Source organism: Marmota flaviventris, chromosome 10 (assembly GCF_047511675.1).
Source record: "Marmota flaviventris isolate mMarFla1 chromosome 10, mMarFla1.hap1, whole genome shotgun sequence".
NCBI classification, from domain to species: domain Eukaryota; kingdom Metazoa; phylum Chordata; class Mammalia; order Rodentia; family Sciuridae; genus Marmota; species Marmota flaviventris.
The window spans coordinates 257,479-326,226 of record NC_092507.1 but is presented as its reverse complement, the minus strand read 5'-3'; the positions used below and the strand labels follow the sequence as shown (position 1 = coordinate 326,226).

Here is a 68,748-nt window from a genome sequence, read left to right as displayed (position 1 = left end):
CCAGGAGTCTGGGGTCCTGATGCTGCCTAGGACATGTGGTGCTCAGAGGCTATAATGAGGACCCACCCTGGGTCTTCTCCCCTTCTCTAGGTTGGGGGACACTGGGGGTGGGGCAGGGCTCTTCATGCCTGTCTTCCACTGCCTGGTACAGGTGGACAGGGCCTTGAGGGCCAGGTTGGGCTCAGGGTCCCCTCTGTCCCGTGAGTGCTGGCTGGAGGTGCCTGCAGCTCCCACACCCCCAGTGTAGTACCCGGGGCTGTGAGGGCCTGGCACTCCTTTGTCAGGAGAGGCAGCCAGCGTCCTGCAGGTGGGGAGTTGGCCCAGGGCTCCAGCCCCAGCGCTGGGCAGTGGTACCGCCCAGGTGAGTGGTCCTCCTGCGGTGATGGGGCCCTGGATAGACGGCATTACCAGACAGTATTAGACAGAGGCATCGAGATCTAACCGTGTCTGGTAAGACGCCCATCAGAGGCATGGCAGGGCTGCTCCTGGTCCCGGAGAGAGTCCTGGCGCCTTTGAGGGGGAGTGGGGGCTGCTCCTGCCCAGCCCATGCTGGCCCCTGACCCTCCTACATCTGCAGAGCCCTGAGGGCTGGCCCTGGGATTGTCTGGAGCCCCCCGGGACTGCTCTGAGGACTTTGGGGGTGCCCCCCTCAGTGCCCAGCCCCAGGTGGGGGTGTTTGCAGGCACAGCTGGGGAGCGACCCAGCCACCTGCCCTTGATCTTGGGCTTGCACTCCCCCAGCACCTTGCCAGTTTCCAGAGTGGCTCCCAGTTGGTTAATAAGTAACCGGAGAACACAGGGCAGACCCTCGGCCCCTCCCTAGGGAGAGGCCACCGGGGCTCAGGCTGGGTGGGTTCCCGAGCCCCGAGCCCTGAGTCCCCAGTCCTGGCTTCAGATCAAAAAGATAAAACAATGGGTAATCCTGGCTTGTGATTTTGGACAAAGTTCCTGTTCTTGCCAGGGGGAGGAACGGAGACTCCTTGTCCTTAGTCAGGAAACAGCCAGGACATGTCTGCAGGGACCTCTGTGTGGGGTTAGGCCAATGGAGCCTACTCTGCCTCCCCAGTCCCCAGTGGGCCCACGTGGGTAACAGCCCATTGCCCACAAGGTCTCCCCACCCAGCCCAGTATCTGGACCCCTGTGGTCTCTCCCGGACCCAGATCACTCCAAAGTCCAGCCTAGGGCAAGAGTGGGGCAGTGCTACAGAGCCTGCCCTGTGCCCCATAGTGGCACGGGGAGCCCCTGGCATGAGGAGGGCCTATCCTGGGCAGAGGCCAGCTCCCGATGGTTGCCAGCTGCAGAGCTGATAGGTCCTCCGCCCAGCCTTCAGCTCAGCCCTTGGCCTGGCGCCTCTCTGGAGTCCAGGAGCTCAGGATGGCGCATCCTCGGGCCATCTCCGGCGAGTGGTGGGTCACCTTTGAACATCGTTACCAGACAGTGTTAGAGTTGAGCCAAGAAATCCAGCACTGTCTGGTAAGATGCCCACAGAGGCCCAGGTGCACCTCGGCCCAAAGCCATGCAGCTCCTACAGGCCAGGTGGAGTGGTGGTGGAGGCCCGGCCAGGATCCAGTACAGTGAGCGGCCAGGGCTGTGTCTGGGCTGGACCAGGCCAGCAAGAGAGAGTTCCTGAGATCCTGAAGCCACACTGTCTGTCCAGAGCAAGGAGACCTGGGGCTGCTGGCCTGGGACCAAGGCTGGCGGTTGCAAGCTGACCTGCCCACCCCGGACACAGGAAGGGAGAGGGGTCTGCACCCAGTGGCCCTTCCTGGGTCAGTACACAGCTCCCAATTCTGGTGGCAGCTCCTGGCGTGAGGCTTTCTGGGCCCAGGCTGGGCCTTTGCTCTCCAGAGCCCTTTGTTCCGCCCAGTCCACACCTGCCAGGTGTGGTGGCAGCACCTGCCCGGGCGCCATGGGCAGGGCCCGGATACCTGAGCGTCCTAATCCGCAGAACACTGTGGGGGGTGCTGGGGTGCCCCCCCACGCAGCTGCTGGCAGCCTTCATCCTGAGGCCTGAAGGGCTCTCAGAGACGCCTCCCCAAGGTCAGATTTCTGCCCACTCAGAAGCCACCCAAGTAGGACAGGGTGGACAAGCTGGGAGAAAAGGCCCTAGGGGACAACGGGGGGGGGGGGAGGCGGCCCCCTCGCTGCGTGCAGGGCTCCGCCGTCATCATTACCAGGCAGTATTAGAGATCAGACAGCATCCAATGCTGCCCAGTAAGATGGCCACGGCTGCCCGAATGGGTCTGGGGGCCGCCTGGCTGGGGTTCAAGCAGGAACTTGATGGGGGTGCTTATCACCTGTTCCTCAGCCTGAGGCAGAGCCATGTCCTCTTTGGCACTGTGGTGGGGAGCAGCCCCAGGTGGGGCAGGGCAGAGGCCTCTGTGCTGGGGACACCAGTGGGCACCTGGTGGGGGCCAGGTGTCCCACCTCGAGGCTGACAGCCACAAGGGACGGGAGGCAGGGGCTGGTGGAGCAGGCCAGGTGACCAACACCAGGTCAGGGTCAGGTCACAGCTAGCCACTCCCTTTAGGTGTTCCACAGAAAAACTTGGGCATCAGGTCCAGCCCCCTCAGGGTCCCAGGTGTGTGTGTTGGTATGTGTGTCTGAGGCTGGGGGGTTTGCAGCCACTGGACAATGAGCCTCTGTCTTCAAGACACCAACTCCACAGCGTGTCCCTGCCCAGTCCCCGCTCGCCCTTCTCAAGGACCCAGAAGAGAACAGGACGAGGGATGGAGCAGCAGTGTCCCTAGAGAGGCAGGACAGCCTCCTCCCACTGGGGCCCACACTGCCCTCTGTGCCCTGTGTCTCTGTGTGGGTGCGTCTGTCTGTCTCTCCTTCCCTGGTCTGAGGGTGGGGTGGGGCTGGGCGCCGGGGAGCACCGGGGAGCACCTGGCCGGCTGTAGGATTCATTGCCTCTGATCTGAGGTCCAACTGCAGAGTCGAGGGGGACAGCAGCCTGAAGACACTGAGAAGGCCAGGCACCTTCAGGACAGGAGTGTTCAGGACGGGGCTCTTCAGCCCCCTGACCTCTGGTGGCCTCGCCTACTGTCCCTGGGGGACATGGGGCCTGAGGAAGGGCCAGCCCGGAGCACACCCTCCCAGGCCGGACCCTGCCGCCTGGGCCTGGAGAGCCGGCTGGGGCGGCTTCTCCAGTTTTTAGCACCTTCCACCCACAGAGGGGGCTCCAGCCCTGTGCTGATTCCCGGGGCTCCCAGAGACCACAACAAAGGCCGCCTCGCCCTCAGACACTGCCTGGTGCACCTGGCTCTCTACTTTGTCCTCCCCATGGCCAGTGCTTTTCAGGGGACCTCCCCCAGGACAGGCCGTCTGCTCCTCCTGCTCTTTCAGCTCTGCTTCACTGACCCCCGAAAGTCAGTGCTTCAAGAACACAGCTCCAGGGCTGCGGCTGGGGCTCAGGGGTAGCACACTGGCCTCGCATGTGCGAGGCACTGGGTTCGATTCTCAGCAGTGCACATAAATGAATAAAAAAATAAAGTCCACTGACAAGAACAGAATATTACAACAAAACCCTCACAAGTCTACTTTTTCCTGAGCTGTGGGAACCCTTTTTGGAGGACTGGAACTTCAGCCCCCTCCAGGGCGGCAGTGGGGCTGGGTGAGGACTCTGTCCCTCCTGGCTGGGCCCACACATTCCCTAGCACCCAGTGGACAGGCCGGGCCTCCCCATGCATGGGCTCGGGCAGAGCCTGGTGTCCCCAGTGCCCTTGGCTGTTGGGACCAGACCTTCCTGGGGAGCTCTGAGGCCGGGGACACTGCAGGGCCCAGAGCTGGCTTGACCGCAAGCCAGGGGGTCAGGCCACTTGCTGTGCACCCCGGCAGAAGTGACCACAGGGATGTGGACAGGAGGGTCCCACTGAACACAGAATCTGTGCATCCCTGGAGCAAACTCCTCACCCAAAGGCTGCCCATGGGCACCAGAGCTGAGCCAGGCAAGGCGGGGAACGGGAGGGACGCCTGAGGGCAGGACAACGCACCACAGCTACAGGTCAAGAAACGAAAAGTGAAATAGACGTTTCCTGCCTGCCTGGCGCCCTCCTGGTCAGCTGAGCCTGGGAAGTGCCACCAGCGTCATGGTCCCTGACTAGTTAATCATCACCTCCACCAGCTCAGCCTGGGAAAGTCGAGGCAGCCTCAAGAGGCCAGGAGGGCCCCCCCTGCTCTGCTAGCTCCTCTGGGGCCCCACCTGCACTGGCGGGAGGAGGAATGCAGTCCCGGGTGAGGCACAGGCTGGTTCACCTGCCCTCGGGCCTTAATCAATGGCGAGGCTGCCTGAGAACAAAGCCTGAAACCCAACCTCTCCTCCTGCCCTGGGATCAGCCAGACCCAGACGCCAGCAGCTGGGGGGGGGGGGGCGGGGGTGGCCAAGGCTTGGCGTGTCTGCACTCTGGCTATTCCGCAGCGTCGGTTGGAGCTACGTGTCTTAGAGGCAGGACCGCCATTTCGCCCACACGCTGGCATGGTCCCTCGGCCCTTCTCCAGGTCTTGTGGCATCTACCCCTGTCCACCTGCACCCGGAGAGGGGGCAGGCTCCTGGCGGGTGGCTTCCTTAGAGTGGTCGGTTCACCTGATCCTAAGTACACCAAGAACATCCTGACACACCGATTTTGCAAATAAGGCATTTGCAAATTACCAAAATGTCTGAGAATTAACAGGACTGCATCTGTATTTCAGGGTTGCATCATGTTTTCATAAATGCAAAACTTACTTTGCCTAATTCAGTGATCTGCCAATCGCTCTAACACTGTATCTGGATTACTAGAAAAACAAAACTAATCCGTTTTTCCAGATGCTCAGCAAAAAAAGGCCTAAAACATTCAGCAGGTTAATCAAAACATCCACTTCCTATGGCCTGAAAGTTTGGCTCGAGAACAGTGAAAGCAGCCACTCTGTATCGTGCCTCAGAGAGAACACCCTGCCTTCCCTCAACACCACAGCCTCTAGAGCTGGGGACTCTCAGGGCCCACCTGGGGAGACCAGCACGAGACGAGAGGGCCCGGCCGACCTGGCAGGCCGAGGTCCACGAGCACCTACACTGTGCCCTCTGGCACTGCAGTGAAACATCTTTAGAAGGGCCCTGGCCCTGGCTGACAGCTAGGGCACCCACCCTCCTCCGGTGGTCTTGGCTCTGCCGCACCTCAGCCACCAGCATCTAGAAAAGCCCCGGAGAGGCCTGACGAGCCCAGCCTCCCACACTCGTCAGCCCGCGGGCCTGGCCCAGACGCCTGGCCACAGGGTCATACACCAGCCCCAGAAACCCCCAAACCTGGCTGACCCCCCCACCCCACACACACACACACTTCTGGGGCCACAACCTTCCCTTTGGAAAAATCAGTGGCCACTTTGAAAAGAACATCTTAGAAGGTCCCCTGGCGACGTCGACAGTGGTCTGTGGCCCTTCTGGGAGTCGGTTCTCTCCTTTGGTGCCGGAACCCACCTGGACAAAGTGCGGCCTATGGACCAGGGTTGCTCCCAGTCCAGCTCAAGATGGCTCCACACCTGAAACCCAGCCGCGCCGCAGCCCGAGGGGTCACCCTCTCCACGGAAAGGAAGGACCTGCCCCACTCCATGCCCACCAACACCCTGGACGTGGCCGTGTCCTCTGCGTGGCCCATCTGCCACGGTCACCCTGCTCCGTCCGCGTCATCGCAGGGGCCTGCTGAGCTTCTTACAGAGGCCCCGCAGGCCTGTGGGGCCTGCCCGCCCTGACCTGCCCCAACAGGTTCCTGACAGGTTCCTCAGCTGAGGAGCCGGGTTGGAATCGCTCCCGCCCCCAGCTCAGCAGCCAGCGCTGTCCCCAAGCCCAGGACCCAGTGGGGTGTGAACAGACCTCAGAGAGGACGCGGAGCAGCCTGGCGCCCATCACCCATATACCTGCCAGCCCGTGGTCCACGGGGCCTGCGCCCACACCTGACTTCGGCCCAGCCTCTCCCCACCAAGATCTGGCCTCAGGTGCTGTAGCTCAGGAAGCACAGGAAGGACTGTCTCCCTCCGGGTGAGGCTCAGACACAAAGGGAAGCATAGATTAAGGGTGTACAGGTAGACAGCCAGGGACAATGGCGGGCGCCACAGACAGCCGGGAAGGAAGAGGCGGCGTGGCCGGGCTCGCCTTACATGCACTCCTCACCCCGCCCCACGCAGGTGCCTGCTCCCAGCCGGCCAATCTCTGCTCCTGGCCACCGACAGGTGTGTCCCCAGGGCTCCCATAGGCCAGGAGGAGGCAGCTGCAGTGACGTGGGGAGGGCGGGCTGCAGGCCTACACGTTCCTGCTCCTGCCTTGCCCGCCAAGCCAGGGCTGAACAAAAACCAGGGTGGGGAGGCTTCTGCAGGGCCTGGCCATGGTAGAACGTGGGCAGCAGATCACCTCGGCCCTGGCTCAGGGGCAGCCGTGGGCAGCAGGTCCCCATCTGGCCCCTGGGGCACAGGTGGCTCCTGGGCTGCTTTAGCAGGGGCAGGCCTCTCTCCTCACCTCCAGGCCCCACTCCTATTGTGGCAGCAGGTGGGGGGGCTGCCAGAACCCACCTCTCCCAGGCTTGGAGGAGCACCGCCCAGCCTCAGCCCTGTGAGCAGGTGGCCCTGGAACACCCAGACACACACTAGGGCAGCTGCCTCCATCTCCTCAAAGAGGAGCACACTGCCACAGCCCCCAAGCACCCCCCTGTGGCTCTGGGGGCTCACAGTGGAACCTCTGGGCTTGGAGTGCCTGGTTTCCTGGGGACTTAGAAGGGTCTGGGGGAGACCCTCCAGCCCCTTTCCGGGATTTCCTTATGACTCCATCAGACATGTTTGTTTCTTGGGCTCCCAGTGGACGGGCCATAATGAAACGGCAAACGATTCCAGCAATTAGCCCAACCAGAAGAGAGACCCCCAGGGACCCAGCTGTTTTCCATAACTAACAGCCAACTCCGTTGGAAATGCCTAATTACAGAGAGACTGTCCCCAGGGCCGGCCTCTCGATCTCGTCTTGCACCCAGGAGCAGAGCTTCACCAGGCCTGGTGGGTCCAACCTGGCCTGGCCTTCAGGTCCAAGGAGGGTCCTCCAGGGACAGACACGGCCAGAGAGCGAGTTGCCACCACCCAAGTTCACACCTGGGCACCATCCCTCAGCTGGCCAGTGGGCGCCTGGGATCTGGAAGTAGAGGTGCTGCCGACGGATCCCACCCAGGCCTTTGTCATTGGCATTGGGCGGGAGGCTGCTTTCCCCACCCCCGGCCTTAGGCTTGCACACTGCCCGCTGCGTGGCAGGACTCTCATCCGTCCCAGAAACGATTCCTGTGGTGTGGGACATGGTGTGGACAGACAGCCAAAGGCCCTAAGAATGATGGGCAGCCAGGACACAGTGGTACCAGTCGGAGGCCTGTCCCCCTCGGGACTGCCCACACAGTGCCCACTGCTGCCTGGGAAGGGAAGGACACAAGAGCCCCAAGCAGGGGGCTGGCCCAGCAGAGCTCCTGTGGACAAGGCTGGGGTGGTGCCGGCAGTGGGGAGGCGCAGCTGCTCCAGGTTGCAGAGGGCTGGCAGGAAGGATGCCCGAGGAGACGGCCCTGTGAGCTGTGGCTTCCAGGGAGGAGAGGGTTGGACAGGTCTTGGGACTGGCTGGGGTGAACAGCGGGGGTGCAGCTTGGAGGCCGGGGGCCCCGTGTGGCCAGGGGCAGGTTCTGTGCCTTGGCCAGCAGGGCAGGGCCTTCCTTCTACGGGCCTGGGTCTTATGGCCAGCACAGCTGGAGGGCCAGGATGCTTGCTGCCCAGGTGCAGAGGGCTATTGCCCCGGGGCTCCTGGCAGGAACACAGTGGCCCGGAGAGGACGGGCCTTTCTTTTCCGTTGTGTCGCTGCGGCTGAGCCCGGCACCCTGCCTGCTCCCAGCACGCAGCCCACCTTGGCCACCTCGGCAGCCTCACTCAGAAGCCCCTGCTCCTCCAGGTTTTCCATGGAGGTTTGACAAAAGAGCTCCACCCAGCAGCCGCACCAGCAGGACAAGGCACCCACCAGCCCTGGGAGCGGAAGCTACTCCATGTATCCCTCCTGCTCAGGGCAAGGATTCAGCCCCAGAGGGGAAAAGACTGGAAGAGGCCGGAGGCTGAGTTTTGCTTGGGTGGAGCCCAAGCCCTCAACTGGGCACCTAGTGACCTGGTGCGTGTGTCCCCAGGGAGCAAATTTGACTTTGCGGTCTCCTCCGGCCTGCCTGGTTTTCCCACCACTGTTCTTGATTCCTCAGTGGGGTGAAAAGGACCAGAGTGGACGGTGCCAGCCAGCTGGCCCAGGGAAGGCAGGGTCCACCTGCATCTGAATGTCGCTTGGCTTTGAGCAAGATGATCTGTTACTGCCCTCCTTCCCTCAGGGATGAGCCCAGGTGTGGTCATCAATGACCAGCCACAGGCCGACTGCCTTTCCAGCCCCCACCTGGGCCCGGCGGACCCTTGGACTCCTGTGCAGATGGCTAGCTCTGCCCTGGACTGAGGAGCCTCACTCCGGGCAGCAGTCGGGTCTGCCCAGCACCTGCTGCAGGCAAAGGTGCCGGGCTGAGGCCTGGGACTGTCTCCTAGACAGGTCTCTCTGGGCAGGCCTCGAGCCTCAGAAAGGCCCTTCCTGTGCAGCCCGCCCATCAAGGACACGAATGGATGGGGGACACCGGCAGGTCCTGGAGGCTTGAAGGGAAGAGCCGTGGTGGTTTTACTGGTCAACTGGGCCGCTCCACACAACACACCAGGCTGGTGGCAGCAGCTTCCCTGGGCATCAGGATCTCTGGAAAATCACTGCCAGCCAGACAAAGGGTCCAGTGTGGCCTGCTGCTGGGTGCCGCATGGCCCTGGTACCAGGAAGGGATGGGTGGTCCTGCCTGGCTTCTTCTCAGGAAAGTCTGACCTAGGAGGCATGGCAGAAGACCCCCACGCTGATGACTTATGGCAGAGTTAGCCTGGGGGACTCGGGCCCCAGGCTGGCCAGGCCTGAGGCCTCCCTGGGTGTGGCAGCAGGACAAAGGGCCATTGTACTTGTGTCCAGGCCACTTCCTGCAGAGCCGCCAGCCACAGCCGGCACCCAGAACAGGCTGGTGGAGGGTCCCAGGTTGGGCCAGGGGCTTGCCTTCCGGCTGAGACAGCCTGGGGGAGGAAGGCGAGCCCTGGAGCTGGGATCTCAGGGCCGGCTCTGGGATCCAGGGCACAGGCTGGGAGCCGTCCATGGGTTCTTGCACTCTGACCAGGGACAGGAACCTTCCTGGAGGCTCCGCCTGGGCTTGACCATGCTGGGGGCCACTTCTACAGCCCTATGTGGGCTGGACGCAGCCACCCACCCTAGGGCCAGCTCCCAGCCCAGGGGCCTGACTCCGTAGGTCACCAGGCCCTGTGAGGCTCCACCTTGGGGCCGGGTCTGCCGGCTACCTTCCCCTCTGCCTATGCTGGGTGGATCTGGGTGGGACTCAGACAGGCCTGCTTTCTGGAAACCTGGGAGGAAAGCCCGGCCTTGCAGGGTGCTGCTGGTGGGCAGCCCCAGGGCCCAGCAGAGTCCAACCCTCGCACTGGGAGTTCAAGCAGGATGGGAGACTCTGCCTGGAACAGGAGCCTGGCGGTACTTCCTTGGGCCCCAGCCCTGCCGGCTCCTGCTCTGAGCTGCTCTGTAGCACAGACTCTGCCGCACCCTCACAGGAAGGCCCTGGGGTGGGGCGCAGAGCCTGAAGCTCCCTGGCCTGCCCTGGACCTACCTTTGATCTTCAGGCAGGTGCTTCCCATACTAGCCCTCCCTCCCGAGAGCTGCCAGGTAAGCCCCAGCTGTAGGGTGGGCCCCTAGCAGTGGGCACTCACAGAACAAAGGACCCTCCTGCACCCATTTTGTGATCTCCTTTCCACCTCTGGGGCCCAGGAACCCAGTGGGCGGAGCAAACCCAGTGCAGGAGGGTCCCAGCCAGGAAGGCGCCTTGTGAAGCTGTCCCGGGGCCCGTGTGCCAGAGAACGCACCTTTCCCCAACTTTCTGTCTGGAACCAAGCACTGGGGCCAGCCCCAGTCTGCAGCCAGGGCCCAGCAGGACACTCACAGTTTCTGCTGTGCATCTCATCTTGGCCCGGACCCCCTTCTGCAAGGCCGCTTGCCCCTGTGTCTTCCAAGGATCCTCACACGCCGCCCTGGTGTCTTCCAAATCCAAAAATGTGAGCAGAGAGCACAGAGTCTGAAGGCCTTCGTCCATCTCCGCAGACGTAGGAGGAGGCACATGGCCATCTAACTGCCCACTGGAGGGGCCCTGGGGAGGTCCTTGGAGCCCCTCACTGAAATCAACCCCAGGGTCCCCCCACCCAGTTGAAGCTCGAAGGGTTGAGGAGCTGGTAGGGTTCCCGGCAAAGGGAGCCACTCAGAGAAGCCAAGGCGCCCAGGCACGGCTTCCCGGGACTGTCAGATGTGAGCGTCTGTGCTGATGGCCGTGAGAGCTCAGGACCCGGCCAACCTCAGGGCCCCACTGAACGCACGCATGTGGCCGTCTGACAGGAGCCCCACGGTGCACCCACAGTGGGCACAAGGCCAGAGAGCCCCACACAAGGACTTGCCGCCCAGGTCCAGCTCCTGGCTGCCAGGACCCCCAGGAGGGCTGGCCCCAGGAGCCCAGCAGGACAAGCCAAAGCAGGACAGGGCTTCACTGGAAAGCAAAGTATCCCTGCAGATAGTTGCCCAGTGCAAGGGCCACCACACAGATGACCGTCACCAGGCAAACCAGGCCTCAGGGGCACAGTCTCCCCAGAAAGAAGAGGGACTCCAGGGAGTCGGGCCAGCGCCTCCGCCCCAGGACTATCAGGCGCAGACCAAAAGGCAGTCAGACGTCCGCACCAGGAGCACGGAGCAGCACGTTCAGTCTTGGCCGGGAGCTCGAGCCCGTGACAGTGTGCAGCAGACTGGAAGAAAGGCCGAGGGAGCTCGTGGCTGAAAACACGGTGACCCCCATTTAGAACTCCTGAGAGTTGCTGGAAGATCAAGATCGCTGAAGAGAAAACTGGGGAACTGGAAGCTACGTAGGAATAAACCATCCAGAATGACTCAGATAAATAAAAAGATACCGTGGATAACAGGAGCATAAAATACAAATTTAAAACACAGGGAGGTGGCAGGAGAGGGAATGAAGACTTTTTTTCTTCTGGTATTGGAGACGGAATCAGGGGTACGCTAACAAATCTCAAATTTTAAAAAATTCCGAGACAGGGCCTCACTAAATTGCCCATTCTGTCCTCGAAATTGTGATCCTCCTGGGTAGCCGGTGTTATAGGCGGGGACCATTGCGGCTGCCTGTTTTTGTTCTTTAAGGTGGGGCCTTGCTGTGTCACCCAGGTTGGCCTAGAGCTGCTCTTGCCTCAGCCTGTTCGCCGGCAGAGTCTCCAGTCCTGCTGGGTGGCAGGCCTGTGCTACTGGACCCCCTGAAACTTCACTTAGAAGAGATGCCGTCTGAGAATGTCCCGTAACAGTTGAGAGACATCCAAACAGGCTTAGAAGCCCAGTGAATCTCACGCAGGACAAATCAGCAGAGAGACAGATGAACCCTGCCTGGGACAGCTGAGGCCAGCGGGGCCACAGGGAAGGGACACTCCTGCTCGGGGGCAGGTGGGGGTCGTAGCAGGTGAGCTGACCCCAGGGTGCAGCCCCGGGTGCAGCAGCAGGCCCCAGGCGTCAGGCCTGTCCAGACTCCCATGCACAGGGGCACCCTCTCTGGTGTCAGGGGCAGATGGCCGTCCCTTACCACCGTGAGGCCTGACTCTTGAACACACCCTGAGCCATGAGGTCCTTGTGGAGAGCCACCTCTGTCGAAACCCTCCCGACCAAACCGGGACCCTTCAGAGGATGTGCCCCGGGCCTTGGCATCATGGGCACTGAGTACCTGACACTGACCTGGTGATGGTTCTGGGCACCTGAGGGCCACCAGCCAGTCTGCAGGGCTGCTGCTCCCCGGGCCCAGCACCGAGGGGAGCCGGGCAGGGAGGCCTGGGGCGGCGGCAGGGAGGGGCCCGGGTGTGGAACTGCCCCAGCAGCCCCACTCTGCTGTGGGCTCACCCCTTCTGGCTTCATAGGGAACTTTGGGGACTTGGGAGCAGTTAAGGACATGGGGGTGGTCCCCATGGGGGGTCCTGGAAGAATTTGAAGATGCTCTGAGACTCTGAGAAGATGCCCAGGATCTGAGTGGCCCTCAAGGCAGCCACTTTTTAATTTTTTTCTGGAGAGCCAAGAGGCCTTGGGTGGGCACAGCAGGGTCTTGGATGGGCCACTGGAGGAGGAGGTGAGGAGGGCCCAAGCCCCATCTCCCGCACGATCCCTCAGCTCAGAATTCCTCAAAGCCCCTGAGGCAGGAAAGCTGTGGGGGAGCGAGGGCTACCCTGCCTGAGTCTGGTGGCTGTGCCCTACCTACCACCTGACCTCTGTGGCACCCTGCCCTGCACCCCAAACTCTCAGCCTCTGACCTCAGCGTCTCCCAGCCTCCCTCTCCATGCAGCCTTCCTTTCCAGTTGTCCAGCAGCCAGACTGCAAGACCCGTGGGGCCATGGCTTCCCAGATCTTGGAGGACACTGGCCCTACCCTCAGCCTGGACACAGACACACAGGGGAGTGGCATCTCCTGGCCACACCTGCGGGCGAGTCTGGCAGGCTGCTGGCCTCGAGGTCCACTTCCTCGTCTGCATCAAGTCCACAGGCCACTCCCAGTTGTGGGGAGGGGTGAGGCCAGGGCAGCGCTGCCCGTTTTGTCTCCTGATGTCACCCCGTGACTAGGACAGAGCAGGGTACAGACCACCCCTGGGTGACTAGACAGACCAAGCAGGGCCCAGTCCCCCTGGGGCCCACATTGTTCCATGTCCACAGAAGAGGGGGGCCAGCAGCAGCTCCTTGGCCATGTCCCCGTTAGCTGCAGGGTGCTGCTGGCCCCCTGGGAATCCTGCCTCTGCCTGGGTCACAGGGTGTGTGGCTGTGCTCCAGGCCCCAGGCTGTGCCCAGCAGATGTCCCATCTTCGGCAGTGACCTCACAGACTGTGGACGGGAAGGAGTGGACTGGGTGGCCGAGGCCAGCCCGAAGGACAGGTGGGACCCTGGGGGCCACGTGAAGACCATGTAAGTCGCCCGCTCAGCCAGGCCACTCTGGGACGCCTTCCTGAGCCAGTATGATGAGGGCTTGCAGGGCCAGGGCTCCTGGCTTCAATGTGCTAGGGGAAATGGAGTTGTCCGAGCCCTGGGGACCCAGGTGTGGCCTCTCAGCTGGGGACGGGACCAGATGACTCAGCCCTCCAGGATGAAGCCCAAAGAGCCTGGGGTGGGGCCTCCGGCAGGGGCTGGAAAGCAGACCTGGGCAGCCTCCTTAGCATCTGCGTTTACGAGTCCTGGGTCACACAGCTACACAGGGAGACAGGAAGCTGGGTGTTGCCCCCCAGCTGGCCCTGAGCACAGACCCCTGTGGGCATCAGCCCCAAACCCAACACTTGCCCAGGTCGGCCTCCCCTCCCCTCCCCTCCTCTGCACAGTGGGTGCCCCTTTGGAGCGGCCCCCAGTGTCCACGCAGCCCTGTGCCCCTCCCACCTCTCAGGGGCCCTAACACCTGATGACGCTCGGAGCCTCAGGGCCAGCCACTGCCTCATCCAAAATCTCAGTGTGACTTACTGATGGGTTTTGCCTGTGGCCTGAGGTGGGTCCCACCAAGCTGGATTCAGTGCTGCCTGGGGGTAACTAAGAGTCCAGGTGCCAGCTGCAGAAGGCCCCTGGGCATCCACTGAAGGAGCAGATCCGGTGACCACAGGACCCTGTGAGCGCCTGGGCGCCAGCTCCCTACTGCCAGGAGTCGGGACGAGCCCCACACAGCAGCCCCTGATCCAGCCACTTCCTGGTGGACGCAGGCCAGCTCTGTGCCCTGCCTGGCCCCCACATCAGAACCTGGAGGAGTCTCTGTCTTGTCCCAGTGGAGGCGAAACCCAGTGCAGGTACCCGGCCGGGGTGTCATGTAGAAGTGGCTCTTTCTGGGGTCTGTGGTCCCTGTTGTTCGTCAGGCGGCAGAGCTCGAGCCTGCGAGTTGTAGACCTGCCTGCGTGACATGGCGGGAGCACGTCTACACACAGGCTTCTGTGCGTGGTCTGGGGAGAGAACCCAGTCTATCTACCACTTTCTATTTTTTGATTTTGAGGCAAAGTCTTGCTGAGTTGCTGAGGCTGGCCTTGAATCTGCCATCCTCCTGCCTCAGCCTCCTGAGTCGCTAGGGTTACAGGTGACAAAATAAATACATAGCTTCAGTTGAGCCCTCCCCGAGGGGCCAGGGGCTGCTCAGACTTTGACTAGAGCCGGAGGAGGAGGCCTAGTCCCCCATCTGAGGCCACAGCCCAGGACCCCCTGGGTGCATCTGGCCAGATTCTGTAGCCACCTCTGCGACCCTGCGGTTGTGCTGAAGGAGCAGACCCGGTGACCACAGGAGCCTGTGAGTGCCCCTCCGGAGCGCATGCTCCAGGGCACCGTCATGCCGGAGGGGCACGGGAGTCGGGTCTGGGCGGGCTCCCTGACACTGGCAGCTGGGCTCAGTGCCTTGCCTTCCCAACCCTGGCTTTGGCTCTATCCCAAACCCAGGCGCTGGCAGGAGGTGGCATTTGTGCAGGTGACAGATTTGCGTTTCCAAGCAGCAGTTGGAGGCAGTATTAGCATCTGATTTGAGTGAAAATTCTAAGATCTGGGGGAGGGATGGGGGTTCCAGAGCCAGTAGAGCTGCCCACCAGCACCCCCAGACAGCACCAGCAGGGCTGGGGCTGCAAGGACGGACACCCCCGCCCCCCGCCTGTGGAAAGCAGGCCACTGTCCCTGCCAGCGTCGGACGGAGAGTCCTCTCAGAGCAGGTGGGGTCTCCTCATCTGGCCCCGATCTCCTGCCCCTGCACTCTGGTCCTCGTCTGGCCCCCCGGCAGCCCTGACCCAGCTGGGCCAGATGTCTGTGGCCCTGACCTGCTGGCCTCCCTGAGCCTGCGGTGGGCTCGGACAGTGACCGCCACTTCAGTCTCTCCAGGTGTGTGGAGAACGGGGCCAGACGAGGCATGGAGACACCTGGTCTGCTGTCGGCCTCCCCCTCGGCTCCAGGTGCTGGTTGGAGAGGGCAGCCCACAGTGGCTCCCGGCCCTGACGGCTCCTGTGTCTGACCTCCAGCCCCTCCTCTCCTGAGCTCTGACCACTCCCCCTGAGGCCTCAGAAGCCCAGTCCAATCTGGGCCATGCTGTGCCTGTTCTAGAAGGTTCCCCCTCCACACCCTGCAGTCCACCCTCATGACTCAGGCCCTGGGGTTCCCCTACCCCTCTCTGGCACACTCTGATGCACACTCCGATACTGATACAGCTTCACCCTGACACCCCTAGGGCTGCAAGGGCATAGGGGTCGGGGGTACATCCATCCCGGGCCCTGGGGACCAGCCCAGCAAGAGGCCTGGGCCTGGGTTGGCCATGAGGACCTCTCAGGTCAGTGAAGAGGTGCTGGTGGAGGCCTCTTTGCCGTCCTTCCCTGGGCAGGGCTGCCTTCCCAGTCCTGGGTGGCTGGGGGCACAGGTCCAAGGCCACGAGGAGCCAGGGGCGCCAGCCCTGAGGGGGTACAGGTTGGGGTAGTGGGGACCCCTGAAGAGGGAGGCAGAGCCTAGAGGCCCTGAGCCAAGGCCCTGCTCGCCTCCCGGTGCCCTCAAGGGAATGGCCGCCCGAGCCCAAGAGGCCACGGTAGGGACATTCTCCTGAGGGGCCTCACCAGAGCCAGAGCCCAGGTGGAGCAAGATGTGGACTCAGCTCCTCCGGCTCTGAGGGCCAGGGGCAGGGTCAGAAAGGCTGTGCATTCCAGCTCCTGCCTCCAGAACTTTGAGAGGCCCCGAGGGAACCTGTTCTGGAACCAGCCCCCGGCCTGGACAGGGACGAGTGCTCAGACTGCAGTGCAGAGGAGGGAGGCAGGACCCCCAGAAACCCAGGCCTGGCCCTGGACCGCTCCACAGTGAGACCAGGCAGCACCAGCCGGGCGCTGGGCGTCATGGCCTGGCAAGTCCGCGGGGGAGGGCGTCCCTGTTTTCTTGGGCTCCCCAGGCCCCAGGTGCTGCAGCCGGGCCCCCAGGGCGGCGTCTGATGCAACCCCGGCTCAGAAAGATGGTCACCGAGGGCTGTGGCCTTGGCAGGAAGGGCCTGCCCTCTGCAGCACGGGTGCCAGCCCCAGACCCCTGCTCCTGGGCAGAGGCTAGAGCCCAGCAGGGCCAGAGTGCAGCCCCTCCACGCTGAGAGCTGCCCTGAGCCTGGGCCAGCCACACTGGGGGGCCACAGCTGGCTCCCCACAGCCGCTTGACTTAATGAGGCCACTGGGCCTCCACCCCGGTAATTGGTCTCTGAAGGCAGGAAAGTGTCACTGAGAAGCTGGGGCCTGCGGATGGGGAGTGAGACAATCACTCCCTTTTCCACGCGCTGGCGTCTAATTGAGCTCGGGGGCCCGGGGGCCGCCTCCAGCTCCAAGCTTGTTTTTCAGAGGCACCGAGGGTGGGGGGGGGCGCTGGGGAGGGAGGCTCACTCTAGCTGTTCCCAGGGGCAAGGCCCTTCCTGGCTGGCATTCAGGACCAGGCAGGGGCTGGACTGTGGTCCGAGGTCCCAGCACTCCCCGGGCAGGGATGGGCGTGGGGCGGTGTCTGCAAGGAGTTGGGTTTTACCTGGGACCACATTCCTGCAAAACCAACCACCTCCGGGAGCAAGTCAGCGGCACCTGCTGCTCCACCAGGCTGGGCAGCCTCACTGAGTCAGCTCCAGAACGTTCCTTGCCTAAAGGGAAACCCGTTGAGCAGCTGCACGTCCCCACGACCACCAGGGAGTCGTTCCCCTGGCCTGTCTAGCACTTTCTACAAACAGCACAGTTGTGTCCTTTTGTGTCTGGCCAGGGTCCCCAAGAATGTCCCTCTTCCCATAGTCAAGAGTGTCCTGGGTTCCAGGCGTGGGCCTGCGGGCCTGGGAGGGCTGGTGATAGGCCCATGGCCCTCCACGCCTGCTGGTGTCCGAGCTGATGAGTGAGGGGATTCCACAGTCTCTGCCCAGTGGGTCAGCCTTGCCCCGAGCACTGTGGAGCCTGCAGAGCTGGGGCCCCAGCAGAGGGGCACCTGGTAAGAACGTGAGAGCTGACATTTCAACACAACATTGAGATGTCCCCTGGAAAGGATTCTACTGAGACTGTTCCCACCTGCTGCGGGACAGTTTTCTCAGACCTGTGGCCAGGGACAGGAGGCTGGGTGTCTGAGCGGCACCAGGACTAAATCTGGTCTGACCAGGACACTTCTCCTGTACCACAGCACCCAGAGATTCTGGTCCTGCTGGGTGGGTGGGCGTTTGACCTGTAAGGCTGAACACAGTCCAGGGTAACCATGGAGACGGACAAGCAGGAGCCCTGGGGACAGAGCCTGGGCCTGGACCACTCAGAGTGGGACAGGAGGAGATGGAGAAGTGGGGGAGCAGGAGGTCCTGGCTGTATGAGGGCCACAGAAGGGAGGCCAGGACAGTGGGAGGAGGTCACTGGACCTTGCCTGAGGACTGGGGGTGTAGCGGGAGGAGCAGTCAGTCTGTGGGTTTGATAGATGTGCCAAGGAGAGGTGGGGAGTGGGAGGCAGAGACATGGCAGTGTCCCACTGGGCCAGGAGGGTCTCTTGAAGAGGTGGGGGACACAGACTCAGGTGCTGAGGGGCAAAGGAGGACATTGCTGAAGAGGGGCCCCTGAATGGGGAGCCAGGGAGTCCAGGCCCAGCATGGGATTGGGGTGTGTCCCAGGAACAGGAGAGTTGCCAGCAAGGAGAAGGGTCACCCAGCGCGACACAGCATCCTGCAAGCTCCTCTTGGAGGAGGTCACCAGCCAGTGTTTCTTACTGCTGTGGTCAGCTGTGGGAGCAGGTGGTGCAGGGAGAGGACATCCAGGGGCAGTGAAGCTGCAGCCTGGAAGGGGTCCAGGCACACTCCAGGGCTGGCCGGGTCAAGCCCCAGGCCACAGGACTGTGCTCCTGAGGCCTAGGCCCCAAGGGAGCAGGACAAGTTGGGCACCGGGCAGCCTCCCCCCACCCCCATAGCTGTGAACCTCTGCTGTGACTTGAGCTCTTTAAGGACCCTCCATCATGGCAGTTTGCCCAGGGCAATGGGTGTCCCTGCTATGTGACACCAGGACCAGACAAATGTGTCCTTCCCCCAGAGCTCCTGTTTGGAGGGGTCTGGATGTTCAGCCGACTGTCAGTGGTCCATAACCTCACTGTAGAGAGATGAGCAGGAGCGTGGCACACGCCTGGGCTCTGCTGGGGGCCCACACCATGAGCCACAAGGCTGCTGGAAGGGTCTGGGCCCATCAGGCCTGCCCACAGCTCGGGTGCGCAGAGCTGGCCGCTGAGGCAGTGACGTGGTAAAGTCAACTATGCGTGTCTTTTTGAGCAGCCGATGGCAGAGGCTGCAGGCAGTGTGGGAGCTGTGGGGAGCAATGGCACTGCCTTGCACAGACTGCTGTCCTCTCCTGGGGTGACGCAGGCTTGCACACTTCTAATAACAACCCGATACCTCCTGAGCTCCTGCACGTGCCCAGTAGGGCGCTGACATGGCCTTGGGGGACACACTTGGTGTTTGGCTATTGACTCTCATCTGGGGCTTCCAGTCTTCCAAGGAAAATGTCTGCCTGGAGAGGGCAAGTGTCCCGGAAACCTCATCCATCCAGAGGGGATGGGGGAGAGGCTGAAGGTGCAGAGCTGGCTCCCAGCTGCAGGTCCACTGATGTCACTGTGAGGGTGATGGGTGGCACTTAGAAGTGCCCTACTCCCAGTCTATCCCAGGGCCGAGCCCTGTGGCCCTGCGTGAGAGGCCATTTAGGTCACCAGTGGCCAGGTTTTTTGCCCACCCTGCATCTTGCTGCCCTCAGGGGCCAGAGCAGCTCACTGAGCCTGGGGAGCTGAGGACCAGTGTCATCCAGGAGTCCATTCCAACTTCATCCTGGATCTGGTGCCCCCAGGACCCTGGGACAGAGCCAGGCTGTACCTCACCCTTGGGTGTGTCTGGGGGGTCCCGAGGCCAGCAAACCTGACAAGTGCATCCCTGCCCAGCATGGTGCCCAGGCCTCCAAGCCTGGAGACTGAGTCGGCCTGTGCCCCAGGAGGGGGTACGGAGGACCACCGAGTCCTGAGGAGCAGTCACCATGCACCTCAGGCCCCAGGTCCCTGTCCCTCCTGGTGTGTGGATGCTCTGTTTGGACAGCTGACCCTCCTGGGGATCCTCCCTGAAGTCCTCGCCCCACAGACTCCCAGACCTTCTCCAGGCGCAGTCCATTGTGCCTGGCCTCTGGCCTCCAACGCGGCCTTGACCAGGGGGGCCCTGCCCTTCAGGGAGGCCTGGAGCCCCTCAACAGCGGCCCGGCTGCAGGGAGGAGGCTGCCCATGTGGGCTCTGAGCAGGGGCCAACACAGGCCGGCGCACGGGTGAGCAGGTCCTCCGACGCAGCCAGGCACACATCAGTGGGTGCTTGCACGCAGGCGAGCGCACGAGCGGGCACACACACAGTCTGCACCCGCTGGCACTGGTCCGCCTCTCTTGGAGTTGGGTGTCACAGCGAACGAGACAGGAGCCGTGAGGGGGGTGGGGCAGAGGTGGGCCCAGCCAACAGGAGGCTCCAGGTGCTACCACGTTGGCAAAGCTGTCTGTGCTCCTTCCTTCCCGGGCCCAGAGGAGGAGCCAACCTCATCTGCCAGCAGAGGATGATGACCACCCCTGCTCTGGAAAAGGCCCAGGAAGCACAATAACGGGGCATCACGGCTGCCCTCGCAGGAGGGTCTTCCCAGCCAGGTGAGCCGGGCCTGGGAGGGAGCAGGCCAAGAGGCCTCCAGCATGAAGCAGTGTCCAGGTGTCGATCCCAAAGGTCTCCTGGGACCCGAGTGTGGTCAGCTCACCTTGAGCTGGGCCCAGGACGGTCACCACGAAGATGCCCACTCCTCCAAGGCAATTCTGTTTCTCAAGCCAGTCCCACCCAGCTTTTCCAGGCTCTAGGAACCAGCCAGCCTGCTCCAGCACCACTGGGAAGGGATGTGGGCAGTCCTGCTGAGGAAACTGACAACTGACGGTGACAACTGACGGACGGGAATTGCAGGGACTGAAATCGGGCACCCAGTGCAGGCCCAACAGATGAGTGGGCCTGGCAGAGGACTCATAGCCATGGGGCATCGGGGGGAAGGCAGAGCCCCTTGCCAAGTGTGGAGCCACACGCCATTAAGGAAATCGACAAGGAGAGTGGAGCAGCTTCGCACCCACGGTCCCAGAGCTACAAAAGGGAGCAAGGGCTGAGGGCTTAGAGGAACCCTCAGGGTTCATGACCACAGAGGGAGAAGCCTTCTTGAAGCAGAAGCAGAAGACACAGAGGACACGAATGGCATCCCTGGAAAGCATGGTATCAGGAAAGATGCTGCCATCAAAATCAAAACTCAAGCGACACACAACAGCCACATCTCACAGGTTCAGGGCGGACGCCTGGAATGTGTCACTGCCTTCCCAGGACTCCTCTGTGCCCACTGCCTCCTTGCAGGCCTGACCAAGAGCACGCCCACCATGCAGAGAGGTGAACCCAGAGGGCAAAGGGCTGTGTGCAGGACCCAGGGCACTGGGCCAGGAGGAACTGCTGCCAAGGGAGCCCATCCCACCCCTTTCCTGTCCAAACCCTCCTGGCCACACAAGATCATTCCTGGCCTCACAAGGGCTCACAGTAAGGGACAGCCCTGCCTTCTCCTTCTTTTTGTCTTTTTTTTAAGTCCGATTCCCAGGTAAGGCTGGGAGCAGGAAGCAGCCCAGGGCAACTGCAGCAGCAGATGGCAAGATGAGTGGGCACGGCCCCTACGGCTTCCACTTGAGTTTCCCAGCAGAGCTGCAGCAAATCCTGTTTCATTTCTGGACATCGACTTAGGCCAAAGGTTGCACCAGTTGGGGACAGAAGCGGAGCGCACCTTGACACAAACACCTGGATTCTAAGTTGGCATACCTACCACCTTAGTTCACTCTCCTTCCCCAAGCATCATCCTTGGCCTCACACCACCACACTTGGCACCAGGACCTGGAACTACAGAAACCCTTGTTCCTTGATGGCCAATCACACTCAGGACAGCTAAAGAAGCTATAGACACCTATGAGGCTGGCGGGCATGAAGGGGCTTCCTGACCTGCAGGACCACACCGCACATTGGAGCAGACTCAGCCACCGTCTGCCCCTTCCTTAGGAACCGCTCGAGTTTCCTCTTGCTGAGCTCCTCCTCCTCTGGAACCCAGAAAAGCAGAAGGGCACCACGCCGTGGGGCATCCCCACGCCACTGTCCTCGTGAAACCCTAGGCCTGGAGTGGAGTGTAGCTCAGTGATGGAGCACTTACCTTGCATGCGGGAAGCCTGGGTTCCATCTTCAGCACTGCAAGAAAAAACAAAAACAGAAAACCACAGACCTGTACGGGACCCACCATTTCAGACATAAGAACTAGCAGGTGTTTATTTGCTAAAAAGCGCGTTTTAAAATGCCACTGTCTACTAACAGTCACTTTACAAAGCAAATGACCTGTTGTTGTTGTTCTGAGGACAGAACCCAGGGCCAGAACCCAGGTGCTGGGTATTGCTCCCCCACTGAGCTGCACAGTATCCCCACAAATGACATTTTAGCACTGAGAGGTGGATAAACTCTCAGGATAAGGGAGGTTTCCTTTAAATTGCCTCAGTTTATACTTGGCTTTCTGGAAAATTCACAACGTTCCCCGTCCTGAAAACCTTGCCCACACCACTGAGGTGCAGCCTGGAGGCAGGTGAGGTGAGCCTGTCTGGGTTCTGGGGGGGGTCCTCCTGCTCATGCCTGCAGTGCCTCTGGCCAGCCTTGTGCAGGCGCTCCGCTGCTGCCCTGGCCCCCTTCCTCCCCACCCTCCAGACAGGTCAGCAGGCTGCTGCCATGCTGAGTGCAGAGCAAGGAGCAGCAGGGAGGGATTCCTGGAGACGAGTGCATGGGGGTGGCTGGAGGTTCCCAGGCATAGCCCTGCCTTGGAGGAGGTCCCGCCTCCAACCTGGAGAGGTCAGTGGCAGGTCACGAGGACCCTCCCCCAAACAAAGCCAAGTTGCACTTCTGTTTGTGGGCTGCCCTGCCCCCTCCTAAGCCCCAAGGACTTTGTCCCAGGCCAGCAGTAGGCAGGAAGCCTAGGAATCCCACTGAGGTGGGACGTTGGGCAAGAACTGAATGAGAGGAGCCCCAGGCTGGGGCAGAGAGCACCTACTTGCCAGGTAGGAATCTGGCAGGGCTGTAGGAGATACCTCTGTGTGTGCACAAGGCCGTGCCTGTGCTTGTGTGTAGGGGAGTAAGGGAGGGTGTGCGTTTGTCTGAATGTGTGTGACTGTGTGAGCTCATGTATGTGACCACATGTGTGAACGCCAGTGTGAGCATGTCTCTGTGCACATGTGCATGTGACCAAGAATGTGACCACACACACGTCTCTCTGTGTATGCACACGTGTACATTTGTGTGAGCATGTTTTGCCAAGTGTGTGAGTACATGTATGGTCACATCTGCACACACCTGTGACCATGTCTGAGTATGTGTGTGAATGTGTGTGTGCCTGTGGGCACTCTCACGAGGACCCCCGGGATAGGAGAATGTGGAGCACAGGAGGGAGGAAACTGGAAGTGCAGCCCTCGGAAGAGGGAGTGGGGATTCTGTTCTGGGCCTTCTCAGGGTGCTGGGCTGGTGCCTGAGAAGGCAGGGAGGGAGGCCATCCCAGAATCCTCCTTCCCAGTTCAGAGCTGTTGGCGGGACCCTGCCCCCTGGTGACAGAATGGCAGGGTCACGGCTGTGCCACAACCAGGGGCTATGGAGTCCTCTCTTTAAGAAGCTCCTCCCTGAGGTGGAAGAGACCCCAGGAGAACGCACTTGAGCAGCAGCCAGACCCAGATCCGTGGACACAGGAGGGCTAGGGAGGCCTGTGGAGCGGTGCGGGCACGAGAGGGGGTCTAGGCCACTCCCACCCGCGAAAGCAGTTGCCCTGTTCCCGGAAACCCGCCCCGAGGCCGCCGCAGACTTCAGAGAGGCCGACGCCGGCGCCCCTGCGCTGCGGCCCAGGCGTCAGACCATCGGCCACCCGGCTTCCCCGGGCCCTCGGCGAGGCCGCGGTGCGCACCCGGGAGACTCGCGGGCCCCCGGGCGCACCAGCTCAGGGAGCCAGGAGGCCCGCCCAGGACTGGGGCCGGCGGCGCCGCTTTTGTCTCGCGCACCTGGCGGGGCTCGGGTTTCCTCTGCCAGAGCTCCTCCTGCTCTGGAACCCAGAAAAGCAGAAGGGGGCTGCACCCCCACACCATTGTCCTCGCGAAAACCCAGGAGAGGGCGGGTCCGGGGAGGCAGGAACAGGTGCGCCCACGGGACGCCAGGGCCCGGGTGAGGGCAGCCTCTCCGTCCCTTCCCGACCTGCGCCAGACCGTCTGCCCTTCCCGGCCGCGTCCGCGGGGTCAGGCCCCGCACACCCATCTCCACCAGTCAGACAACTGCGGACCTCCCGGCGACCTCTTTTACACCAGGCCTCCAGGCTGCGCAGTGCCGGGAAGGGCCCGGCGGCCGGGAGACCGCGCCCGCGCCTTTGTTTGCCTGAGATGGCACCTGCGCGCAATTAACCCCTCCCAAATGAAGGTGAACCCGCCCTGCCGCCCGCAGTGGGGACGTCCGGGCAGATGCCCCAGTCGCAGGCCCAGCTCAGCAGCTGTTCCGTACTCCTGCCTCACCCTAGAGGATTTTCAGGGGCTTCAGTAGTCTGGACCCCACTTTCCCTGCAGGTTTTTAAGGGGAGGATCCGAGCAAGCCGCTACAGCCTCCCCAGTCCTGGGACCTCTCATCAGCCCCTGAAAAGGGAGGTCCAGCCCGAGGCCCAGGGCTCCCTGGAGATGGCCCCCTCCCCACAACCTGCCCTAGTGCAGCTGCTCTGCCCCTCTGTTGTCTGAGAGTCAGGAGGGGTTGACTCAGTGGACACCGGCCTGTAGGGCTTACAGGCTCAGGAGGATGACCCTATGCCTGGCGCACAAAACCTCTGTTCTCCCACAGAGGACACTCTGACCTTACGCTCTCTGCTCACCACCCCTACAATGCATCTGCACCCTACCAAGGGTCCCCCCCACCTGGTTTTATCAGGGAAATACCCGCCCTTCCCCACCCCACCCCACTGGCCCTGGGCTGCAGCAGCTCCCTGCGGGGGCCCCCAGAGTGCTCAGGCTGGTGGACTGCTCACTTTTTTTTGTACTGGGGACTGAACCCAGGGGCACTTCACTGCTGAACCACATCCACAGCCTTTTGCATTCTTTATTTTGAGAAAGGAGCTTGCTGAGTTGCTGAGACTGGCCTCGAACTTGTGATCCTCTTGCCTCAGCCTTCTGAGTCACTGGGAGTATGGCCCAACTGATGAGTCATTCCTGTAGCCTCCGTGCCCCTGTGGAGAAGGAGGGGCAGGCAGCATGTGGGCATCCTGTGGGACAGACGTCCCCACAGGCCCTGCTTTCTGACTCAGGTTTTGGCCACTGTAGGCAGAGGGACCCATTTCTGATTTTAAAATGCAAAAGTCCCATTTCCACAGCAGCAGGACTTGTGAGCAGGAACCTGTGCGGGGTCCATGCAGAGGAAGCTGCCCACAGACTGCAGGGATTCCAGATGGGACACCCAAAAGTTCTCCATCAGAAAACAGGGAGACCCTGGCTTAAGGGAGCCCTAGAAGTGCCCTGTTGACTGGCTGCCCCTCTTTCTCTCCTGCGCCCCCAGGTCACTGTCTGCAGCCTGACGGGAGCCTGGCAGTGTGGAGGTGCAAGGCAAAGTCCCCCGGCCCTGCCGCAGCCTCGCTCCCAGACTTCCCCAGGCCCCACCTGCAGAGGGCGGTGGCCAGGCTCTCTAGTCCTGCCCAGGAAGGGGAGGGGGCTGGTCTCACCTAGGCCCAAGGATTCCACTGCCCAGAATCCCCCTGCAGCCTCCAGCCTGGTCAGCAGTGGTCATGGGGGCAGGGGAAGCTGAGGGGACAGTGGTCCTGGGGTGGTCGGAGGCTACAGCAGGACACCCACCTTGGGAGGTGGGATTATCAAGAAGGGGCCTTGCTGGCATCCCAGACTGTAGCGGTTGAAGCCCTCTGAAGCCTCGGGAACCCGACTGAGGTCAGAGACTCAAGAAGGGTCCAGGTAGCTGGGTGCGGACGCCTGTAATCCCAGCAGCTTGGGAGGCTGAGACAGGAGGATGGCGAGTTCAAAGCCAGCCTCAGCAAAAACGAGAGGCTAAGCAGCTCTGTGAGACCCTGTCTCTAAATAAAATACAGAATAGGGAGGGCTGGGGGTGTGGCTCAGTGGCTGAGTGTCCCTGAGTGCAATCCCTGGTACCAAATAAAAGGGGGGGGGGCGTCCAGGAAGCTGGGTGCCCCTCCTGGACCTCCAGGAACCTGTGGAGGAAGTCCACCTGGCATAGCTGTTCCCCTCCTGAATGGCTGTGTCCCATGCAGCCGTGATGTGCCACCTGGAAGGAGGTGGGGGCAGGGCAGGGACTGCTGTGATCTATGCTAGGCCGCCCACAGAACAAGGGCTGGGGCCCAGACACACTGTTCAACAGGGACTCGGGAGTCTTCCCAGAAGACAAAGGCTGTGTGTGATGGGAGGAGGGAGAGCTGGGTCTGGGTATGAGAGTGAGGTGGGGCGGAGTCCAGGACAGCAGTGGCGGTAGGAGTGACCAGGGTGTAGACATGAGGCCTCAGAGGACCAGCAGGGAGAGCAGCTCCTCCAGCAGTTGTGGGCTGCTGGGAGCTCAAGGTCCAAGCTGTGGTCAGTGCCTGCCACAGACCTGGTTCCACCCTGTCCTCCCAGGCCTCACTGGTCAGCAGACCCCCTCCCCACGCGTTGTCACACTAGGGCCAGTGCTTCTCTGGGGCTTCACCCTTGCTACCAACCCCACCCACCTCTGACTTCCTTTCCTGGAGCCTGTTCTGCCAGTGTAGACCTGGACGCCTGAAGTGGACGCCTGGCATGCCCTGTGTGTAGGAACTACATGTGGATGCCCCATCTACTATCTCTGTGTGGTCTAGTGCTGGGCACTGAGGTGGACCCTAGAGTCCCGCAGGCTTCACAGGCTGTGACCACAAGGGCTTGGTCTCCACCAGGGCCCAGCCCAGAGTTCTGTGTCCTAAGCCATACTGTGCCCAAAGTCTGCAGGGACCCTCTAGGCCACGGTGCCTGCTAGGGCCACTCTGTGATGTCCTGCATAGCAGCCCCTCCTGGTGGGTAGGAGTCAGACAGCAGGGATGGTTTGAAGGAGTAGCCCAGGAGGCCTCCTGCTGTGCTGACCACAGCAGATGGGGCCTGGGACAGGGACAGGACAGGGAGGACAGATGCTCACTGGGAACGTTCACAGGGCCGTTTCCTGGGAGAAGACCCAACTTCCCGACACCAGCTTCATGCGCCCAGTCAGCACAAGTTCATCAAAACTTTTTTTTTTTCTCTTCCTGAATCAAAACAGACACTCCCTCCTCGGATGCTCCCCCACCACAGGCCAACCCCAGCACTGCCCCCTCCAGGCTGCCTGGGAACTCCCGTGCCACCCTTTCCCTGGACCCTGTTCGGGGGTTGCCCAGAGTTTCCGGCATTGACTGGAAACTGCGTGCTCCCTCCCTGGGAGGCGCAAGGCCATCAGTGGACCGACAGGGAGCAAGTGAGCACTGAAACGCAAGGAGAGTGGGTCTGGCTGTCTTCCCGCTCCCCAGGAGGGCTGGCGCTGGGCAGAGCCGGTGCCTCCACCGAGGCCAGGGCGGGTCACCTGGCAGGCTCACAGGGAGGCCCAGACACCTGTCCACATGGTGTCCAGCTCCACCCAGAGCCCCAGGAACTCAGAATGTGTGTTGGGAGACAGCCTTCGGAGAGGCGATTAAGGTAAATGAGGCCCTTAGAAAGGCCCTGTCCTTCTGGTGTCCTCGTGAAGAGGAGACCCACAGAGATGCCAGGGATGGGCATGAAGGAAAGACCACTCAGGATGAGGCAGGAGCCATCTCACCAGGAGGAGAGGCCTGGAGAAGCAGCCCTGCCCACACCTTGACCTCGCTCTGGCCCCCAGGACCAGGAGGAAGTGGACTGCTATTGTGCGTCCCCAGGGTGTGGTGTTTTGCTGTTGTGGTTTGAGCTGAGACACACCCCAGACTTGCCCAGCCAGCCTGGGGGAGCTCACTCCGCCTCCCACCAGGCACCGCAGGCCCAACACCCAAGCCGGACCCCAGCAGCAGGTCCACTCTCAGTGTTCACCACTGAGAGGGGGACAGAGAAAATAGAAGGGAGGAGGTCCTTTAGAAGTATAATTCAGGAAAATTCCTAGGAATGGATGGAAAGAAGTTCCAGATGGAAGGATCCACTGGGCACCTAGCAGAGGGGATAAAAAACCCCAATCCACGGGAAGGTTCGATGTGCATGGAATGCCAGAAGAGCAGACATAAGAGGCCCAAAGACTTCCAGAGAAGAAACAGATACCAGGGCTCACACCAAGAACCAGGAGTGGGAGCAGCAAGGCCACTGCAGCCCAGAGGACTGGGCTGGACCCAAGGCCCAGCCCCATCTGAGCCCAAGCCCCAGAGCCCCACATCTCAAAGCCACGCATGTCCCTGAGTCCTTTTGGAGGGCTACCAACAGATGAGCTCCAGCTACCCAGGAAGGAAGAGTGGAGAGCAGGGACATCCAGCCCCACTGGAGGAGGCCTGGGGTGTCCCCAGGATGCAGACAAGGACACCTCCCCAATACCTGCCCTGCCCTGGACCTTCCCAGGCAGAGCTGGCCAGAGCAGCCTCTCAGGAATGCCCAGGACCTTGGAACTGGAGCACTGGGGCGCCCGGCATGCATCAGGAATGAGTTTGGAGAAAACCAAGCCAGCAGGAGGAAGGCAGGCAGTTGACTCTGTGAAAACGACTCACGGTCATCTGTCACACCTCACATGCAGCTCTGGCCACATAGAACCTGCTGAGCTGCAGTGACAGTGGGGAGAGGAGAGTGTGGGGGGGACAAGCTGAGCCCAGTGGATACACCGGGAAGCTATTCTGGTCCTACCGCCTGCTTTTGGAAGCAGAGGCCTTGCCTGGCCTATGGGTGGCTGGAAGGCTGTTGTCAGTCCTTATGGAAATGTGTGTCTCTTACATGACTCAGAGGAAGTGAACTCAGTGTGGTGTGCACTCTCCGAGGCCCAGGAGCGGCCTGCTGTTAAGGGCATGGTGGACCCTGGCCGAGAACCCCTGCTCTGTCCTGTCGGTGCATCTTCACCGGCCTTCCCTGGTTTCCTGCAGCAGCCGACTACCACCCCTTCCACCTGCTGCGGAGGTTGGTATCTGTCCGCGTGGAGGGCAGGCCGCTCACCATGGCACCAGGGCTGCTGTAGACCCCTCAGGACTAAGTTTTGGCTTTGGTAAAGCAAGCTGGGACTCCAGACCCCACCCTGGCAGGGTAACTCCCAGAACACACACCGCCACTCAATGGAATAGGGTGGTTTCCTCCTGGGCACTATGGGGCCACACACTGACATCATAAGTAGACCCTATAGACAGTATAGGGCCTTCATGGCCATCTCTTCCCACCAGGAAGGTTAAAACACCCAGAAAACATCACAGAACTCGGAGAACCCCAACTTCTAGGGGATATGTGGGACACCCATGGCCCTCTGTGACTTTCCTGCCGGCCACAGCCCTCAGTTACCAAGACACAGCCCTGGCCCAGCTCTCCTGGATATTTTCAAATGACCCCAGTTCACAACACAACCCTCACCCCGCCCCCAACACTCAGGAGAAACTGCGGGTTCCTGCAAGACCCCCGCAAGCTGCTCCCTCCTGCAGGCTCCAGCCTCCCACATGGCTAAGCCCATGTTCACTGGCTGGACGCCCCAGGCCCCTGCCCCGCTGGGAAACAGACCTTCCCCAGGACATCACAGGGTAAGGAAGAGAAACTTTCAAGCATGGGGATGTCAGGCTGTTCAGAAGCAGAGACCCTGCTCCTGGGCACTCCCCTCCAGCTCCAGAGGAGCCCCAGTCCTACCTGGTTCCCAAAGGCCGAGGTTGGCCTGGTGGTGTGGGTCTAGCAGGGCTGTCTTATCACGGGCCTGGCGGGCGGAATGTGGTGGAAACCTTTGCCTGGTACAACTGGCCACTGTTCCACAGCCCAGGAATTTTGCATTGAATAATTTTTAACTTCTGCTCTGAGAAAAAACCAGGTTTGTGTATAGTGTCCATCTACAGAGGAATGCCGGGTGGTTTTCATTTAAAAGTAAAGACCTGGTATCCAGAATAAGCCTGCCCTGGAAAAGAGAAAAAAATAACAAAAAAGAACAGAAAAGGGGCTAAGGTTGTGGATCAGTGGTAGAGTACTTCTTAGCATATGTGAGGCACTGGGTTTGGTTCTCAGCACCACATATAAATGAATAAATAAAATAAAGGTTCATTGACAACTAAAATACACACACACACACACACACACACACACAGAAGGAAAGCAGTCCAGGGCTTGCGGACCCTGGTGATTTCCAGCCCTGGCTGGCCCACGACCTGTCCTCTCAAGGACAACACCTGTCCCTGTGGAAAAGCCATGGACGAGCAGGACAACTCCCAGCCCAGAGCAGGTTTGAGTTTCTGGTAGGGTGGAGACATCTTTCCCTACAGGTCTCTGGACACAGTGGCCCCCAACCCAGTGCCCGGTCCTGTGACATCTCTAGAGCTCTGTATTTTAGGAATTGCTGAGCCAGGATCCAACTGCAACCTGCAATCAGCTTCCAGGGTCAGCAACTGGCTTGGGGGGCCCCCTGAGGGGATCAGCTCCGCTCTCCCCCAAGGCTGTGGCCCCAGCTGCAGGTTAATCCCTTCCCCCCAGCCTCAGCCCCAGTACAAGGCAGCAGTGATGCTGACCTCAGGACCTGGGGCTAAACAAAGCAGACACTGTGCTGGGCTCCCAAGGGCCTGCGGTCTCCTGGACAGGGGCGACAGCCCAGCCAGCCTGGCCCCGAGTGACTGTCACCCAGGAAAACCAGACTTTCCCTTCACAGAGACCATGTGCCTCACCAGCTGGGGTTGACATGCTGACAACCACTCCAGTCCCCTTGTCGGGGGTGCCTGGCCACAGGATCACCAGAGCCCCTAATACCAAAAAAGAGCAGTGGGGGCCAGTTCAGTGGCATTGGTCCCATAGCACGGGGACTTGGGCCCAGGTGGCCAGGGATCAGGAGGCTGCTGCTCAGCTGGCGTTTAGGGTTATAAACCTAATTATAGGAGTGAACTTCCCTTCCACCCCTGGTTTTCCAGCAAGTCTTTTTTTTTTTGGTACTGGGGATTGAACTCAGGGGCACTCGACCACTGAGCCCCATCCCCAGCCCTAGTTTGTATTTTATTTAAAGACAGGGCCTCACTGAGTTGCATAGCACCTCACTTTTGCTGAGGCTGGCTTTGAACCTGTGATCCTCCTGTCTCCATCTCCTCAGCTGCTGGGATGGCAGGCAAGTACCATCGTGCCCAGCTAAGAAGTCTTTTTTTTTTTTTTTAAGTCATAAGTAGTTTTTGAAATTTATTAGCTTTTTCTGCATCAATTGCAGTAACCAGATTATTTGCTTTTACTCATCAGTCCTTCCTTGCCTTCCTAGGACAGCCATGGGAACACACTGAGTGGTTTTTAACATGCATTTGATAGGTTGCAGAGGGGAGCTGTAGCCAGACCATGTGCCCTTTTCCTGCAGGTGGCTGCAGCAGGAGGGCCCGGCAGGTGGGGTGGTCCCTCCCTGACATCGGGACATCATGAAGCCCTGGGAACTTGAGGGGCTGCTGAGGGGGCAGTCTTCAAAGTGACTGCTTTAGCCACGGTTTTGTGGTGTGTGAGTTCTGGCGACACCTAGAAACGTCTGTGTCCTTCTCAGAAAGAGACCAGAGAGCAGAGAGGCCTATTGCAGGAAGCCATGACATGCAGTGGGGAACATATCTTGTCCTTACAGTGGAAACCTGGCAGGAAAATGCTGACCTTTGACCCATAGGTATTTAAAGACCCATAGCACTAGGCCTTCTGGCACTCACCAGCCTTCCTGGGGGGTCACTCCTGGAAATACCCAGTGCCAAGAGAAGCAAGCACCAAGCCTGTACAGTGAACCTTATTCCAGGGCTGAAACTGTGCGAGGTGCTGGGGAGCCTCTGCTACAGACCTGAGAGAAGAGAACCTGGAAGTAGTGCCGCAGCTCCCGGGGCCAGCCACAGCCCTCCCTAGGCACGCTGAAGGTGCAGAGGGGCTGAGAAGGACCTGCAGCAAGCCCAGGTGGTGCCTGAGCTTTAACCTGGTTGGTTAGAAACAGTCGCCTGGCTGGCACAGCGAGGGACGAGTGCCAGGCCTGGAGAGGTGGTGCCAGTAGGGTGACCTGTGTACTGGACAGGAAAAGGAGGGTGGTGGTCTCCAGCAGGGCAGCAGCAGGGACCACAGCCCCAGGAAGGAAGAGGACTGGGGCAGGCAGTGCAGGGGAACCACAGCATGCCCAAGAGCCTCAGCTGCCCCACCCTGGGGGAAGTGAGCACTGGGGCCAGGAACCAGGGCCAGGAGAAGCCTTGCCGTCCAGGACATGTCTGAGGCAGTAGGGCCAGTAGGCCAGGTCAGAGAAGGCTGGAGGGGGCCACGTGTGGAATTAGGGCCCCATCCCCAAGCAGGGGATCCCGCTGCTGGGGGCAGAGGTGGAGGCTGCTCTCTAGACAGGCCTGACAGCTCTTTTGCATCCAGCTTTCCATCTTGCCAGCTGGGACGGCTTCTCTGCTGGCGGTGACTTTAAACGCCCAGGAGATGGAAGGGCTGCATCAACTGGAGGCCCTGCAGCTGCAGAGAAGGTCCAGCACCCAGGATGAACCTGCCCATGTTCACAGGGTGCGTGACAGCAGGGGATATGGTGCGTATGTGTGCACAGTGTGTCCCACATGCCCCATCAAACTGCCCACCAACCTGTCCACCTACCTGCCCACCAACTTTCCCGGGTGGCAGCGACCAGGGCCAGGCCATAACCAGTAGAGCCCAAAGGTCCAAGACAGCCAGGTGGGGTGACCCTGCTCAAGGCATCCTCTGCCTGCCAGTGCAGAAGCCCACATTGTGAGGGGGACCCAGATGCAGGGCAGCAGCTGTCCAGGGATAGAGGCCATCCATCCAGGCACCCGCCTCCCTACAGCCTCAGAAGATGGTGCCACCAACAGGCAGGCTGCGAGCCACCATCCCTGCCATGGAGGGACACACTGAGGAGTCAGTCTCCCTGCAGCCTCATTCTGTGCATTGATAGAAGCGAGTACCGTGTCAGAGGCCCCGTGCTCTGCATGCAGGTAGTGCTGGGAGCATCCTCCCACAGTGCCACACCTTGTTCACTGATGGCTTAATGGCCAGGGGGTGTGATGTGATGTGGCCACCACAGGGGAGCAGGGCCAGTGGTCACCTCTGTCTAACAGGTGGCCTTGGTGCTGGGCCCACGTCAGGCCAGGAGCAGCCCCTGGAGGCTGGGGTTGCACTCTTGGGACACGTACAGTTATGGGCTGACCAGCACTCCAGGGCAGCCAGCAGACTCTGCTGCCAGCTGGAGCTGTGAGGGCCCCAGCCCCTGGCCCCAGGGGTCCCCTGGTTTCCTGCCTGCCTTCAGTCTTCCCATGAGCCCCAGACTGGCTTCAGGTGACTTGGGGAGCGGCTCCAGGCTGCCAATGGCTCTGGCTTATTGGAAGCCAGCACTTCATGCTGCTCTGGAGAGCCTCACAACGTCCACACAGTGGTGGCCTCCACTGGAAACAGGCCCCAGCCTGGAGCTGCTTCTGCATAGCCTTGGGAAGGACAGGGTCCCATCCGTCTCTCTGGTGCCGACCCTCCACCCCCAACTCCGTTAACTCCAGGCCCACCTCAGAGCCTGGGCTTGCCATGGTTCCCAGGGCCGGAGGACAGAGGCTGGACTAGGAATACACCTCCACAGCCTGGCAGGCCCCTTGCCCTGGGGACAGGGAGAGTTCGGATGTGACTGGGCAGTCTCTTTCTAGCCTTGGGTTCTGTGGTTAGGGCCTCTGCAGGAAGCACCTTGACCACTTCTGATCTTCGCGCAAGCAAGGCCTGAGAGAAGGGCTTCCAGGAGACCCCAGGGACGGACATATGACCCACAGCCCTGAGGGGCAGACGTGCCTGCTGGGCCCACGGCATTCAGGGCTCTGAGGTCCCAGTGCTGCACCACGGGTGGCCAAAGGGTCGGAGCTGCAGGCCACTGGAGCTTCTGCCTGGCTGGCCAGGAGGCTGCCCCATCTCAGGCCTCATGGAGTTCCGCCCTTGGCAGCTTGAGCGTCTTTCTAGACCAGGGCGCTCGGGCTCGAGTGCTCCGCAGTCGCTCCTTAGAACAGAGACCAGGCTAGCAGGGGGCACCAACATCAGGCTCTGTGGGGGCTGGTGGGGGCCAGGCCAGCGGCCAGTGTTCCAGTGTCCTCTCCAGGGGCCTGAAGCCCCCAGCTCCCTTCCTGGGGCTGGCTGGCCCCGGCCGCCCTGCATCCTGGCCTTGTTCTCCCTCCTTCCCACACTCACCCACCCCCGGGGGCCATGGATGCTGCAGGTGGCTCCTGAGCTACAGGGGCTGCGAGCAGCCGCCCATGGCCTTCGTCCCGCCAAGCCCTTATTTGCCAATAAATATTTATCCAGGGTGGGGCTTGGTGCTCAGGGTTAGGTACTAAACAGGTCTAAAGTCAGAGGATCCTATGACAGTGCCACAGAGACCTGGGTAGCTGAGCCATGGGGGAGGGGGGCAGGGGAGAAAGGCACCCCCCTGGTCTCCCTCAGCAGCTTCTCCAACTCACTGAGGCTGGCGCCCCCAACGCTCAGGCACGAAGGCTCCAGAGGCTGAGCGGACCCTCTGAGCGATGGCCAGCGTGTGCAGAGCTGAATTCCCCGCGGGAAAGACGGGCTTAGGGAAGCCCCACCAGCAGGTGGAGGACGCAGGGAGAGGATCCTGGAGCAGCAGCCACGCCAGCCCCCCCCCCCGCCCCGCCCCAGTCCACCTGGCGTCCGGTGCTGCTACCTGCGGCTGCGTGGCGAGTGGCCTTATGGAGGGAGGCTGCAGCCGTGAGGATGTGGTTGCCATGACTGACTGTCTCAGGCGGAGGCTGCCTCCCCACTCTTCCGGGGGCCTTTGCTGGATGCCCTGGGGCTGGCCCCCGGTGAACCTCAGAGAGAGGGGCCCGTGTCTTGAACGACTTACTGCCCTTCCCTTTCCTGCTTGTCCTATGGGCCCCCTGTGGGCGTGGGGAGGGGACCAGTGGCCACCTTGGTCAAGTTCTGGCCCCTGGTTCTGTTTGCTCTGACCAGTCCTGGAAAACATTTGTTCTATGTATGGATCTGTCCGTTTTTGCTGATGGACTGGTGATTGGTTGGGTGACAGTATACAGCCAGATCAGCATTTTGTTTTCATTTAAATCATAGGAACGCACAGTGCACAGCGCCCCACCGCGGGCTGGAGGGAAGTCTCCAAGGCAGGGCCCCCTCGCCCCCCCCCCCCCCCCCCCCTGTCCCTTGACGTCCTCAGCGGGTCTTCTCAGCATGCGGCTTGATTTCCAAGCATCAACTCCAGTTTGCACGCACGTGGTTCCTGGCAGGTCCTCACAGAACACCTAGTGTGAAGTCCTGCACCCCACGCTCGCCTGGGGCAGATGAGGGCCAACTCTGTGTGAGGGTACCCGTCAGTTCACAGAGGACTCGGGAGGGGGACAGCCAGTGCCATGTGGGAAGAGCCCCCTCTACAATATCACTAACAGAACGGGGTCAGCACTGGAGCTGTGGGCTGGAGGGCATCTGGGGGCCCACACCCTGGGGCACCAGTGAGGTTGTAGGACCCCAGGAAACTGTGGTCTGCGGGGGAGGGCTAGCGGGAGGGCCCTTCCTGGGTGGGGCTTCTGGGAAGGGAGCTGGTAGTGGGTTCAAGGTGGAATCCCGTCCTCATGCCACCACCCAGTGTAGGCCAGGGAAGAGGCTGCCTCAGGCTGCACCCTAGGGCACCCACTGGAAGGGGCGCAGGCTGCTCTCTGCCCCACATCCTCTTTTGGCCTATTCACCACCTGGGGCAGCCACCCACTTGGAGTAAGCGGTCTGGTCCTGCGACAGGCCTGCTGGAGAGGGGTGCCACCTGCAGGCCAGTTCAGGACCATCACCCCTGGAGACCCACATCTGCCCAGTGGCCCCAAAAGCTGACCCATGATCCTAAATCCCTGAAAGTCTCTAGCTGGGGTTCAAAGCCCAGTGAGGCCAAAGAGGAGGGCTGGTCCGGCTGAGGCCCCATAACCCCCACCAGGTAAGGATGGAGGCGACAGGCAAGGCTCCTACCCCCACAGCGAGGGCAGCTGTGAGGTGGTCTTCACCCTACATGCCCCCCCATAAAGAAGGCTCCTGGCCAGGTCACCCTGCACCCAAGGCTTTGGGACTCCGGGGTTCCCTGGTTCCCCTGCAGAGCAGATGTCATTTGGAGATGACCTGACCCTATTCTAGGCCTGCTGGCCCCACCAGAGGTGGACACAGTCCCCTGCAGGGTGCAGTCTGGGCACCAGCAGGAAGATCTGTGGTCATGATCCCCACTTGTTTCCTTCTGCATCCTCCCTCAGGAGGACACAGGACCTGCAGCTTGCAGCCCAGGGACAGTGCCTGACTGGGAGGAGGCAGGCAGTAAGCACAGCAATTAAGGCTGCCTTACAATGACAGGACCCAGGGTGTGCAGTACTTGAACGCCCCTCACAGCCTGTTTGGGAAGAGCGGAGGACTTCCACCTGCCCCTCCCTGGCAACTCAGGTTGTAGAGGGGCCAGTGTCCCTGTGCCCTGGGGGCACTGAGCTCTCCCAGAGCTTCTGCCCAGCTGGGTGGGCCCTGAGGTCCCAGGATGTAGGAACCGTGTCCTGGAGCCAAGGAGCAGGGGCTGCTGGGAGGAACAACCCTCTGGGAGCAGAGTTCAGATAATCGTGTCCCTGTCTGTGCAGGAAGCCGGCAGGCCTGAGCACGCCTGCCCCTGGGGCCCACCCTACACAGGTGACGCAGAGGAGCCCTAAAGCCATGCAGTGGTGGCCACCTGGTGATGGAATGGCCCTGGAGCTCTCAGGAGCTCTGCCGTGGTCCTTTCTTTCTAGTGCAGGGTCTTATAAACTCTGTCCAGACTGCCTCATTGCAGGAAAAAGGACAGAAGTCAAAGACCCAAGGAGGTCAAGCCCAGTCCCAGTAACAGCCTCGGGGACCTCAAGAGGTGTCTGGGAGTTGTGGGCCTCACCTGCCCCAGGGGTGGCATCCAGCCACCAGGACACCGCTGAGGCTCCTATGGGCTTATATCTTCTCATCACCCGTGTGCCTCGGGTCCCCACCCCACAACTGTCCATGCTCAGGAGGGTCTCCCTCTGCTGCCCCACCGTGACCCTGAAGTGGCACCCCCTTTCTCCACAGAAAAGCCCTCTTCACCATGGCTGACTTAGGACTGTCAGCAAGAGTCCATTGTAGATAAACTTCCTATTTTCCTGTTGCCCTGTTTACCTGGCCACTGGCTGAGAAGATACCAGCACTCCAGGTGCTGGACACCCCTCACTAGTTTTTCACAAATGTATCCAGTATAGTACTTTGTAGAAATGTGCAAACAAGGCCTCTGGCCTTGAGCTGGGCTTCACAGGGATGTCTACATTTTTAAGATAAGTTACAAATGGGCTCCATGGTAACAGCTGGCAGGGGGAGGAGAGAAAGGGAAGAAGAAGCTCCCTCCTTCTCAGGTGTGGTCCTTGAAGGGTTAACTTGCCCAGAACAGTGAGAGAAAAAGCTGCTTTTATGTGAACTTTTGCAGATTGTGAACTTCTGAGCCCCTCCCCTTACATGCTGGGTATAAAACTCTGAAACTCCCTGAACTCGGGGTTCAGGGGATTGATTGATTACAGCAAAGGCTGTGCCCTCTGAACCTGGCTGCAGCCAAATAAAACTGTTTCCTGCTATCTTCAGTGCCTGCACTCGTTTGTCCCTACAATAACCCCACAGCACCTTGTCTTCGCCACCTCTCCCCCACTTCAAGGCTGCTCATCAGTGACTGGTCCCTTTCATGGCTATGCTATTCCCATGGCAGATGCACCAGCCAGAGTGCTGTGATGGCTTCCAGCTTGGGCTGCCACAGAGCTGCTGTGAGCAGTCTGTGGGCTTGGTGTGAAGAAAGACTTCGTTCCTCAGGAATAAGTGCCAGGGAGTTTGGCCACTGGTTCTGTGGTCAGCGTGTGTTCGGAGAAGCAGCTGCACCAGTTCACACCCAGAGAGGCACGAGCGACCTGCTTCTCTGGTCCAGCTTGGTGGGCCCCTGGGTCTGGGTCTGGCTGCCCGGACTGCAGCTGGCCAGGTCTCACGCCTCCCAGTGTGCCCAGCACTTGCACCTCTGCTGACATGCCATGGCCGGTGGTTCCAGTAGTGACAAGGGCAGTGGTGGGCACACTGCCTCAGATACAATACCCTGGCATGGCCATGGTCTGCACCTGTCCCCACACCCTGGCAGGGCCCACTTGGCTTTACTGGCACAACTCATGAATAACAACCACAGCCATTGCACTGTTAACTTCCTGCCCGGTTCTAGAAAGGTAGAGCGATGTGCACAGGAAACACGGAAGGCAGAATAGAACTCAAAAGTTGGGCATGAGTTTGCTATGGCCTGGCTGCCCAAAGAGACCTCAGGGCACCCCCAGACCTGTGCCTGCCAGCAGGGGCCCTGCCCTCCTCCCTGACAAGCCACTTGGCCCTGGCCTCCAGGCTACTGCTCTGCACAGTGACAGTCTGAGCACTGACTGAGGACACGTGGACAGGAAGTGGGCACACGGCCAGCTCTCCTGCCCAGGCAAGAGGCTCTCCTGAACTACTGCAGCAGCAGAGTCACACAGGACGTGTAATAAAGAGAAGGCTGAAGGAAGGACACAGGATGCAAACACGGGGACATTACGAGTCGTTCAAGAGGCCCAGCATCTGAGCCACAGCAAGGTGACCTCAGGAAGTGACAGACACAGTCCCAGAATGATAGAAAAGGCACCCAGCCAGGCAGATGACCACAGAGAAGCTTCTGGGTGGGGGTGGCGTGTGAAGGGCTTCAGCAGAGATGAAGGCCATGCACAGGGCCTGGTACCCAGAGGGATCTTCCCAGCCAGGACTCTATCGCCCTCCCCACCTGGAGAGGAGGCACAGAGGCTTCACATAGTATCCCTGGTGGGCTGGCACCCCTTTCTCTGGAGACTGCTGGGGTCACCAAGCTGCTCAGTCTGGTCATGCACCCTCCAGAGTGGGGGGAAGCCACAGAACTGGCCAGGGAGGACAACTAAAGCCCCAGCCCTGAGGAGCATTAAGCAGAGGACACCCAGAGGGGCACAAAGGGTGCATGTGCGCCCCAGACCAAGTGCAGGTGTGAGGAGGCAGCACACGAGCTCCATCTGCAGGGACCGAGTGGGGACCACTGTGCTTGGTCACGAGCATGTCTCATGCTTCTAATAGTACATCCTGGTGCACTTGGCATCTTGGCAGGGGCCTGAGAACAGGCAAGTCTAACACAGTCACACCCAGCAGTAAACCAAGACTTAATAGCTAAGTTGGAGACTCAAAAAGAGCCAGTGTGGCCATGGTGTTCCAGCAAATGGAGGTGACCGTTACCCTACCACAAGATGCTTCCCCCAGGGAGCTGGCCTGTGGCTGGGAGGTAATAATAAATGTGGGAGTACACTTCTGCTTCTGGCCAGGATGGGGGTCACAGGGACCAGGGCTGCCCTCCTGCCTCAACAGCTGAACCCAGACTAGAGGCAGAGCCACAGCTGCTGCAAAATCCCCAGTACAGCCCTCCCGCCACCCACTCATTACCACCAGGTACAGCAAGGCCCCAGGTGCCATGCAGCTGAGGGCCCTGGAGACCAACGGGGCCACAGTTCACAGGACAGAGCAGCAGAGAGGAGAGTGGCACAGAGGGCCCCGGGTTGGCAGGGTCCTCCAGAGCGCAGCACAGCCCAGAGCCCTGGGCATGTGCAGACACCCCACGAGGCAGGGAAGGGAGCAGGCCTGGGGCTCACTCCTGCTAGAAGGTACCATCCCCATGCACAGATGGGAAAATTCCAGAATTTGTAGGAATTGGTAGAAAATGCAGAAGGGCTTTGCCTTGGTGGTTGGGGACAGCCAACCCTAGAAAGCCTGCTTCAGAACACCTATAAAGCCAAGACACCCAGGATGCTCGGCAGTCTCTACTCCCCTTCAGTGTGCCTTAGAACTGCGCTCACATAGCACCAGCGTGGAGGTCACAGTGTCTGACAGCCAGCAGGAAGTGGCCAGAACTCACTCAATAACACCCAGATGCCTGCTCTAAAGAGACGGGACCTGTGTCAGGAACCTCCCCACAAGGGGACCTGTGGTCTGCTGAACGTTTAAGGAAAGGACGGCACCAACATCAAGACACCAATTCTCTACCAACTCATGTAGAAAGTCCAAGAGGAGAACAGCATGCCCAACTCATTCCCCAAAGGCATCACCACCCTAGCGACAAGTAGACAAGGACATCATGAGAAAGGAAAATCAGAAAAATCTCTCTTGAACATAGACACTAAAATTCTTTTTCTCTTTTCTTTCAAGTACTGAAGATTGAACCCAGAAGTACTCCACCTCTGAGCTATAAACCTGCTCTTTTTAAATTTTGAGACTGGGTCTCACCAAGCTGCCCAGGCTGGTCTTGAATTTGCCATCCTCCTGCCTCAGCCTCTTGAGGTACTGGGATTACAGGCATGTGCCACTGTACCTGGCTGGATACAAAAATTCTTTTTTTTTTTTTAAAGAGAGAGAGAGAGAGAGAGAGAACTTTTCAATATTTATTTTTTAGTTTTCGGCGGACACAACATCCTTGTTTGTACGTGGTGCTGAGGATCGAACCCGGGCCGCACGCATGCCAGGCGAGCACGCTACTGCTTGAGCCACATCCCCAGCCCCTGGATACAAAAATTCTTAACAAAATAATTATCATTTGGAGTTTCTGAAAAGTATATATAGCAATGCATAAAAAGGAAAACACATGCTGGGGCTCTCCCCAGGAATGTGATATTAGCTTCACATTAGAATATTCAACAAATTCACCAGAAAAACAAATGGGAAAAGAAAAAAACATGGTATTTTAACAGATGGTGGGGGGAGTATTTTACAAAATCCAACCTCTTTATTGAATACAAAAACAAAACTCTCAGCCAAAGGATCAGGGCTCCATTTGGATGTATGGGCATGAGGCACCAACTAGGTGTCCCAGTAGAGGCTGCAGGGGTGCTGGGTATTGGAGACATCAAGACAGAAGGTAGAGCTGATTTTATGTCCACCTGGACTTGCCAATGTTCACCTAGCCTGCCAAATGTCCTGATGTAGCCCTCCCACCCAGACATACACCCTCTGCAAGAACTCATCCAGTGGTGTTGGGGGTTGAACCCAGGGGTGCTCTACCCTGAGGTTGATATTTTCTCTCATAAGTGGAAGCTAGAGCAAAATAGGGAAAGAAGCAGGGGATTAGAAATCATAAAGGGAAGATCAATGGAGTAGAAGACAGAGAAGGGGGAGGAGGGAGGGGAAAGGGGAGGGGCCATGGCATGGTGTTAACAAAACCATATAAATTACACATACAAATACACCACAGAAAATTCCATCTTTATGCATATATAGAAAGCATCAATCAATTATGAATAATCAAAAGATCAGAAGGAAGAATTGGGGGGGGGGAGCCTGGGGCTGAAAAAAAGAAACCTACAACCATGAAATGCGGCTTCAGTGTCCACCGGTCTTCAGAAAACAGGACAGGTGCAGGGCCCAAAGAAACTCCTGCAGACAGCAAAAGCCCTGTCACGTAGTCTGGTTTCCCAGGGGCAGGTATGGGTGGAACTCTCCCCACAGTCCCTCTTGACCAGATGGTGCACATGAGCCACCCTGTTCCGAACAGGTTTCACTGTCACCATCAACAGCTGCACTGTTCCGAAACCCACAGTGCTCAGGGAATCCTGTGGTTCTAGCACACTCATCTAAGCACTGGTGGCCAGAAGCACTTATAGCCATTTCCAGGATGATACTTAGAGACAGATGACATCAACTGCTGCCATACAGGCCCTGAGGAACACCCTGGGAGTCTAAAGAGGACACCAACATGATTTCCCTCTGGTGCCTGATACTCCTCCTTAGAAAACATGCTATCACTGTACAACTGGAGCTCTATTTCCACAGAAATCTCTAGATGTTTAAACTTGGGACAAAAGTACTGAGGTGGCCTCCACAAAGGGGACAGCCAACCTCAGGGTTAATGCTGGACAGCCGCTGGGCAGAGGTTGGCTTGGAAAGAGGCTGCCGGATTGAGAGAGTTGGGAGGGGCAGGCACCAACCTCCTGTGGCCCCAGAGCCCCAGCTGCCTGCAACACCCATCTCTCCACCCCCTGGGTCAGTAAAGAGGGCCTGATGGGCAGGCCCTCCTGAGTTTCCCAGGGGCAGTGATCCAAGCATCTGATTGCCATACACATAAATGATCTTTTCAGGGAGAGCTTTTACAAATATTGGCCAAAAATAAACCTGGGGGCCCGCACACACCTTCTTTCTGGAGCAGCTCTGAGGCAGAGTCCGGGACCACACAGCAGAACTCCTATCCTATTGGGAGGCCAGCCCAGGATGCCAGACAGTCCTGCCACCCTAGGACTCCGGTGGACAGGGCTGGCCGCGGGAAGCACCACAACGCCCCCATGCCTGAGTCTCCAGAACCATTGGGATGAGGTAGAGTCAGGGAAGTGAATACAAGCGAAGTGACAATTCTGACCCTCTGGACCCGCTCCACCAGCTCAGACACCATCTATTCATGCCAGACAGGAGTGCGGGAGAGCGTTGGAGGGCTGGGTCCTTCTGGTCCAGGCCAAGGTCCCCAACCTCTCTAGGGCGAGCACATGCTCGCGCGGCAGCTCCACGCCTGGGCGCGGCCGGCCAGCCAGCCCACCCAGGCCCGCGTCCACCTGCCTCCTCCTTGGACACCCTCCCGGCCTTCGTGTCCTTTCCTGGCACTGCCCGCGGAGACAACCACCCCCCGGGGGGCCGGAGCGCGCTGGACCGCAGCGGCCAAGCCGCCGACGTCTCCACCGTGGCGGGGGTGGGCGACAAAGTGGCCAGGAGCAGACTTCGCGGCAGGGTTCAAGCAAGGCCTGCACGCAGGGCCCTTGCACGCCCCGGAGCTCGGCTTGCTGACCCGCCGGAGCCAGGAAAATATCCTAAGGATGTAGTGCCTCTGCTGGCCGCCTTGGGGTCACGATTTCGAAGGTGCGTCCTTCACGGGCCGGAGAGCGGTTGGACCCACGAGGCGGCTGCAGGAGGCGTCGGCCTCCCGGAACACCTCTCCTAGCAACACCCACGACAGCCGTCTCGCGAGGGATCCTAGGGAATGTAGTTCTTCTTTGCCCGCTCGGGACCCAGTCATCCGGACTACATTTCCCATAGCACTCCGCGCGTATTTCCCTAAGTCTCGCGAGAATTCTGGCCGGATCCACCCGGCAAGCGGGCTCTTGCGTGAGCCGCCGGGAGTTGTAGTCTTCTTCCAGAAGCCGCACCCGCCTGCGCCGGGGCGAGGATGGAGGAGAGACTACAAGTCCCAGGTGGCGCGGCGTGGCTGTCCGCGGGGCGGGGGGTACGAAAGAGGAACCCGGGGGCGCGGGGTGAGTGAAGGGCTGGGGCGGGAGGGGGCGGCAGGCCGGACAAAGACCGGGAGGTAGGGGTTGTTGCGGGCCGCCTGAGGCCCAGCGGACTCCCCCAGTGTCCGGCAGTCCGCCGCCGCCTGGCCCGGGAGCCGGGAGGAAGTGCGGTGGGCACGCAGACGGACTCAGGGCCAGAGGGCTGCGAGGAGGCGCCCTGGAGCCGGCAGGGCGCGGGCTCGGAGGAGGCGGGGGCGGCCCTGGGTCCCGGGGCTGCCCAGTAGTGCGGTCAGCGACTCGGGTCTCCAGCTCTGTTGGTCCACTACGCCGAAGCGGCGTTCAGCGTGCAGTTTGGGCCGGGTGTGGACGCGTTTCTTACTGCACCTCTTGGCTGGATTCTGAACTGCAGAGCCCTGCAGATTTGAAGGTGTCAGTCAGACTTGTCCTTGTTGTGGTCGTTTGTCTCTTAGTGTTGTATGCAGGGAAGGCAGAAGTGAGAGGGGCTTCTTCGCGTTTTTTTGTTTGTGTTGTTGGTTTTTGTGGTGCTGGGTATTGAACCCTGAGCCTCACACGTGCTGGGCCGTGTGAGCTCTGCTGCTGAGCCCTACCGCTTCCCCCACGGTTTTCCTCTGGTGAAAACCTCGCAGACAGTGTTTGCTTGAAGGCCCAGCCTGGGCGGTCAAGGCTGGGAAGGAAGTTTCACAGCGCACCTCATTGTCCTGTTTTATTTCTTGCTAAGAGCTACTGATCAGTAGTTTGTGTTGGGCCAGGATTAATGGCTACTGTATTTTTAGTAGCTCGTAGAAGGAAACGAGATCTGGATTTTATTTTCCTGACACATCCTGCTCCCAATATTCTTCCCAAAAGCCAAGTAAGCAAACATCTTGACAGGCAGTCACCTGAGCTATCTGGTCCATAGGTAGCACCCCTGTGTGCCAAAGGCACCTCCGGCCCCCCCACCCCCTTCCTCCTGGTTGTTCTCCCTGTTAACCTGGGTTTATCAGGTAGCTTGTTTAAAGAACAACCTCTTGCCACCGTATCACTGAGGTTTTGGCACCCTTAGTGTGGAGCCACCCTGGATAGGCCCCAGGTCCAGCCCTGCTCTGGTGGCAGCAACACCAGAGGTCTAGAATTCTTTTTTTTACAGCCCATCAGATGGCTGGCAGCGCTTGTTCTCTGTCAAAGCACAAGATGGAATTTTAGATCAGGAGGGTAAGTTCACCGGTTTCGAGCTTTCTGTTCTCTAGGGTCCTCTCAATCTCCCTGATCAGCAGATGGAGTGACTCACTAGAGTTGCAGAACCCAGAGAGGGGTCCCGTCATTCTCTGTCCTGGCTGACCTTAGAGGACAAGGGTCAAAACGTTGGCTGCTTTTTCCTTGGCCCTTTTACTTCCTTGACTTTTGTCTCCAAGTTTTTGGTTTTAAACACCCAGCAAGCCTGTTTCACCAGTCAGATGGCCCAAGTCGTGACTTAGTCCGGAGTTCAGTTTCCTTTTTCTCAAAGTGGACCATGATGGAGCAACCAGTACTGTCCCCTGACTCTCCTGCAGTTGGCTGTCAGCAAGTTCACCAGCACCATGAATCCTCATCATGGGAATGGGGTTCCTTGGAGAGCCAGGCCTGCCCAAGAAATCTGGAGCAGAGGCTACTCTCGGGTTCCATCTGGGTTGCTAAGCTTGGTCTTGAGATTTTCAAAGTAGAAAATGAACTGCATTTAGTTACTTGTTGAAGTGTGATTTACGTCCAGTGAGGGGCACAGGTCTGGTATCCAGTTCCATGGGTTCTGATACACACATCCACCCACTTACTCCATGCTCCTGTCAGATGTAGTACCTGCCCGTCATCCCTTGAGGTTGCCTTTCAAGCCTTTCAGGACCGTGCCTCAGCAAGTGTTTGTGACCTGACCACTTTCTGTAGTGTCATGGAGTCACATCCCACCTACAGCTGTGCCACCCACCACTCAGCCATATGGGTGTATTTCTGGTGTGGCTAAAGAAGTTATGTGCAATTTTGGACCGTTTTTGTGGGCATGTGTTTTTCTTTCTCTTGGGAGGACAGCAGGAGTGCCACTGCCATGGCCAGGTATGCAGTTCCTCAGCTCTGCATCCCCACCATCCAGGTGCCTGGTGTCTGTCATTCATCTCCCATGGTGTGATGATGGCATGCATTTTTCTTCTGTGTATTATGTGCTCAGATGTCTGTTCTGAAGTGTCTCAAGGCTTCATCATGTTTTTTATTACTGAGTTGTGACAGTCTAATCTGTATTCTATAAACAGGGCTTTTATTAGGTAGTATTTGTCTTGCAAATATTAACACCCCACACTCTTTTTTTTTTTTTTTTTTTTTTGGCTTCAGGGGATTGAACCCAGAGGTTCTTTACCACTGAGCTATGTTCCAATCATTTTTAAGATTTTGAGGGGCTTCACTAAATTGCCTTGGCCTCCAGAGTCCCATTCTTTGAACTGCCTATTCATGTTATCAATAGTGTAATTTACATTTTTTTATTTTGGAACAGATTTAGACTCTTATTTTGGGACAGATGCACTTGCCCCGAGATAACGGCTCACCTGACCTTGTTCGAACTTGCCCTGAGATAACAACGGGCTCACCTGACCTTGGTGCCCTTATAAGTTATGGGGCTGCAGTGGCATCACTGTGCATGTCCCCAGCTTTGCCCCTCCAGGGCCCAATGCAGGACCCCACATTGTGTTTGGCTGCTGTGTCTTCCCCAGGCTGTGGCTGTGTCTCACTCTCTGGTGAATTCTTAGGATCTGAAGAGGCTTGGTGGAGTGTTTGTAGAACATCCTGTTTGGGTTCCTCAGGTGGACTGACATGAGGGACTGTCACGTCACTCATGGCAGACTGAAGGAGCACCAGGGGTGATCAGGTGAGGTGCTGATCCCATCACACCCCTTTAGGGCATCTCTGATGTCCACAGAATACCCCTGGCCTGGTTGAGATGGTGTTTGTAGGTGTCTGCTGCAGAGTTGCTCCTTTCCCCTGTCCCTGCTGTCTTACAGTGAGTCTCTGTCCAGCCCATGCTGGGGATGCTATCTGGGATTCCTCTGTAAAGAGTGTCTCTTTTGTGGTGTGTTTGGCCATCAGTCATGCACTTTCACCAGCGTGGACGTGCCCTGCACTGGCTGTGGTTCATGCACTGTTGCCAGCATGGACACACCCTGCACTGGCCATGGTTCATGCACTGAGGCCAGTGTGGACGTGCCCTCCACTGTCTGTGGTTCATGCACTGTCACCAGCGTGGACATGCCCTGCTCTGGCTGTGGTTCATGCACTATTGCCAGCATGGACGCACCCTCCACTGTCTGGTTCATGCACTGTGGCCAGTGTGGACGCGCCCTCCACTGACTGTGGTTCATGCACTGTCACCAGTGTGGACGTGCCCTGCACTGGCCATGGTTCATGCACTGTCGCCAGTGTGGATGTACCCTGCACTGGCTGTGGTTCATGCACTGTTGCCAGCGTGGTCGTGCCCTGCACTGGCCGTGGTTCAAGTATTGTCACCAGTGTGGCACTGTGCACTGGCTGTGGTTTGGGGCTCGGCCACGTATTTCTGCTTGTGTAGTCTCAGCTTTGGTGTTGGGGCACTTTCATCTGGCTACTGTCTTTTTGATTTTTGAGCACTTTCTTTCTCATGCTATAAGGTACTTTGGGCTCATGCTCCTATGTTTCCTGCCCTAGACCCAGGATCAGCCACTTCTCCAGGGAGCCCTCATTCCTAAGATTGGAGGGTGGTCTTAGAAACTAGAATCTAGGGGGCTGGGGATATAGCTCAGTTGGCAAAGTGCTTGCCTCACATGCACAAAGCCTTGGGTTCAATCCCCAGCACCGAGAGAGAGAGAGAGAGAGAGAGAGGGGGGGGGGGGGGGAGGGAGGGATATATATGAGAATCAAGGCCCAGGTGCTCCTTTTGCTTCTAGGACCTCAGTGGACAGAACTTGCTGATAGATCTGATTACATAATCAGATCTATGTGTCTGTAATCTCTAACCTGGAACATGCTGTTAGGCTGTTGCCACTCTGGGTAAGACCCTGTTGCCCACCATCTGCAGCCCATTTCCTTCTTCATTCAGCCCCAGTGTGCATGCAGAGCACCCTCAGAATTGTTCCTCATATCCCTTAGGCTGGTCAGAAATAAAGTTACCAAGTAGAGCACAGAGTTCTATGAGTTACAGTAGAGTTTTTTGTTTTGTTGTGTTTTGTAAATTCCTTAGGATTATATGTAAACAATTGTATCATCTGTATTGAGACAGTTTTACTTTTTCCTTTCTAAACCTTTTTTTTTTTTTTGGTACCAGGGGTTGACCCTGAGGGGTCCTTAACCATTGAGCCACATCCCCAGCCTGTTTTTGTTTTTTATTTTGAGACAGGGCCTCACTAAGTTGCTGAGCCTTTCTAATGTTTATGGCTTTTCTTTTCTTTCTTTTTTCTTTTCTTTTTACTACATTGGCTAAAACCATAGAACAGTGATAAATAATGTAATGACCTTATTAAAAAGGAGAAAAACACATGATCACTCCAGTAAATGTTGAAAAAGCATTTAATAACATTTAAACCCCTTTCATGATGAAGGAAAAACCTCTTAGCAAACTAGGAGGAGAAGGGAGCTTTGTCTGTGTGATAAAAGGCATCTGTGGAAGACCTACACTAGATGTTGTACTTAGCAGTGAAAAACATGAAGTACTTTATTCCTAAAATCAAGCAGCTAGCATTGTGCCTGGAGTCCTTACCTTGGCAGTAAGGTCAGAGGTAAAAACCAAGTTGGTTTCATCAGAGCATAGAGGACAAGTAAAACTGCATTTGCAAGTGATGTGGTTATGTAGAGATCCTAAGAGATATTTTTTTTAAAAAAAGCTGAGTATATTAAGTGAAATCACGAAGATCTTGGAAATAAAAGTTTATATGTAGAAATTAACTGTTCTGTTATGTATTAACAGCAAACCATTAGAAAATGAAATTAGAAATTCTTTTCTGTTTATAATCATACCAAGAAATAAAGTATTTAGTAGTAAGTCTAACTAAAGATATGCAAAACCTCTTCACTGAGAACACGGAGCACTGGCTGTGGGAAACTGAAGTGACCTAGCATGGGGGAGAGCGTGTTTGAAGTGGAGGACTTGACATTGTTGGAAGACCAGTCCTCCCTGCAGAACTCATGCAAGCCTTTTCTGTGAACTGACAAGCTGATTCTCAAACGAGGATATGCATGTGACCTAGAACGGCCCACACTGTTGTCAAAAGCGGGTTCTTGTGGCCTGACCTCTAGCTGTGTATACGCAGCTTCAGCAACGCAGTATCCTGCAGCTGAGGGGCTGTGCAGTGATGCCGAAGAGGACAGCAGTTGCCCAGCACAGAGACAAGTACAGCAAGGCTGGGATGGCGGTTAGAACAGGTTTACTGCAAGGCCAGGGAAAGACTGAGGGGCACCCTAGACAGGGGTGGGCAGTGGTGAGGGAGAGGAGGCCCAGCCTCCGTGGGTGGAGTGCCACTTAGCCACTGAAAGGCACAGATGTGCAGATCAACAAGGCACTTCCAGAGGCCCTGTGCCATGTGGCATAGCCAGACACAAGCTATACATGCTAAGTGACCCCTTTGTAAGAAGTTCTAGAATACAGCTCAGTGCAGTGGCATATGCCTTTAATCTCAGCGGCTTGGGACACTGAGGCAGGAGGACTGCGAGTTCAAAGCCAGCCTCAGCCACTTAGCCAGGCAGTAAGCAATTCAGTAAGATCCTGTCTCTAAATAAAATACAAAAAAGGGCTAGGGATGTGGTTCAGTGTTAAGCACCCCTGAGTTAAATCCCTGGGACCAAAAAAACAAAGAGATTTTAGAAAGCAGATTTGTGGGTTTTAGAAAGCAGTGGGTGCCCGGGCCAGGGCTGGCAGGAGAAAGGGTTGCAGAGGGCTGCACTGCAGGTGCCCTGATGATGTGCAGTCTCACAGATACGTGGTGTGCATAGCTTTCCAGACCCCCCAGGTTGTGTGTTGTAAGTGGACGAAGTCTGTTGTGTGCCAATTGAACCTCAATAAAATTGACTAAGCAGTGCCAGTGTGACTGGAGTCTTGGACTTTTGGTTCCTTTTGTGACTTGACCTGGCCCTGGTTACCTCTCCCAGAAAGTGAGAAGGGACCCTGACACCAGTTTTCCCCAGGGCCTGGGGAGATCTACTGAGCACATGTTAAATGGACAAAAAGAAAGGATGAGACTCGACCACATCCTGTAGGTGAGGGGCTCCATCTAAGAGGACTAGCCGTGAAGGAGGACTTCAGGAAGTGTGCACTTTTAGTGGGGTGGATCGCTGGCACTCTTCCAGAAAAGGCAAGCGCTGCTTAGGCAGGAGGGCACTGGACCTGGCTTCATAGAAAACTATCCTGCAGGACTGGACACTGTCTGGACCACACCGTGTGGTTACTTTGCCAACAGACCTGGATGAATCTGGCATAAAGCAAATTACGGGACAGATGTGGGCCCCTCCCTGTCAGGGGACCAGAGCTTGTGCCTTCAGTCTTTGCCTTCCTGGGCTGTGTGGACCCCATAGTCCTCTCCCCAGGATCCCCAAGGGGGAACTTGCCCACTACCCTGGGCCAGTCAGAGAGCACCGTTCCTTGTTCCCCAGCCTCAAACTGGAACATCTCTGCATTCTTCCTGAGGACCTGCCTGGAAAGGAAGTGGGGACTGCTGCTGTGGAAGAGTGTCCTCGGTGCCAAGGTGTCCTACAGTGTGCTGCTCCCACCCCGCAGCTGTGTTTAAGTGCAGAGTTTCCTGGAGGTAACTAACATGAAAATATGTATCCAGCAGTGTCTGGGACATTACGCCATGAGAATCACCCTGTGAGTTAAGTGAAATTTGTTGAAAGTAATACAAATGGGGGGCTGGGGCTGTAGCCCAGTGGTAGAGCGCCTGCCTTGCATATGTGAGGCACTGGGTTCCATCCTCAGCACTACATAAAAATAAATAAAGATATTATGTCCATCTACAACTAAAAAAAAAAGTAGTACAGATGATATCACTTCAAGGTTGTGTGGTGGGTGCTGCTAATGCTCTCTCTTACGTTACAAATGTGAGGTGAAGCCAGGCCTGCTGACCTGGGATCCCAACAACTGGGGAGGCTGAGGCAGGGGAGATCCCAAGTTCCAGGCCAGCCTCAGCAATTAAATGAGACCCTGTCTCAAAAAAAAAAAAAAAAAAAAAAAGGACTGGGGATACAGCCCAGTGGTAAAGCACCCAAGTTCAGTCCCCAGTACCAGAAAACAATAAACATGTTGTGACTACTAAGCCACATGATGGTCAGGTGTCAGGAGTTAGGGTGAAGAAGTCTCCTTGCACTGTGTTTGCTCCCGGGGTCCCTCCGCCCAGGACTAGAACTTTTTGAACTCTAGCATTATTCTGGACCTATGTCTGCCTGCCCTAGGGACCTAGCCCCCATGGGGAAAAAGTCTGGGTGACAGTGCCCAAGACTCCAACAGAACCTTGAGAGGTGTCATCTGGTCTTGGGAGACCAGAGATGCAGTGCCCTCGTTTGCAAACGCCAACCCAGTGAACCTGTTGGCGAGAGATCAGGATGCCCCTCTGACCAACTCTGGACTCACCTTGCTGGGAAAGTGGTCTTTACAGTGACCAGCAGCAGGCCTCACCTAATGGTCTTGATTCACAGGCCTTGGACCCTGGGCCTGCAGAGCTCAACGGTCAGGCCGATGAACTCCACGCCCTCTGGCCAGGCTTTCTACTGAGCACCTGGGTGAGGAGCTGATGTCTGCAGCTCTCATCCTGGAGGGGCAGGTAAGGGTGCCCTGGACCGCACCCACAGACCTCACAAGGCAGGGGCCTGTGCGCATGCCCCTGCTTGCCACAGCCCATCAAGCCTGCCAGGTCCTCCCCAGCTCTGGGCACTCTCACTGGCATTGCAGCCCCTCCCCTTTCTCACGCTGCACCCCCCACTTCAGAGATGCTCCTTTTGCAGCCTGCCCCTTCCAACTATGGCTCCACCTCCCTGACATGTTCCCGTCTTTTCCTGCTTGTGTCCCTGGCACTGCCCTCCTCTCTCGCAGGCCCCGCTGTCCTCCTGCTCCTGGCATGGCACTGCAACGCTTCACGCTCCTGGCTGGCCTTCTGGTGGGAGTTGCCAGCAAGTCCACAGAAAGCGAGGTTGGTGTTCCTGTCACATGTCCAGGTGGCCATTCTCCAGGGAGGCAGTGGGCCCTTCCCCTTTAACCTTAGGAGTCTTGGCACTCAGCCCTAGGGATGATGGAGTTCCCTGCTGGGGTCCAAGGGGCTTGTATCTTGAAGAGGGCAGCAGACATGCCCCCATATGGTGGCTGTTTGGTTCTACCTTCTAGAAGACTGCCAGACCTACTTGTTTCTGTAGAGCACACAGGGTCTCTGCAGATGCAGCCTGGAGCTGCCTGCCCACTTGCTACTTGTTCAGGAGAGCAACAGTGGGGTATCATGGCTCTGCCAAGCTGGTGACACTCCAGTATGCTGAGCTTTGGTGTCCAGAAGAGCTGAGCCAGGGCCAGGTGGCAAGAGGGTGGGGCATCCCTCACTGACCGGACCAAGGCTAGTGTGAGGGTGCAGCCACTGGGCCTCGGCCCCTCCTATGTGGCCTTGATGCTGCCCTGTGTCACTCACACTCCTCAGATGCCCCTCACTATTCACCAAACTAAAGTCACAGGAAACAATGGCCCAGCAGTGACAGTAGATCACACCTGGGGACACCCCTGCCTCAAGGTCTGTCAGCTGCCCTGCTGTCAGTGAAGGCCAGCGCTCAGCATGTGTACTGTACATGGGTTCAAGGGTTGGGCCTGAGTTCATTTCCCCTGAACAGCTGACCTGGCCTGGGCACTTTGTCTGAGACCAAGCTGCAAAATCAAGGGGCATAGATGGAATTGCAGAGGGCATCAGTGAAGTGCCCATCCCTGTGGGGGTATGTTGGTCGTGCCAAGCCTTGGCAAGGCCCTGGCCAGCCTCCCAGTATTCATCGTGGTCCAGAAGAGTGTCCTTTTTCTCAAGACCGTGTCATTAGAACTGGTACTACAGTTCCTGGAGTGACTGATATTAATGATTCACTGACAGGAGTGTCTGCCCTGTTTCTCCCTGTGGCCCACAAGGTGAGAGGTTGAGGCTGGAGCAGCTCTGCCCCGACCAGGGAGACCCTGTGGAGAAGGGGCCTTGGCCACCTCAACTTCCCTAGTGAGGTCTTAAGGGCAGGGAGAGGAGACCCCATGAATGTACGCCCACAGCCTGGGACATCTCCCCAGGTGGGGCTGGACACCTTCCTACCCCCGTAGGTGAGGAAGTGTTCTTTTCCTCAGCCGTGTGACTGAGGCACCTGCGACAAGGGACAGACGTATGAGAGAAAGCCTTTGAATGTGAGTTTTACATTACATGGGAGCCTTCATAAGGAAACGGTGTCCCAGAGAAGTGGCGATGCTGAGTGATTGTGCGCAGGCCTGAGGAAGAGGGATGGTCCTGACCAAGTGTGCTGGATGGAGAGTGTGATCTGATGGCCATGAACCAGGATCTGTCCAGGCGGGTTGGTCAAGATTCTTCTCTGTATCTTTCTCTCCTTGGGCATGGGCAAGGCCCTCTCCCTTGGGGTCTCCTGGTCTGCCTGAGGGACAGAGGGCAGAGGAGGTCAGAGAGACCTGCTTTTGCTCTTTCTCAAATGCACAGAATTCTGAGTCCTATCACCTCCAGGCCGCAGTGCAGATCAGGCTCCCAGGGCCTCTCCTGCCTGGCCTTTGGGAGTGAGGAGGCTGCTGTGGAACCTGTCTGGTGGGTCTGGGCCCCAGGCAGTTCATGTGGTCATCCAGTGTTCAATGGCCACACGCCCTGCACAGCTCAGACAGTGCTATCCTCACCTTGGAGGGGCGTCCAGGGCCACGGGGGAGAATGGAACAGTGACTCTTGAGATATGTCTGGTCAGTCGTCCAGTCTCCACCCTGCTGCATGGGATCTCCCTGGCTCACTCTGTACTACACTGAAGTTTTCCCTGGAGACTGCCCAGAGTGGGGCTCTTGCAGGGGCAGGCATGTGTCCTCGCCTGCTTCTAGGCCAAGGGGGAAGCTGGGAGCCTGTTGCTGACTAGAAGAGGCAGAGCCATGAACGCTCACAGTGGACTGACAGTGTTGCCCTTGCAGAGCCTGCTATTGTCACCCCTCCAGGCCCAGCAGCCTGAGTGCTGTGTGGACGTGATGGACGCCAACACCACCTGCCCAAGCACAGGCCTGTGTGGCCCAGGTGAGCCACTTTGTCATAAGCAGTCCCCTGAACAGCTATCAAGCCACCAGCCCATGGTAGGCATGTGTCCCTGCCCGCCCCTCTTCAGTGGTGAGGACAAGAAGGGTTTAGCCCCAGTACAGCTCATGTCCAGTGCTAGCTTCCAACACCCACTATCAATATTTATGGACTCTGTCTCTGGCCTCAGTGCTGTGCTGAATGTTGGAAAGAAGTACAGGAATGATACCCAGTCGCTACCCTTACAGGAAGCTGGAAGACAGCTGCTCACAGGCTGTTGGCCAGTAGGAGCTAGGCCACTCCGGCACCTGGGCAGGGAGAGGGTGGGACTTCAGGTAGTGAGAGTCTGATAAGGAAATTTGGCTTGATCCTGCAGGGAGACCCTGGGGGGGACAGTACAAGGATGCAGTAGTTTCAGATGAGGGTTGTATCTGCCCTGAGTGGGTCCCAGTGAGTGTGGAGTGCCTGAGGCAGCTGCACGCATGCCCTGAAGGAAGTGGTCCTGGGGGAGCCGTGGTCCATGAGCCTGGGTGGCAGGAGGTGGAGGCCAGGCCTCCAGTTCTCCAGAGCATGAGGCCACCACACTGTTAATCTCAGATTCCCATCACCAGCCTCTGGACTGTCTCTTAAGGTGTTCAGCAAAGGATGCGGCCTCCTCAGCACCAGGCCTCCACAGGAATCTGGGGCCAGAGTGACGTGCTTCCTGTGGTGTTTGTTTCTTTCTCTGGAGTTAGAGCCTTTTGTTCCACCCAAACTTCCAGTGTCCGTGTTTTTGAGTGATGGTTGATTTATAAACTCAAAAGATACAGAAATGCTCCAGGATACAGTGGACTGGCCTGGATTCTGCCTCTGCTGAGAGCCGCCTGCCTTCTGTGTAGGCTGCTATAGGCGCTGGAACGCGGACGGGAGCACCAGCTGCATCCGGTGCAGGAACGGGACGGTGCTGACCTATAACAGCTCTGAGTGCAGAAGCCGTATGTCTCCCAGATTGCTGCCCCCATACTCCTCCCAGGTCCTGGACTTCTCACAGGGGTCCACATCTCCAATTTTGGGGAAACTGGAGTGGCCACCCTTGTCCCCACAGAACCACTATCCATCAGCAAATAGCCCCCAGGAGCCCTTTCTTCCTGAGTCCTGTGTCCATGAGGAGCAGCTGTGGGGCGAGGACTCTCTAGTGTCTGGTCTGAGGTTCAGGCAGGGTTGGGGTCTTGCTGGGGTCCTGTGCCTGGCCCTGGCCTCCCCTCTGTTCTGCTCCCCACAGTTGCTGCCTGGGGTGCGCAGTTCCCCATGAACAGAAGCACAGGGCTGCCTGGACGGCCACATTTTGGTAAGTCTTAATTCACCTGGCCAGAGCCAGGCCTGGGGTAGAGGCTCCTTAGAGCCATTGCAGCACAGACCCTGACAGGGTACTGATGGGCCACGATCAGACTTCAGACCCAGCCATGCGCTCTGTGACAGGGACCCTGACCATGAAATAGGGATTTCTGAGAATCCAGTGGCTCATGAGGCTGAGGTCTGAGGGCTGAGTGTGGCAGGTACTGGGTGTGCCCTGGTGTGGGGGGGTGCCATATCCTCCACGGTCTCAGAAGGGCTGTTGGTGGAAGCCTTCACTGCCGCACCTTCTGTCTGGTCCTTGCCTCATCCCATGGCTGCCATGGCCCCTGTGACCTCAGGCCCCGGCAGGAGTCTGCCCATCCCCAGTGGTGTTTCCAGGGCATAGGCTTCTAAGACGGCAGGCATATGGGCCACACAGAAATGCCTGCCACAGCACTGTCCTCGGGATGTTCCCTGTCTCTAGGTAGTCACTTCTCCCTGGCCTGCAGTCTACTTGAGTTGAGGGCCTGGTCAGGCCGGGGGTGGGGGTGTGGGTAGGAGTGGCTGGGGAGGGTGGGACCAGGTGAGAGGGAAGATCCGGACAAGGCAGGAGCTGGGACAGGGGCCAGCACCCAGGGGGAGGGCACCATAGTCAGGGAGTGAACCCAGCTCCAGAGCAAGGTTGCCTCCTTTGCTTGAGGTGCCTGAGTTGCTGTGGGGAACATCATCCCAGCCACTCATCTAGCAGCCCTGGGCTGGACCTGGGTCCGAGATCTTAGGCTCAGAGCTCTGTTCTGAGAGGCTCAGCTCTTCCCAGGAATCTGAGCCTGGACTTTTCCTCCCCAGAAAATATGTTTGAGCTCCAAGGTGGCCTCAGGCCCAGCACTGGCCTGGACTGCAGAAGCCAGCAGCACAGAGCAGTGTCCCATAGGGAGGGGCCAGCTCTGACAGCTCATGGCCTCCTACAGCACAGGGCTAGTGGGATGGCAAGGCCATGGGTCTGGCAAGGGCACCTGTGCCTCAGGGTGAAAAGGTGGCTTCCCCAGGCACCTAAAGCATCTCCTCTATCCCATGGTCACAGATTGTCCACAGTCCTTGGCCCTGAGCCATCCTGTCCTGACACTGAGCAGGTACAGATGGGCAAGGAGCAGCTGCCAGCACCCGAGAGGTAGAGTGTGGCAGAAGCACCTGCTGCAGGTTGGAGCTCTGACCCTGCACAGTCTCAGGGGGAGCCTAGGGTCTGAACTTCTGGAGCATGGAATTCATGAAGGCTTCTTCCCCTTTTACCTTCCCCCTCCCTCTCCCCAGGAAGCCTGGGCCTCTGTCCAGGTGTGCTGGCCCCTTGCTCCCTGTGAGGGCTCAGGTGTGTTCAGGAATGGTGGCCTGGGTTGGGCGTGTTGAGACTGGCCACTAGAGTGGCTGATTTGCCTGTAGGGGGTTCCCACGTAGCAGCTTCCCTCTTCCTGGGGACGTTCTTCGTCAGCGCAGCTCTCATCCTCTGTGTGGCTGGGTTCTTCTACCTCAAGCGCTCCAGTAAGCTCCCCAGGGTCTTCTACAGGAGAGACAAAGGTACTGCACCCCTCCTCCCCCCACTCAGGGGCCTAGGTGCTGCCCAAAGGGACAGAGCAAGTGCCAGGACCCCTCTCTGCCTACCCTGCACCAACATTTGGGTGCCTTCTGGGGGCTACTATAGCTTCAGGTCCTGAGAGTCCAAGGCTGGGCTTCTGCTGCTGGTAGGAGTCTTGGGGTCTCCAGTCAAGATAGGTGCCTTGGGGTCAGCTCCCAGAAATGCCCACCCAGCATTTCTGCCTTCCAGGCCATCCCTAGAGCAGAGTCGACCCTGGGTGTGGCCATCTCAGGTGGCCCAGGGAACCCCAGTGGAGGCACCCATGCCCTTATGAATAACTTGGGGCTGATGGCCACTGCCTCACTTGCAGCACCTCTGGGAACCCAGAGGATGGAGGGGTCTCTGTCCCCCACACTGGGTTCTTTGAGCCAGAGAAACCACCTGAGGAGCATGGCTTGTATGCTCTGGGAAAGTGGGAGGGAGGTTTCTGGGAGGTGGCTCTTCCTGGGATGCTTGAGTGGCTTGCCCCAGGTGCAGGCCATGAATGTGGCAAAGCTGAGACTCAGCTGAGGGCACTGCTGGGCAGAAGAGTGGAAGTGGTACCAGACCCAACCTGGATCCTGGGAAGAGCCTCTGCCTGCCTGTGGACCTCACTGGATGCAGGCAGCTGCTTGGCTCCAGGGTGATGTGCTGTTTTCTTCTGCAGCCCCAGGCCTGCAGCCTGGCGAAGTCGTAAGTAATCCACACCCTCCCGGCTGAGCGTCCTGGGCTCCGTGTCCCATGCTGAGCACCCAAGATCTCACTCTGCCTCTCTCTCCTTTCAAGGCTGCAATGATCCCCCCACCACAGTCCTCAGGTAAAGGCAGGTTATGTCACCCGGGGGTTCTTGTCTCTGGGCCAGTTTCCAAATGCCAGACCCAGGGACCTCTACAGGTTTGTCCCTAGACACACATGCCCCCCTCTTGGGTGCCAAGGAGACCACTACATGAAGGAGGGACCCCTGGTGCCCATCAGCCTACATGGCTGTGTGCTGCCCCTTCCTCTTCAGGTATTGAGACTGAGAGAGGAGAACCCAACACAGGGCCAGACCTTCCCCTCACTTCCTCCAGCCCTGCTCAAGTCCATCTCTGCTTGAAGGGTACAGGGAGCAGGTCAGCCCCTGGGTCTTGCCCCACCAGGCACCCCCACCCAGTTGTGACCCACTATAAGAGGAGACTGTGAAGCTAAGTCCCTGACCACAGTCACAGCTGTGAGCCCAGAGCAGAATCACCCAGCCTCCCTCCCCAGGCCATGCTCTTCCCACTGTGCAGAGGTCTGGGCGGGGACAGGCAGCGTGTTCCTCTCCTCTGGGGCACAGCAGTTCCTAACCAAGGCCCAGCCTACCTGTTCCAGGCAGCACTTGGCTCAGGTCTGAAGCAGCCTCATCCACAGCATCTGCAAGAGCACAGGGGCCCCAGGTGGCTGGGGCCTCATGGCAGAGTATACCCCAGGTGGCTTAGACAGCAGGAGCTCTCTGACAGCTCTCAAGGTTGGAAGTTAGAAACCAAGGAGTGGGAGAGGGGGACACTGGCTCCCAGGTCTGTGGGACCCTCCTACCTTCTCAGCTCCTAGGCAGTTAGGTGTCCCTGGGCTGTGGCTGCCTCCCCTCTGTCTCTGCTCCCTCTGAGGAGGACACTGGGCATGGCATTTAGGGCCCACCTGGTTGAGGCAGGAGGGTCTCATCTGAGATCTAAATCACATCTTCCCAGACCTTTTTCCCAAATGAGGTCACACTTGCAGGCTCTGGGGCTTAGGACATGGTCCTAGAAATGCATAATGCCTGCACTTTAGTCTTAAGGGACAGCCGGGCCCTGATCCAGGCCCAGATGTGTGGGTGCAGGGTCCCAGGGTTTAATGGGAAACAGCCAGGCTAGGCTCCCGGGGGCATCCGGCAGGAGGAACTGTCTCTTGACAAGTGGGAGCCTGTGGGAGCTCTAAGGGCAGGAGCGCCTGGTCTCTTCCTTGGTCAGAGTCAACAGGCCCCTGTGGTGCCCCACACCTCCAGCTACATCCTCAGCCGTCCTCGAGCCTCTGTCCCTGGCTCTGACACAGCTCATCTCTGACCCCATTTCAGTGCGAAAACCAAGATATGTCAGGCGCGAGCGGCCTCTGGACCGGGCCATGGACCCTTCTGCCTTCTCCACAGCAGAGGCCCGAGTCAGCAACGTCTGACCTGGAAGCTGATCAAGACTGCACTACCTGCAGCTCTGAGGCTGGGGGACTCCTCAATGAGCCCCCCACACAAAGGGCTTGTCACCTGGGGCTTGGGACAGGCCAGACCTGGCTCCCAGTGAGTGACAGGCTGAATGGGAACCACCCACTGGTTCTTGAAAGTCCTTTTGCGCCATCCACACTGCTTGGTTTGACCAACAGGAGCGGGCAGATGTGAGACTGGGGGCTCAGGCCACCGCCAGACCCACATAGCCAGAACTGTTAGCAGACGGCAGGGGTCACTAGGCTGCTTTGCACCTTGAGAAACCAGGGGAGGCTCTACCCTCTGGAGTCCATGGTAGCAGGACCCCTCCAGAACCCCCAGCCCAGTGGCCCCCACAGACCCTCTAAGAGGAGTGAAGCTGAGGCCTGGCCGGCAGGCAGGACGAGGCTGTGAACCAGCTGCCTAAGTCTGAGGCCTCCAGGTCGTCTTGCTCCTGTGGTGGCTGGGAGGCCACAGCCACACCCTCAGGAGCTACAGAACTGAGTTCCCTGAGGCACTGCTGTCCCAATCCCAGTCCTTGCACCCCAGGCATGACACACTGGCCGGCAGACACCCAGGCTGGGCACCCACAGTGTCCACACATGGGTCTTCCACCTCCGAATCCCCAGGTTTTCGGGCCCGTGGAAGGCATGCTGGCCAGCGGCCCTTGCCCGGTGGTCCTGTCCCAGCCATCCCAGGCCACCAGACACTGCCTGCACATGGCTAGCTTGGCTGGGGCCACCAGCCCAGGCTTCCTGTAGAGGAGGCTCGATGGTGGCCGCCTCCTACGTGCTGGGCTCAGCACTTAGTGGTCTGTCACCGTCCTCAGGTGTCCTGCCTCATTTCCATTGAGCCTGGCCCACTTCTTGGGGACGTGGCTGTGCTCTTGGCACTGTGATTCTGTGTGCAGCTCATCATCCGCGAGTGGTGGACTTGATCTCCGAGGCTGGCCAGCCACTGGCCCAGCAACAGGGGTGGGGTCCCCATCTGAAGTCAAGTCGAGTAAACTATTCAGAGCTTCTCCTTCCCTGCCTTCTCAGGGTCCTAAGGGTCATCTGTTCTTTTAAATATGTGTGGCTGCCACCCCCTTCCAGGCCGGTACCACCCACCCCACTGCCATATGCAGGGGACAGGGAGACAGCAGGATCCAGGAGTGCTGCTACCTAGTTCCCAGTCAGGGGCCTCAAATCGGGGACTGCCTGGCTCCTGCCAAGGGCCCACCCCTGAATTCACCCCTTCAGCTCTCAGGGTGTCCCCCAAAAGACAGCTTGCTCCAAATCCCCTTGTTGGAGACGGCCACCCGAGGTTCCTGGGACCCAAGATGGGAAGATGTGGGCATCTCTTCTGGGCTGTTGTGGAGAAGAGCCAGGCCTGGCAGGGGCATGCAGACAGGGCCATGGAGACCTGGCAGGGATTGCCAGGCCTCATTCACACCCCTAGAAACCCTCAGGATGAGGCTACAAATAGCAGTTTATGGGCTTGACTCACCCTTGGGGAAACCCCCGTGTCCTGGCCACTTGAGCCCAGGGCAGCAGTCCCTCCTCAAGCCCACAGGTGGACAGTTCTTTGGGAGGCTGGTGGGCATGAGGGCATTTGCTGATGGGCAGCAGAACTGGCCAAGGAGGGCAAGCTGGAGCAAGGCAGTTACTGGCCCTCCCCTGGGCACTGAGAGTCTGCCCAGAGGAGGGCAGAGCACCTAACACTTGGAATGCCCCGAGTCCTGGCCCTGCCCCAGCCCCTCTGCCCAGACTATGGACTGGGGGTTGTGTCTTCAGATACCTGCTGCCGCCCAGCCTCAGAAAGGCCCAGCCTGAGGTCTGTCAACCTGAGAAGTGCTTGGGAACAAGGCCCCCAGTAGGCCTACCCCCCATCACCTTGTTCTGGGAACAAAGGACCCCACCCTGGAGACAGAACATGAGGAGCAGCGAGAACCACAGGAGGGAGTCTGCCAGTGTGCCTCTTTGCACCCGGGACCTCCCCAGGGCCAGGCCACCCTGAGGTACCTGCAGCAGGACAGGTGCTTTGGCCAGACTGAGGGACCCCCAGCGTGATTTTTAAAAATATTTTTTAGTTGTAGGTGGACACAATACCTTTATTTTTATGTGGTACTGTGGATCAAACCTGGTGCCTCTCACGTGCTAGGCACTGAGGCACAACCCCAGCCCCACCAACACGATTTCTGATGGCAGGTAGGAAGGGACATTTTGTGGCAGACAGAGAAGGCCCCCTCCCTCTCTGGTCATCCTGAGCAACCTCTGCCCAGGCCCTTCTCACTCATGCTGACCTGGGACCTCTCCCTCACCTCCACCCATGGCCAAAATTGGAAACAGAGGTCACTACAGCCCCCCACCCTTCATTCCCTTACCTGCTCATTCAGTATTCCCTGGGCAGCACTGGGGGAGGTGCCCAAGCTGACCAGGGAAGGATCAGCTGAGCCAGGACTCAGGTGGACCTGAGAGTGATGTCGGGTGGTGGGCGCACAGTTAGATGGGGCCTGGGTCTGGGGGCTGCCTGGGCTCTGAGCCTCAGTGGGGTGTGTACCAGTCAGGCTCAGCAGATGGGGGTTCTGAGCAGGGGCTATCAAGAGATCTTTGGGGACTGCAGTTTCACTGCTGAGTACAAAAGGGACAATGCTGTCCAGGCTGCCTCCTTTCCAGAGGTTGGGGACCAGGCCTGGTGCCAGCCCCAGAAGGTGGGGCAAAGGGCAGACCCGAGTGTGCCTTCCACCCCAGAGCCTACCTTCCCCTTCCAGCTTCTGCCTCCATCCATACCTGGGCCTGCGTGAAAGCGTCCCAGCCTGCAGCCAGCAGAGCCACTGTGACATGCAGACAGCCTCAGGTGCAGCAACTCGGGGAGGGTGGGCAGTCAGCAGAGTGACCAGCACCAGGCACACCAAGTCCAGCATTGTCAGAAATGGGAGGCCAGCGTCACCCATGGCCCTGGAAGTGGGAGAGCCGTGAACCATGGGCTTCAGGGTGCTCCTTCAAGGCCGTGCTCTCCTGGACTCACCTGCACAAGGACAGCTCCTGCATCTGCCACCCACATTAGGTGGGGAGGGATGAGTGAGGGCCTTGCCCAGGGAGCCCCCAGGGTGAGGGGTAGGGGGAGAGGAGACAGGAGAGTGAGGCAGACCCTGTGTGCACACATGCACCCCCATACACTTCATGCATGCACAACGCTCACTCGGCCATTGTTAGGGTGCTGGTGCACACACCCCATTCGCTCGCTTGCCTACTCATGACGTGGTAACAGGTGTGCCCCACCCACTGCCCTGGACACAGTCTGCCAAGTCCCCTCACTGCTGGGTGGGACTCCCCCAGGCCCAGGTGGGGGAAGGCAGGGATTCTGGCCCCACCTCTGCAGCAAGGCCTGGTGCATTCCTTGGGCCTCTATGTCACACTCGCCTCTGGGTACTGACTGTCCCCTGAGGAGCCCGGTGACCTCACAGTGGCAATAGTCACAGGAGCCTGGGGAGGAGGTTTCAGGGCAGCCAGGAGTCTACTTCCTGGAGGGCTTGTGATGCTGAGTCACTTGGCTCGCAGAACTGGCTCCCGGGGCTGATCACAGCACCCCAGGAGCCCCTGACCCTGCTCAGGGAGCCAGTCCCTCTCTAGTCACTCCCTCCTTCTGGTCCCCACCCCTCTCTAGCACCCCAACTGCTCTCTGTTCCCCTACTTCCTATCTGGGCCCTCTCTCTCTGGCCCCCATCTCCTTTCCCGGCCCTGAGGTTTCTCTCCACTCCAGGAGCAGACAGGGAAACTTAGCTCTCTTCCTGAGGTCAGGTTCCCCTCTGGTAAGGCATCACCCCCCAGCTCCCCCTCAGGCCCTGGGAGTCTTGTCCTTGAGCACCAGGATTTGGGGGAGCAACACCGCAGGGGCTTCTGATGCCCAGTCCACTGAGGTGGTCAGTGGTGCCTGCAGGCGGGTGGGCCCCCAAGGAGCAGGGGCATCCCTTGCCCTAGAATGGTCCCTCTCACATTGTGCCCTTTCCACAGGCCTGTGTGTGGGCTCCAACCGCAGAACCCGGGTTCTTGCTAGCAGTAGGGCCCACATCCCCAGTTCAGCATCACTGGTGAATTGACCACTGTGCTTAGGCAGAAGGCAGGGAAACCTCGGGACGTGGGAGGAGAGGCTAACCATGACAGAAAGGGTGGAGAGGGGCCCACATCCATTGGAGGGATCCAGGTTGGTCATCTGGAATGGAGTGGGCAGTACACCTCCGCTCACAATGGGCGCTCAGGTGAGCTGGCGAGGGGGTTGTCTGTGCCACTGGCTACCTGCTTGGCCCGTCCGGCTTTGGTGTAGTCCCCTCACCCTCCCTCCACTCTAGCCTCAGCCCTAGGTGAACACTGACACCAGCCCGGGCCTTTGCCCTGTGGTTGACTAGAGCCCCGTGCTGACTGGCCAGAGCCAGGAAAGCTGCTGCGATCCTCTGCTGGACCCGGGTCTCCCTCAGCCCCTGGTCCCTGCCCCACGGTACACAGTGCGGGAGCGGGGGAGGCGTCTTGCCCACAAGCTGCTGTGACCACCCAGATCACAGATGTCCTTGCTCTGATTCCATCCTCAAAGTTGCCGCTCAGGCCCTGCCTGGCCTGGACCTCTCACCTCACTTCCTGGACCCCAACAGAGGGAGGCTGGGCTGGAGTGGGGCCCCGGGCAGAGGCAGAAGAGTGCTAGGCGTGAGAATCCTGAGGATAGTCACAGGTGGATGGGTGGGAGGCGGTGCAGCTTCTGGGGAGGCAGGTGGCAGTGCAGGTGACAAGCTGGGCTGTAACTGTGAGGTGTTTGTGGGTTCCCCTGCTTTGGGCCCACCCAGGAGCCATGGGCAGCCGGAACCAGAACAGAGTGGACAGACCTGCTTCTGCACCCACCCAAGTCCAGAGCCCCATGCTGCAGAGGCCTGGGCTGACCCCAGACGCAGAACCTCTGATCCCCATGCGGCCATGCCTGTCCTGCTGGGTAAAGAGGATGGCCAGCCACTCCTGAAGCCCAAGCCACACCCCCAGCCACCCTGCAGGTATAAAGGCACCTGCTCACAGCTCATGCCTTGAGAACTCACACCTGTCCCAGACAGCCCACACCAGGACAGGCATACGCATCCTCTACTCCTGACAGCCACGGTACACTTGCCAGTACCTCAGGACAGCTGCTGGCCACTGGCCCCAGGAGAGACACCGGCCAGGTGGAGCAGAGGCCAAGCCAGGACTGGAGGAGAGGGAGCAAACAGTATTGGAGCTGGGGAGCCCAGAGGCTCAGAACCCCTCTGTGGTCGGTGGAGAGGATCATGCCCAGGAGCTACTGACCCCCCGCTGCCAGGTAAGGCTGCTCAGCCTGTCCTCACCCTTCACCTGAATAGGCCCAGGGCGGAGCACCTCTGTGAGGGTGAGGCCTGGTGCCAAGGAGCAAGTTCTGTGGGAGAAAGGTGGGGGAGGGCAGTCCCGAGGTCCTCCCAGGCTCGGCCAGGGCCACAGCTCTCCCTGAGATGTGGTGACATCACATGCCAGGAGCCTGGGGCCCTCGTGACATCACGGTGATGTCAGGTGACTCACAGGATCACAGTGACAATTTAGCAATGCCTGCACCTTCCAGCTGCCCCCAGGACTGGCCAGTAAGCCTAGATCAGGGCCAGGAAGGCAAGGGGCCACCTCTAGTGAGGCCTCCTGGCTCCATGGTCCTGGGACCAGAGCCTTTGAGATGAAAGGCATTGTCACTTGTCTGTCCTCTAGGCAGGACCCTGTGGCTGGGGAGGGGCAGCAGGCAGGGCAGGGCAGGTGTCTGGTCAGCGGGGTCTTCTGAGCCCATCAGGGAAGTAGAAATGGCCATGGAAGAGAAGGCCCTGGACCCTTCAACATCCTGCTTCCTCTTCAAGGGGCAGCCATGACCTGACATTCAAGGGCACAGAGAGGATGGCTGAAGCCTGCTTCACCCTAGCCGGGGGGCATTTCCAGTCCCTGGTCATGGGCACAAGACCCTGGTCCCCAGCCAGACAAGTGGGCCCCAAAGTGTCCAGGGTGCAGCTGGGAAAGCCCTTCCTTGGAATCTCACGCAGGCCTTCCCAGTCTTCCCACCACCACATGGCTCCGCTGCCCTCAGACTCAGAGACCCCCACCCACTCTACTGGGCCACTACAACTCCCGCACGTGCCGACCAACCCAGGCGCCCACGGCATGGAGTTTCACATCACTTCAGCCGCCTACAGGCAGCCCACAAGCCCAGGGCCCCCATCCTGCAGGCTCCGGGTTGAGTCAACCTGGTTGAGCTACCCACCCTCAAGCTGCCTTTCCCACAGGGCCCGTACCCCCAAAGATGGGACGTTGCAGGAGCCACCACAGACCACTGCCAGCATAAGTAGAGGCAGGGGGCAGAAGGTGTCCACTGAGCCATGAGATGCACCCCAGCACCCTCTGGGCCATCTAGGCCTGGGGCCCGCTGGACACCCAGCCCTGGGACAAGTAGGGGAGGGTAGGTGATAGCTGGGGTGAAAGAGCTCCAGGGGCACAGAAACTTTAGAGGTGCCCACAAGTGGACAGTGTGTTCCCTGGAATCTGGGGGCTGATGCTGGACAAGACTGACCTCACAGGATGGGCAGGAGACACTCACAGCAGCCTCTGTTCCACAGCCCAGCACCATGTCAACAGGCCAGCAGGTATGGCACACGGTGGTAGCACCCCACAGCCGGAGCAGCCCCACAGTCTCGACACCCAGGTCACCCGGCACCCCTGGTTCAGAGAAGGTGGCCTCCCCGCTGGAGTGCTCCATCTGCTTCTCAGGTTATGACAACATCTTCAAGACACCAAAGGAACTGTCCTGCACCCATGTCTTCTGCCTGGAGTGCCTGGCCCGGCTAGCGGCCGCCCAGCCCACGGGCTCCGGCAGTGAGGCTGTGCCTTGCCCCTTCTGCCGGAAGCCCACAGCTGTGCCAGCTGCTGGGGCCCCTGCCCTGCGTACCAGCTGCCAGCTGCAGGCCAAGATGCCCGCACACCTGCAACGAGAGGAGCCAGTGTGGCTGGAGGGCACCAAGCTGTGCTGCCGCCCACTGCCTGCCACACCTGGCCGTGAGGCACCCAGCTTTGTGTGTGTGGATGTGGGCCTGAGCAAGCCTGCTGAACCTACCCCACCTGTGCCTGTCCCAGACCCGGCCCCACGCCGGAGCCGCCTGGCCCGCTGCTGGGCAGGCTGCAGGGACTGGCGGCGCTTGGCATTGGTCTCTGTCCTGCTGCTGGTGCTGTTCTGCATGGTGCTCTGGCCCGTGCAGTGCGCGCTCAAGACTGGGAACCTGCGCTGCCTCCCCCGGCCACCTACCGCCTCCAGCACTGCTGCCACTGCCTTCTCCCTTGAGCCCCTGGCTAGCAACTAGGGTCACCAGCCTATGGCCAGGCCTCTGATCCGCTGGGGTCAGGAGCACAGCAGCTACTGGAAATTTATCCCCTAGGACCCCACTGAGGGTCCTCATGAGATGGACAAAGGGTGCCCAAGGTCTCTAAGATTGATTGGCTCCGACAGGCCCTAGACGCTGTCCCTTCCCCTGTCACACAGGTGGTGGAAGGGACCCAGGAGGTGCTGGCCTCCTCCACACACTGCAATGCATGGAGGGCTTACTGTCTTTGAGGCCATTTCACCAGGGCCTTCCCAGGGCTCTCTCTAGGCAGGGCTGGCCCCTTCTGTGGAGGGATCAGAGAGCAGAGGCAGGCCAGGCCCTCTGCCCAGGCCACTGCAGAAACTGCCCAGATGCCCTTCTATGCTTGCAAATAGTACATTTTAAAATAAAATGTTTTTATATCCATGTTTGGTAAAACGTTCTCACTCTGTGTCCCCGCCGCCACTCAGTCCCCACCCCTCCAGAAAGCCCCCTGTTCCACCAGCCTAGCCTCTGTCCAGGTTCCCCACTGGATCGTGGGTGGGACCAAGGACTAGGGGGCCAGCTCCAGTACCATGAGGTTCCCCTAGGGAAACAGGGACAGTCCCAGGGCACCCCAGCAGGTTGGAGCCTCAGCCTGGCCCAGCACCCAGTGGCTCTAAGGGGGCTTCTCTTTCCCCATCTCCCACCATGGCCATCCCTGCCTACCCCCAGGAAGTTGTGGACCCCCAGCCCCACCAGGAGAGCTGTTTAGGGAACCACAGGACCCAAGACCCCTGTGGAAACCAAGGCCCCAGGGTCCCTGAAGCAGAGGTGGTGACAAGCAGTGGTGGCCTGATGATCTAGACCTTGGGTCCCTCTGGTAGACCCTCAGCCCTCCTGAGCTAGCCCACCTGCTGGAGCAAGTGCATGCAGCTTTGTGGGCTGGGCATCCTGCCCACCCCACCCCACCCAGGTTCTGCCATGGCCCCAGGAATCCTGTACCACAAGGTGAGTGAGCCCAGGAAGGCCCAGACCTGCCCCGAGGCCCAGATCCTTCCTGCTCCTACCAGCAGGGCCTCTGACGGGGCAGAGAGAGAGCAGAGAGAGACCCTGTAGAATCTGGGTCCAGTCCTGGGGACCATATACACCCCTGGCCCGGGACTAGGGGGGCCAGGGATCAGCCTAAAAACAGAACTAAAACCAGCTTTACTAGAGATGCCCTGATGCCACAGGTAGCTGTGAGAAGGAAGGGTGCCTCCATGGACACAGGCCGGGGTGTCACACCCTGTCACACACAGTCACGCATATGTAGAGTCACCCCACCACCAGCAGGGCCAGGCACGTGAGTCTGCACACATGGTCACATGAGCATCTCTACAGGCTCTCATTCCACAGGCCCTATTGCACAGGCATGGTGGTGAGGAGGCCAGGCCTGCTGCCCTGGGATGGGCAGGGCCCACAGGTCAGCAGGATACTAATACCGATGGTTGCAGTCACGTCAGGCATGGACTGTCGCTGTTGCTCACTTCACACACAGGCCAACATGGAGTGGCTGGACTTGAGGCACATTCAGGTTCACATGTGGTCACTGTCAGCTCTGCAGTCCTCACAAGGCCAAGGACACTGGACCTCAAGACGGTTCTCCTATCAGTCGGGTCCAGGTCTGGCACGCAAGTCTGAGAGGTGGACTCCAGCGCCCCCCCCCCCCCCAACACCTGAATATCTCAGGCCCTGAAGCAGCCTCCTGAAGGAGCCAACAGCTTCTAAGGGCTCCAGCCCTACCCCAGGGCACAGACAGGGAGGCTGGCTGGAGGGTGGCAGAGGCCCCTCAGCCCCCAGGCTCTGCAGGCTCTCATAGAGGCCTGCGGGCGGAGAAGCGGGTCAGCTGGCTCCCACGAGATCCCACCCCAAACGGGTGGGATTAGCCTGCGCCCCAGACCGTCAGCCAACTCAGGCCGCGGGCGACCGGGGACTGCGCAGGTCGGGGACTGAGGCCGAGCTTCCAGTCCTCCGCTAGGACTCGCGCTCCGCTGGGGGCCCACGCAGTCCCCGCCCCGCCCCCACCTGCTCGCGCAAGCGCAGCTGCTCGCCTCGGATGCAGCGCTGTGGCGCTAGGTGCACGAACTGGTACTGCGCCTCGGTTTGCACCATCCGCCAGCGCGGCTGCCGCACCAGCTGGTTCGTCCAGCCCTAGGGACCACGGCGTTCAGGGCAGCTGGCCAGCAGAGGCGGCTGGAGGGGTCGGACGCCAAGGGGGCGGAGTCGTAGGGTGGGCTCTGGGTGGGGCTAGCTGGGAGGGCAGGGCTGGAGGGGCGAGGCCCGTGGGAGGGCGGGGCCATCAGGTCAGGAGGAGGGAGAATGGAGCCGGGGGGAGGGGCAACGGGAGAGGGTGTGGCTTCTATGGGGCGTGGCCTCCGGGAGGGGAGGGGCCGGAACTGCTCACCAAATTTGCGGATGAGGTCCGCCAGAAAGTCAAACACAATGGTGGTGCCCTTGCGTCTGATGCCCGCGCTGGGGTCAAACCAGGCGACCTCTTAATGAATGCAAGGAGCGAAGCCCTGGTCCAGAGGTCCAGTCTCCTATTGCTCCCTGCCGTCCCACCCCTGGTGGCACCTGCAAGGCACCACTATGAGCCCTGCGCCTGGCAGGGTTCACCTCATCCAGGTCGAGTACTGAAAGTGCTTCATTGTGCGCGGTGGCTCCTCCTGGGTGGGGCAGGTCTGGTTTGGAGAATGTGAGCCGCAGCTCCCAGGTAGGGCCACCAGGGTGAGAGGGTCCTGTTAGGACCCCTCGGTGGGAGGGGCAAAGGGGGTGAGCTGGGAGAAGGTGGAGGGGCTGGGGACAGGCCAAGGCCAAGCAGGAGGGGAGGAAGGAAAGGAAAATGGGGGTGGAACAGAAAGGGAAGGAAAGAAGGAGCATGGCAAGGCAGGAGTGGGGACAGGGAGTTTTGTTTAGGCAGAGCCAGCCTCCTGCCTGAGGAATTCGCAGGACCCTCCCACAAAGAGGTGGTTGGTCAGATCAGAGCCCTGTGCTGCTGGGAAGGGGGAAGGATCTGTGCCTGGGGCGGGAATAGGCGCCAATGGCACCCAGAGAAGACAGCTGCTGACAGGAGCCGGGCAGAGACCTGGGGAGGCAGATGTGAGCATGAGCCACCTGGAGCCAGGGCCAGGCCCTCTGTGAGCAGAGCCCAGTCTGTGAACCAGGTTCAGGAGAACAGAAGCCACCAAAACCAGTGGGTTTCTCAGCTCAGGACCTCCTCTCCCTCAGCATGGACCTGGGGACACCCTGGCCCTCTGACCTAGAGCCACACACATTCCACTGCCCACCACACTCACCTGGTCTGGCCGCCCCACTTGTAGCTTCGGTGCATAGTAGCCC

At 59.1% G+C, this 68,748-nt stretch overlaps 2 protein-coding genes across 17 annotated transcripts; both read left to right on the top strand.

The window, feature by feature from the left end:
• The first annotated feature begins 42,649 nt into the window (after positions 1-42,649).
• On the top strand, positions 42,650-59,063 carry C10H1orf159 (chromosome 10 C1orf159 homolog). Of its 16 annotated transcripts, XM_027947756.2 has the most exons (13): positions 42,650-42,688; positions 49,298-49,449; positions 50,336-50,460; positions 50,730-50,826; positions 52,821-52,920; positions 53,796-53,891; positions 54,179-54,244; positions 55,313-55,428; positions 55,540-55,594; positions 55,666-55,800; positions 56,505-56,530; positions 56,624-56,654; positions 57,912-59,063. In XM_027947756.2, exons 4-13 carry the CDS (start codon positions 50,755-50,757, stop codon positions 58,007-58,009), a joined length of 795 nt encoding a protein of 264 aa, XP_027803557.1. In that variant the 5' UTR covers positions 42,650-42,688; positions 49,298-49,449; positions 50,336-50,460; positions 50,730-50,754; the 3' UTR covers positions 58,010-59,063. The 16 variants fall into 16 exon arrangements, with proteins under 16 accessions (XP_027803557.1, XP_027803549.1, XP_027803559.1 ...); XM_027947748.2 differs by having other exon boundaries at positions 52,845-52,920; positions 55,313-55,594; XM_027947758.3 differs by lacking the exon at positions 55,540-55,594 and having other exon boundaries at positions 55,313-55,399.
• A 94-nt stretch (positions 59,064-59,157) lies between these two features.
• On the top strand, positions 59,158-65,814 carry Rnf223 (ring finger protein 223). Its single transcript, XM_027947761.2, has 2 exons — positions 59,158-63,347; positions 64,651-65,814. Exon 2 carries the CDS (start codon positions 64,660-64,662, stop codon positions 65,386-65,388), a length of 729 nt encoding a protein of 242 aa, XP_027803562.2. The 5' UTR covers positions 59,158-63,347; positions 64,651-64,659; the 3' UTR covers positions 65,389-65,814.
• Positions 65,815-68,748: the final 2,934 nt, after the last annotated feature.

Excerpts from the sequence above, each read along its gene's own strand:
- Rnf223 (XM_027947761.2), top strand. The coding sequence starts at position 64,660 with ATGTCAACAGGCCAGCAGGTATGGCACACGGTGGTAGCACCCCACAGC.
- C10H1orf159 (XM_027947747.3), top strand. The coding sequence starts at position 50,755 with ATGGCACTGCAACGCTTCACGCTCCTGGCTGGCCTTCTGGTGGGAGTT. Across the intron at positions 50,827-52,820 it reads GCAAGTCCACAGAAAGCGAG|AGCCTGCTATTGTCACCCCT; the intron begins GTTGGTGTTCCT and ends TTGCCCTTGCAG. Across the intron at positions 54,245-55,312 it reads GCCTGGACGGCCACATTTTG|ATTGTCCACAGTCCTTGGCC; the intron begins GTAAGTCTTAAT and ends CCATGGTCACAG.